Source organism: Pan paniscus, chromosome 7, assembly GCF_029289425.2.
Source record: "Pan paniscus chromosome 7, NHGRI_mPanPan1-v2.0_pri, whole genome shotgun sequence".
Classification (NCBI taxonomy): Eukaryota; Metazoa; Chordata; class Mammalia; order Primates; family Hominidae; genus Pan; species Pan paniscus.
In genome coordinates, this window is record NC_073256.2 from 6,982,231 (window position 1) to 7,054,319 (window position 72,089).

A 72,089-nucleotide genomic window follows, 5' to 3' on the forward strand; every position below is an offset into this window, starting at 1 on the left:
TCTACACCGCTATCTGTATCAACATGGAAATAACTACACCGCAATCTGTATAAACATGGAAATATCTACAATGCTATCTCTGTAAACATGGAAATATCTACACAGCTATCTGTGTAAACTTGGAAATATCTACACCGCTATCTGTGTAAATTTGGCAATACCTACAAAGCAATCTGTGCAAAGATGGAAATACCTACACCGCTATCTCTGTAAACATGGAAATATCTACACCGATATCTGTATAAACATGGAAATATCTACACTGCAATCTGTATAAACATGGAAATATCTACAGCGCCATCTGTATAAACATGGAAATATCTACACCGCCATCTGTACACACATGGAAATATCTACACAGCCATCTGTATAAACATGGAAATATCTACACTGATATCTCTATAAACATGTTAATATCTACACCGCTATGTGTATAAACATGGAAATATCTACGTCGCTATCTGTATAAACAGGGAAATATCTCCACAGCTATCTGTATAAACATGGAAATATCTACACTGCTATCTGTATAAACATGGAAATATCTACACCGCTATCTGTATAAACCTGGACAAATCTACACCGCTATCTGTATAAATACGGAAATATCTAAACCGCTATCTGTATAAACATGGAAATATCTACAACGCTATCTCTGTAAACATGGAAATATCTACACATCTATCTGTGTAAACTTGGAAATATCTACACAGCTATCTGTGTAAAATGGAAATATCTACACAGCAATCTGTGTAAAATGGAAATATCTACACAGCAATCTGTGCAAAGATGGAAATATCTACACCTCTATCTCTGTAAACATGGAAATAACTACACAGCTATCTGTATAAACATGGAAATATATATACTGCAGTCTCTATAAACATGGAAATATCTCCACCGCTATCTGTATAAAAATGAAAATATCTACACAGCTATCTGTATAAACATGGACATATCTACTCCGCAATCTGTATAAACTTGGAAATATCTACAACGCTATGTGTGTAAACATGCAAATATCTACACAGCTATCTGTGTAAACTTGGAAATATCTACACAGCTATCTGCGTAAACATGGAAATATCTACACGGCAATCTGTGCAAAGATGGAAATAACTACACCGCTATCTCTGTAAACATGGAAATAACTACACAGCTATCTGTATAAACATGGAAATATATATACCGCAGTCTCTATAAACATGGAAATATCTCCACCGCTATCTGTATAAAAATGAAAATATCTGCACAGCTATCTGTATAAACATGGACATATCTACACCGCAATCTGTATAAACTTGGAAATATCTACAACGCTATGTGTGTAAACATGCAAATATCTAAACAGCTATCTGTTTAAACTTGGAAATATCTACACAGCTATCTGCGTAAACATGGAAATATCTACACGGCAATCTGTGCAAAGATGGAAATAACTACACCGCTATCTCTGCAAACATGGAAATATCTACACCGTTATCTGTATAAACTTGGAAATATCTACACCGCTATCTGTATTAGCGAGGAAATATCTGCACCGCTATCTCTATAAACATGGAAATATCTACACCGATATCTGTATAAACATGGAAATATCTACAACACTATCTGTGTAAACATGGAAATATCTACACAGCTGTCTATGTAAACATGGAAATATGTACACCGCTATCTGTGTGAAGATGGAAATATCTACACGGCAATCTGTGCAAATATGGAAATATCTACACCTCTATCTCTGTAAACATGGAAATATCTACACCGCTATCTGTATAAACATGGAAATATCTACATGGGTATCTCTATAAACATGGAAATAGCTACTCTGCCATCTTTATAAACGTGGAATTAACTACACAGTCATCTGTATAAACATGGAAGTATCTACACCATTATCTGTATAAACATGGAAATATCTACAATGCCATCTGTATAAACATGGAAATAACATCACTGCTATCTCTATAAACATGGAAATTCCTACACCGCTATATGTATAACCATGGAAATATCTCCACCGCTATCTGTATAAACATGGAAATATCAACACCGCTATCTGTATAAACTTAGAAATATCTACACCGCTATCTGTATAAATAGGGAAATAACTTCAAGGCTATCTCTATGAACATGGAAATGTCTACACCGCTATCTGTATAAACGTGGAAATATCTACATGGCTATCTTTATAAACATGGAAATATCTACACCGCCATCTGTATAAACATTGAAATACCTACACAGTCATCTGTATAAACATGGAAATACCTATACAGTCATCTGTATAAACATGGAAATATCTACAATGCCTTCTGTATACACATGGAAATATCTACACAGCCATCTGTATAAACATGTAAATATCTACACTGGTATCTCAATAAACATGGAAATATCTACACCGCCATCTGCATAAACATGGAAATATCTACACAGACATCTGTATAAACATAGAAATATCTACACTACCTTCTGTATAAACTTGGAAATATCTACACTGACATCTGTAGAAAGATGGAAAAGTCTACAAAGCGATCTGTATAAACATGGGAATTTCTACACCGCTACCAGTATCAACACGGAAATATCTACACCGCTATCTGTATCAACATGGAAATAACTACACCGCAATCTGTATAAACATGGAAATATCTACAATGCTATCTCTGTAAACATGGAAATATCTACACAGCTATCTGTGTAAACTTGGAAATATCTACACCGCTATCTGTGTAAATTTGGCAATACCTACAAAGCAATCTGTGCAAAGATGGAAATACCTACACCGCTATCTCTGTAAACATGGAAATATCTACACCGATATCTGTATAAACATGGAAATATCTACACTGCAATCTGTATAAACATGGAAATATCTACAGGGCCATCTGTATAAACATGGAAATATCTACACCGCCATCTGTACACACATGGAAATATCTACACAGCCATCTGTATAAACATGGAAATATCTACACTGATATCTCTATAAACATGTTAATATCTACACCGCTATGTGTATAAACATGGAAATATCTACGTCGCTATCTGTATAAACAGGGAAATATCTCCACAGCTATCTGTATAAACATGGAAATATCTACACTGCTATCTGTATAAACATGGAAATATCTACACCGCTATCTGTATAAACCTGGACAAATCTACACTGCTATCTGTATAAATACGGAAATATCTAAACCGCTATCTGTATAAACATGGAAATATCTACATGGCTATCTCTATAAACTTGGAAATAGCTACACTGCCATCTTTATAAACGTGGAATTAACTACACAGTCATCTGTATAAACATGGAAATATCTACACCATTATCTGTATAAACATGGAAATATCTACAATGCCATCTGTATAAACATGGAAATAACATCACTGCTATCTCTATAAACATGGAAATTCCTACACCGCTATCTGTATAACCATGGAAATATCTCCACCGCTATCTGTATAAACATGGAAATATCAACACCGCTATCTGTATAAACTTAGAAATATCTACACCGCTATCTGTATAAATAGGGAAATAACTTCAAGGCTATCTATATGAACATGGAAATGTCTACACCGCTATCTGTATAAACATGGAAATATCTACATGGCTATCTTTATAAACATGGAAATATCTACACCGCCATCTGTATAAACATGGAAATACCTACACAGTCATCTGTATAAACATGGAAATACCTATACAGTCATCTGTATAAACATGGAAATATCTACAATGCCTTCTGTATACACATGAAAATATCTACACAGCCATCTGTATAAACATGTAAATATCTACACTGGTATCTCAATAAACATGGAAATATCTACACCGCCATCTGCATAAACATGGAAATATCTACACAGACATCTGTATAAACATAGAAATATCTACACTACCTTCTGTATAAACTTGGAAATATCTACACTGACATCTGTAGAAAGATGGAAAAGTCTACAAAGCGATCTGTATAAACATGGGAATTTCTACACCGCTACCAGTATCAACACGGAAATATCTACACCGCTATCTGTATCAACATGGAAATAACTACAGCGCAATCTGTATATACATGGAAATATCTACAATGCTATCTCTGTAAACATGGAAATATCTACACAGCTATCTGTGTAAACTTGGAAATATCTACACCGCTATCTGTGTAAATTTGGCAATACCTACAAAGCAATCTGTGCAAAGATGGAAATACCTACACCGCTATCTCTGTAAACATGGAAATATCTACACCGATATCTGTATAAACATGGAAATATCTACACTGCAATCTGTATAAACATGGAAATATCTACAGCGCCATCTGTATAAACATGGAAATATCTACACCGCCATCTGTACACACATGGAAATATCTACACAGCCATCTGTATAAACATGGAAATATCTACACTGATATCTCTATAAACATGTTAATATCTACACCGCTATGTGTATAAACATGGAAATATCTACGTCGCTATCTGTATAAACAGGGAAATATCTCCACAGCTATCTGTATAAACATGGAAATATCTACACTGCTATCTGTATAAACATGGAAATATCTACACCGCTATCTGTATAAACCTGGACAAATCTACACCGCTATCTGTATAAATACGGAAATATCTAAACCGCTATCTGTATAAACATGGAAATATCTACAACGCTATCTCTGTAAACATGGAAATATCTACACATCTATCTGTGTAAACTTGGAAATATCTACACAGCTATCTGTGTAAAATGGAAATATCTACACAGCAATCTGTGCAAAGATGGAAATATCTACACCTCTATCTCTGTAAACATGGAAATAACTAGACAGCTATCTGTATAAACATGGAAATATATATACTGCAGTCTCTATAAACATGGAAATATCTCCACCGCTATCTGTATAAAAATGAAAATATCTACACAGCTATCTGTATAAACATGGACATATCTACTCCGCAATCTGTATAAACTTGGAAATATCTACAACGCTATGTGTGTAAACATGCAAATATCTACACAGCTATCTGTGTAAACTTGGAAATATCTACACAGCTATCTGCGTAAACATGGAAATATCTACACGGCAATCTGTGCAAAGATGGAAATAACTACACCGCTATCTCTGTAAACATGGAAATATCTACACCGTTATCTGTATAAACTTGGAAATATCTACACCGCTATCTGTATTAGCGAGGAAATATCTGCACCGCTATCACTATAAGCATGGAAATATCTACACCGATATCTGTATAAACATGGAAATAGCTACAACACTATCTGTGTAAACATGGAAATATCTACACAGCTGTCTATGTAAACATGGAAATATGTACACCGCTATCTGTGTGAAGATGGAAATATCTACACGGCAATCTGTGCAAATATGGAAATATCTACACCTCTATCTCTGTAAACATGGAAATATCTACACCGCTATCTGTATAAACATGGAAATATCTACATGGGTATCTCTATAAACATGGAAATAGCTACACTGCCATCTTTATAAACGTGGAATTAACTACACAGTCATCTGTATAAACATGGAAATATCTACACCATTATCTGTATAAACATGGAAATATCTACAATGCCATCTGTATAAACATGGAAATAACATCACTGCTATCTCTATAAACATGGAAATTCCTACACCGCTATCTGTATAACCATGGAAATATCTCCACCGCTATCTGTATAAACATGGAAATATCAACACCGCTATCTGTATAAACTTAGAAATATCTACACCGCTATCTGTATAAATAGGGAAATAACTTCAAGGCTATCTCTATGAACATGGAAATGTCTACACCGCTATCTGTATAAACATGGAAATATCTACATGGCTATCTTTATAAACATGGAAATATCTACACCGCCATCTGTATAAACATGGAAATACCTACACAGTCATCTGTATAAACATGGAAATACCTATACAGTCATCTGTATAAACATGGAAATATCTACAATGCCTTCTGTATACACATGGAAATATCTACACAGCCATCTGTATAAACATGTAAATATCTACACTGGTATCTCAATAAACATGGAAATATCTACACCGCCATCTGCATAAACATGGAAATATCTACACAGACATCTGTATAAACATAGAAATATCTACACTACCTTCTGCATAAACTTGGAAATATCTACACTGACATCTGTAGAAAGATGGAAAAGTCTACAAAGCGATCTGTATAAACATGGGAATTTCTACACCGCTACCAGTATCAACACGGAAATATCTACACCGCTATCTGTATCAACATGGAAATAACTACACCGCAATCTGTATAAACATGGAAATATCTACAATGCTATCTCTGTAAACATGGAAATATCTACACAGCTATCTGTGTAAACTTGGAAATATCTACACCGCTATCTGTGTAAATTTGGCAATACCTACAAAGCAATCTGTGCAAAGATGGAAATACCTACACCGCTATCTCTGTAAACATGGAAATATCTACACCGATATCTGTATAAACATGGAAATATCTACACTGCAATCTGTATAAACATGGAAATATCTACAGCGCGATCTGTATAAACATGGAAATATCTACACCGCCATCTGTACACACATGGAAATATCTACACAGCCATCTGTATAAACATGGAAATATCTACACTGATATCTCTATAAACATGTTAATATCTACACCGCTATGTGTATAAACATGGAAATATCTACGTCGCTATCTGTATAAACAGGGAAATATCTCCACAGCTATCTGTATAAACATGGAAATATCTACACTGCTATCTGTATAAACATGGAAATATCTACACCGCTATCTGTATAAACCTGGACAAATCTACACCGCTATCTGTATAAATACGGAAATATCTAAACCGCTATCTGTATAAACATGGAAATATCTACAACGCTATCTCTGTAAACATGGAAATATCTACACATCTATCTGTGTAAACTTGGAAATATCTACACAGCTATCTGTGTAAAATGGAAATATCTACACAGCAATCTGTGCAAAGATGGAAATATCTACACCTCTATCTCTGTAAACATGGAAATAACTACACAGCTATCTGTATAAACATGGAAATATATATACTGCAGTCTCTATAAACATGGAAATATCTCCACCGCTATCTGTATAAAAATGAAAATATCTACACAGCTATCTGTATAAACATGGACATATCTACTCCGCAATCTGTATAAACTTGGAAATATCTACAACGCTATGTGTGTAAACATGCAAATATCTACACAGCTATCTGTGTAAACTTGGAAATATCTACACAGCTATCTGCGTAAACATGGAAATATCTACACGGCAATCTGTGCAAAGATGGAAATAACTACACCGCTATCTCTGTAAACATGGAAATATCTACACCGTTATCTGTATAAACTTGGAAATATCTACACCGCTATCTGTATTAGCGAGGAAATATCTGCACCGCTATCACTATAAGCATGGAAATATCTACACCGATATCTGTATAAACATGGAAATAGCTACAACACTATCTGTGTAAACATGGAAATATCTACACAGCTGTCTATGTAAACATGGAAATATGTACACCGCTATCTGTGTGAAGATGGAAATATCTACACGGCAATCTGTGCAAATATGGAAATATCTACACCTCTATCTCTGTAAACATGGAAATATCTACACCGCTATCTGTATAAACATGGAAATATCTACATGGGTATCTCTATAAACATGGAAATAGCTACACTGCCATCTTTATAAACGTGGAATTAACTACACAGTCATCTGTATAAACATGGAAATATCTACACCATTATCTGTATAAACATGGAAATATCTACAATGCCATCTGTATAAACATGGAAATAACATCACTGCTATCTCTATAAACATGGAAATTCCTACACCGCTATCTGTATAACCATGGAAATATCTCCACCGCTATCTGTATAAACATGGAAATATCAACACCGCTATCTGTATAAACTTAGAAATATCTACACCGCTATCTGTATAAATAGGGAAATAACTTCAAGGCTATCTCTATGAACATGGAAATGTCTACACCGCTATCTGTATAAACATGGAAATATCTACATGGCTATCTTTATAAACATGGAAATATCTACACCGCCATCTGTATAAACATGGAAATACCTACACAGTCATCTGTATAAACATGGAAATACCTATACAGTCATCTGTATAAACATGGAAATATCTACAATGCCTTCTGTATACACATGGAAATATCTACACAGCCATCTGTATAAACATGTAAATATCTACACTGGTATCTCAATAAACATGGAAATATCTACACCGCCATCTGCATAAACATGGAAATATCTACACAGACATCTGTATAAACATAGAAATATCTACACTACCTTCTGTATAAACTTGGAAATATCTACACTGACATCTGTAGAAAGATGGAAAAGTCTACAAAGCGATCTGTATAAACATGGGAATTTCTACACCGCTACCAGTATAAACACGGAAATATCTACACCGCTATCTGTATCAACATGGAAATAACTACACCGCAATCTGTATAAACATGGAAATATCTACAATGCTATCTCTGTAAACATGGAAATATCTACACAGCTATCTGTGTAAACTTGGTAATATCTACACCGCTATCTGTGTAAATTTGTCAATACCTACAACGCAATCTGTGCAAAGATGGAAATAACTACACCGCTATCTCTGTAAACATGGAAATATCTACACCGATATCTGTATAAACATGGAAATATCTACACTGCAATCTGTATAAACATGGAAATATCTACAGCGCCATCTGTATAAACATGGAAATATCTACACCGCCATCTGTACACACATGGAAATATCTACACAGCCATCTGTATAAACATGGAAATATCTACACTGATATCTCTATAAACATGTTAATATCTACACCGCTATGTGTATAAACATGGAAATATCTACGTCGCTATCTGTATAAACAGGGAAATATCTCCACAGCTATCTGTATAAACATGGAAATATCTACACTGCTATCTGTATAAACATGGAAATATCTACACCGCTATCTGTATAAACCTGGACAAATCTACACCGCTATCTGTATAAATACGGAAATATCTAAACCGCTATCTGTATAAACATGGAAATATCTACAACGCTATCTCTGTAAACATGGAAATATCTACACATCTATCTGTGTAAACTTGGAAATATCTACACAGCTATCTGTGTAAAATGGAAATATCTACACAGCAATCTGTGCAAAGATGGAAATATCTACACCTCTATCTCTGTAAACATGGAAATAACTACACAGCTATCTGTATAAACATGGAAATATATATACTGCAGTCTCTATAAACATGGAAATATCTCCACCGCTATCTGTATAAAAATGAAAATATCTACACAGCTATATGTATAAACATGGACATATCTACTCCGCAATCTGTATAAACTTGGAAATATCTACAACGCTATGTGTGTAAACATGCAAATATCTACACAGCTATCTGTGTAAACTTGGAAATATCTACACAGCTATCTGCGTAAACATGGAAATATCTACACGGCAATCTGTGCAAAGATGGAAATAACTACACCGCTATCTCTGTAAACATGGAAATATCTACACCGTTATCTGTATAAACTTGGAAATATCTACACCGCTATCTGTATTAGCGAGGAAATATCTGCACCGCTATCACTATAAGCATGGAAATATCTACACCGATATCTGTATAAACATGGAAATAGCTACAACACTATCTGTGTAAACATGGAAATATCTACACAGCTGTCTATGTAAACATGGAAATATGTACACCGCTATCTGTGTGAAGATGGAAATATCTACACGGCAATCTGTGCAAATATGGAAATATCTACACCTCTATCTCTGTAAACATGGAAATATCTACACCGCTATCTGTATAAACATGGAAATATCTACATGGCTATCTCTATAAACTTGGAAATAGCTACACTGCCATCTTTATAAACGTGGAATTAACTACACAGTCATCTGTATAAACATGGAAATATCTACACCATTATCTGTATAAACATGGAAATATCTACAATGCCATCTGTATAAACATGGAAATAACATCACTGCTATCTCTATAAACATGGAAATTCCTACACCGCTATCTGTATAACCATGGAAATATCTCCACCGCTATCTGTATAAACATGGAAATATCAACACCGCTATCTGTATAAACTTAGAAATATCTACACCGCTATCTGTATAAATAGGGAAATAACTTCAAGGCTATCTCTATGAACATGGAAATGTCTACACCGCTATCTGTATAAACATGGAAATATCTACATGGCTATCTTTATAAACATGGAAATATCTACACCGCCATCTGTATAAACATGGAAATACCTACACAGTCATCTGTATAAACATGGAAATACCTATACAGTCATCTGTATAAACATGGAAATATCTACAATGCCTTCTGTATACACATGGAAATATCTACACAGCCATCTGTATAAACATGTAAATATCTACACTGGTATCTCAATAAACATGGAAATATCTACACCGCCATCTGCATAAACATGGAAATATCTACACAGACATCTGTATAAACATAGAAATATCTACACTACCTTCTGTATAAACATGGAAATATCTACACTGACATCTGTAGAAAGATGGAAAAGTCTACAAAGCGATCTGTATAAACATGGGAATTTCTACACCGCTAACAGTATCAACACGGAAATATCTACACCGCTATCTGTATCAACATGGAAATAACTACACCGCAATCTGTATAAACATGGAAATATCTACAATGCTATCTCTGTAAACATGGAAATATCTACACAGCTATCTGTGTAAACTTGGTAATATCTACACCGCTATCTGTGTAAATTTGGCAATACCTACAACGCAATCTGTGCAAAGATGGAAATACCTACACCGCTATCTCTGTAAACATGGAAATATCTACACCGATATCTGTATAAACATGGAAATATCTACACTGCAATCTGTATAAACATGGAAATATCTACAGCGCCATCTGTATAAACATGGAAATATCTACACCGCCATCTGTACACACATGGAAATATCTACACAGCCATCTGTATAAACATGGAAATATCTACACTGATATCTCTATAAACATGTTAATATCTACACCGCTATGTGTATAAACATGGAAATATCTACGTCGCTATCTGTATAAACAGGGAAATATCTCCACAGCTATCTGTATAAACATGGAAATATCTACACTGCTATCTGTATAAACATGGAAATATCTACACCGCTATCTGTATAAACCTGAACAAATCTACACCGCTATCTGTATAAATACGGAAATATCTAAACCGCTATCTGTATAAACATGGAAATATCTACAACGCTATCTCTGTAAACATGGAAATATCTACACATCTATCTGTGTAAACTTGGAAATATCTACACAGCTATCTGTGTAAAATGGAAATATCTACACAGCAATCTGTGCAAAGATGGAAATATCTACACCTCTATCTCTGTAAACATGGAAATAACTACACAGCTATCTGTATAAACATGGAAATATATATACTGCAGTCTCTATAAACATGGAAATATCTCCACCGCTATCTGTATAAAAATGAAAATATCTACACAGCTATCTGTATAAACATGGACATATCTACTCCGCAATCTGTATAAACTTGGAAATATCTACAACGCTATGTGTGTAAACATGCAAATATCTACACAGCTATCTGTGTAAACTTGGAAATATCTACACAGCTATCTGCGTAAACATGGAAATATCTACACGGCAATCTGTGCAAAGATGGAAATAACTACACCGCTATCTCTGTAAACATGGAAATATCTACACCGTTATCTGTATAAACTTGGAAATATCTACACCGCTATCTGTATTAGCGAGGAAATATCTGCACCGCTATCACTATAAGCATGGAAATATCTACACCGATATCTGTATAAACATGGAAATAGCTACAACACTATCTGTGTAAACATGGAAATATCTACACAGCTGTCTATGTAAACATGGAAATATGTACACCGCTATCTGTGTGAAGATGGAAATATCTACACGGCAATCTGTGCAAATATGGAAATATCTACACCTCTATCTCTGTAAACATGGAAATATCTACACCGCTATCTGTATAAACATGGAAATATCTACATGGCTATCTCTATAAACTTGGAAATAGCTACACTGCCATCTTTATAAACGTGGAATTAACTACACAGTCATCTGTATAAACATGGAAATATCTACACCATTATCTGTATAAACATGGAAATATCTACAATGCCATCTGTATAAACATGGAAATAACATCACTGCTATCTCTATAAACATGGAAATTCCTACACCGCTATCTGTATAACCATGGAAATATCTCCACCGCTATCTGTATAAACATGGAAATATCAACACCGCTATCTGTATAAACTTAGAAATATCTACACCGCTATCTGTATAAATAGGGAAATAACTTCAAGGCTATCTCTATGAACATGGAAATGTCTACACCGCTATCTGTATAAACATGGAAATATCTACATGGCTATCTTTATAAACATGGAAATATCTACACCGCCATCTGTATAAACATGGAAATACCTACACAGTCATCTGTATAAACATGGAAATACCTATACAGTCATCTGTATAAACATGGAAATAACTACAATGCCTTCTGTATACACATGGAAATATCTACACAGCCATCTGTATAAACATGTAAATATCTACACTGGTATCTCAATAAACATGGAAATATCTACACCGCCATCTGCATAAACATGGAAATATCTACACAGACATCTGTATAAACATAGAAATATCTACACTACCTTCTGTATAAACTTGGAAATATCTACACTGACATCTGTAGAAAGATGGAAAAGTCTACAAAGCGATCTGTATAAACATGGGAATTTCTACACCGCTACCAGTATCAACACGGAAATATCTACACCGCTATCTGTATCAACATGGAAATAACTACACCGCAATCTGTATAAACATGAAAATATCTACAATGCTATCTCTGTAAACATGGAAATATCTACACAGCTATCTGTGTAAACTTGGTAATATCTACACCGCTATCTGTGTAAATTTGGCAATACCTACAACGCAATCTGTGCAAAGATGGAAATACCTACACCGCTATCTCTGTAAACATGGAAATATCTACACCGATATCTGTATAAACATGGAAATATCTACACTGCAATCTGTATAAACATGGAAATATCTACAGCGCCATCTGTATAAACATGGAAATATCTACACCGCCATCTGTACACACATGGAAATATCTACACAGCCATCTGTATAAACATGGAAATATCTACACTGATATCTCTATAAACATGTTAATATCTACACCGCTATGTGTATAAACATGGAAATATCTACGTCGCTATCTGTATAAACAGGGAAATATCTCCACAGCTATCTGTATAAACATGGAAATATCTACACTGCTATCTGTATAAACATGGAAATATCTACACCGCTATCTGTATAAACCTGGACAAATCTACACCGCTATCTGTATAAATACGGAAATATCTAAACCGCTATCTGTATAAACATGGAAATATCTACAACGCTATCTCTGTAAACATGGAAATATCTACACACCTATCTGTGTAAACTTGGAAATATCTACACAGCTATCTGTGTAAAATGGAAATATCTACACAGCAATCTGTGCAAAGATGGAAATATCTACACCTCTATCTCTGTAAACATGGAAATAACTACACAGCTATCTGTATAAACATGGAAATATATATACTGCAGTCTCTATAAACATGGAAATATCTCCACCGCTATCTGTATAAAAATGAAAATATCTACACAGCTATCTGTATAAACATGGACATATCTACTCCGCAATCTGTATAAACTTGGAAATATCTACAACGCTATGTGTGTAAACACGCAAATATCTACACAGCTATCTGTGTAAACTTGGAAATATCTACACAGCTATCTGCGTAAACATGGAAATATCTACACGGCAATCTGTGCAAAGATGGAAATAACTACACCGCTATCTCTGTAAACATGGAAATATCTACACCGTTATCTGTATAAACTTGGAAATATCTACACCGCTATCTGTATTAGCGAGGAAATATCTGCACCGCTATCACTATAAGCATGGAAATATCTACACCGATATCTGTATAAACATGGAAATAGCTACAACACTATCTGTGTAAACATGGAAATAGCTACACAGCTGTCTATGTAAACATGGAAATATGTACACCGCTATCTGTGTGAAGATGGAAATATCTACACGGCAATCTGTGCAAATATGGAAATATCTACACCTCTATCTCTGTAAACATGGAAATATCTACACCGCTATCTGTATAAACATGGAAATATCTACATGGCTATCTCTATAAACTTGGAAATAGCTACACTGCCATCTTTATAAACGTGGAATTAACTACACAGTCATCTGTATAAACATGGAAATATCTACACCATTATCTGTATAAACATGGAAATATCTACAATGCCATCTGTATAAACATGGAAATAACATCACTGCTATCTCTATAAACATGGAAATTCCTACACCGCTATCTGTATAACCATGGAAATATCTCCACCGCTATCTGTATAAACATGGAAATATCAACACCGCTATCTGTATAAACTTAGAAATATCTACACCGCTATCTGTATAAATAGGGAAATAACTTCAAGGCTATCTCTATGAACATGGAAATGTCTACACCGCTATCTGTATAAACATGGAAATATCTACATGGCTATCTTTATAAACATGGAAATATCTACACCGCCATCTGTATAAACATGGAAATACCTACACAGTCATCTGTATAAACATGGAAATACCTATACAGTCATCTGTATAAACATGGAAATATCTACAATGCCTTCTGTATACACATGGAAATATCTACACAGCCATCTGTATAAACATGTAAATATCTACACTGGTATCTCAATAAACATGGAAATATCTACACCGCCATCTGCATAAACATGGAAATATCTACACAGACATCTGTATAAACATAGAAATATCTACACTACCTTCTGTATAAACTTGGAAATATCTACACTGACATCTGTAGAAAGATGGAAAAGTCTACAAAGCGATCTGTATAAACATGGGAATTTCTACACCGCTATCTGTATCAACATGGAAATAACTACACCGCAATCTGTATAAACATGGAAATATCTACAATGCTATCTCTGTAAACATGGAAATATCTACACAGCTATCTGTGTAAACTTGGTAATATCTACACCGCTATCTGTGTAAATTTGGCAATACCTACAACGCAATCTGTGCAAAGATGGAAATACCTACACCGCTATCTCTGTAAACATGGAAATATCTACACCGATATCTGTATAAACATGGAAATATCTACACTGCAATCTGTATAAACATGGAAATATCTACACAGCCATCTGTATAAACATGGAAATATCTACACTGATATCTCTATAAACATGTTAATATCTACACCGCTATGTGTATAAACATGGAAATATCTACGTCGCTATCTGTATAAACAGGGAAATATCTCCACAGCTATCTGTATAAACATGGAAATATCTACACTGCTATCTGTATAAACATGGAAATATCTACACCGCTATCTGTATAAACCTGGACAAATCTACACCACTATCTGTATAAATACGGAAATATCTAAACCGCTATCTGTATAAACATGGAAATATCTACAACGCTATCTCTGTAAACATGGAAATATCTACACATCTATCTGTGTAAACTTGGAAATATCTACACAGCTATCTGTGTAAAATGGAAATATCTACACAGCAATCTGTGCAAAGATGGAAATATCTACACCTCTATCTCTGTAAACATGGAAATAAGTACACAGCTATCTGTATAAACATGGAAATATATATACCGCAGTCTCTATAAACATGGAAATATCTCCACCGCTATCTGTATAAAACTGAAAATATCTACACAGCTATCTGTATAAACATGGACATACCTACACCGCAATCTGTATAAACTTGGAAATATCTACAACGCTATGTGTGTAAACATGCAAATATCTACAGCAATGTGTGTATAGATGGAATCATCAACACCGCCATCTGTACAAACATGGAAATATCTACACTGCTATCTCTATAAACATGGAATATCTACACTGTTGTCTGTATAAACATGGAAACATCTACACCGGTATCTGTATAAACATGGAAATATCTACACCACAATCTGTATAAACATGGAAATATTTACAATGTTATCTGTATAAACATGGAAATATCTGCACCGCTATCTCTACAAACATGGAAATATCTACACCGCTAGCTGTATAAACGTGGAAATATCTACTTGGCTATCTCTAGAAACATGGAAATATCTACAGTGCCATCTGTACAAACATGGAAATACCTACACAGTCGATTGCATAAACATGGAAATATCTACACCACTATCTGTATAAACATGGAAATATCTACACCTTTATCTTTGTAAACGTGGAAATATCTACACCGCTACCTGTATAAACACGGAAATACCTACATCACTATCTGTGTAAACATGGGAATATCTTCACAGCTATCTGTGTAACCATGGAAATATGTACACCGCTATCTGTGTAAAGATGGAAATATCTACAACGCAATATGCGCAAATATGGAAATATCAACACCACTATATCTGTAAACATGGAAATATCTACACCGCTATCTCTGTAAACATGGAAATATCTACACTGCTATCTGTATAAACTTGGAAATACCTACACATTCATCTGTATATACATGGAAAAATCTACACCACTATCTGTATAAACATGGGAATATCTCCACTGCCATCTGTATAAACATGGAAATATCTACACAGCCATCTGTATAAACATGGAAATATCTACACAGCCATCTCTATAAACATGGAAATATCTACAGAGCTATCTGTATAAACATCGAAAGAGCCACACCGCCGTCTGTAAAAACATGGAAATATCTACACAGTCATCTGTAAAAACATGGAAATATATACATCTCCATGTGTATAAACGTGGAAATATCTACACCGTCATCTGTATACACATGGAAATACCTACACAGCCATCTGTATAAACATGGAAATATCTACACCGCTATCTCCATAAACATGGAAATACCCACACCGCAATCTGTATAAACATGGAAATATCTACACCGCAATCTGTATAAACATGGAAGTATCTACACTGCTATCTGTAAAAATATGAAAATAACTACACCGCTATCTCTATAAACATGGAAATATCTACACCACTATCTGTGTAAACATGGAAATATCTACACTGCTATCTTTATAGACATGGAAATATCTACACCGCTATCTGTATAAACATGGGAATATCTACAACAATGTCTGTGTAAACATGGAAATATCTACACAGCTATCAGTGTAAACATGGAAATATGTACACCAATATCTGTGTAAAGATGAAAATATGTACACCGCAATCTGTACAAATATCAAAATATCTACTACGCTATCTCTGTAAACATGGAAATATCTACCCCGTTATCTGTATAAACATGGAAATATCTACACCGCTATCTGTATAAACATGGAAATATCTACACCGCTATCTCTATAAATATTGAAATATCTACAATGATATCTCTATAAACATGGAAATGCCTACACAGCTATCTGTATAAACATGGAAATATCTACATGGCTATCTCTATAAACATGGAAATATCTACACCGCCATCTGTATAAACATGGAAATAACTACACAGTCATCTGTATAAACATGGAATCATCTACACCACTATCTGTATAAACATGGCAATATCTACACTGCCATCTGTATAAACATGGAAATATCTACACCGCCATCTGTATAAACATGGAAATATCTCCAACGCTATCTGTATAATCTCAGAAATATCTGCACTGCTATCTGTATAAACATGGAAATATCTACATGGCTATATCCATAAACATGGAAATATCTACACCGCCATCTGTATAAACATGGAAATACCTACACAGTCATCTTTATAAATATGGAAAAATCTACACCTACAAGTGTATAAACATGGAAATATCTACACTGCCATCTGTATACACATGGAAATATCTACACAGCCATCTGTATAAACATGGAAATATCTACACTGCTATCTCCATAAACATGGAAATACCTACACCGCAATCTGTATAAACATGGAAATGTCTACACCGCTATCTGTATAAACATGGAAGTATCTACACCGCTATCTGTTAAAATATGGAAATATCTACACCGCTATCTCTATAAACCTGGAAATATTTACACTGCTAGCTGTATAAATATGGAAATATCTACTTGGCTATCTCTAGAAACATGGAAATATCTACACCGCCATCTGTATAAACATGGAAATACCTACACAGTCAATTGCATAAACATGGAAATATCTACACCACTGTCTGTATAAACATGGAAATATCTACACCGCTATCTGTATAAACATGGAAATACCTACACCGCTATCTATATAAACATGGGATTATCTATACCGCTATCTCTGTAAACATAGAAATATCTAAAACGCCATCTCTATAAACATGGAAATATCTACAACGCCATCAGCATAAACATGGAAATAACTACACCACCGTCTGTATAAACATGGAAATATCTACACCGCCATCTCTATAAACATAGAAACATCTACACTGTCATCTGTTGAAAGATGGAAATACCTACACCGAGATCTGCATAAACATGGAAATATCTACACCTCTACCTGTATAAACATGGAAATAGCTACACAGCTATCAGTATAAATATGGAAATATTTACACCGCTATCTCTATGAACATGGAAATGTCTACACCGCCATCTGTAAAAACATGGAAATATTTACACAGTCATGTCTATAAACATGGAAATATGTACACCTCCATTTGTAAAACATGGAAATATCTACACTGCCATGTGTATACACATGAAAATATGTACACAGCCATCTGTATAAACATGGAAATATCTACACTGTTATCTCTATAAACATGCAAATACCTACACCGCCATCTGTATACATGGAAATATCTGCACCGCTATCTGTATAAACATGGAAATATCTACACCGCTATCTGTATAAACTTGGAAATATCTACACCGCCATCTGTATAAACATGGAAATTTCTCCACCGCTATCTGTATAAAAATGGAAATATCTCCACCGCTATCTGTAAACATGGAAATATCTACACTGCTATCTGTATAAACATGGAAATAACTACACGTCGATCTGTATAAACATGGATGTAGCTACACCGTTATCTGTTTAAACATGGAAATATCTACACCGCTATCTCTATAAACATGGAAATATCTACACAGTCATCTGTATAAACATGGAAATATCTACACCACCATCTGTATAAACATGGAAATATCTATAATGCCATCTGTATAAACATGGAAATACCTAAACCGCTATCTGTATAAATATGGAAACATCTACACCACTATCCCTATAACCATGGAAATGTCAACAACGCTATCCAAATAAACATGGAAATATCTACACCGCTATCTGCTTCAACATGGAAATATCTACACCACTATCACTATAAACATGGAAATACCTACACCGCCATCTCTATAAACATGGAAACATCTATACCACCATGTCTATAAACTTGGAAATATCTACACCGCCATCGGCACAACCATGGAAATTTCTACCCCGCCGTCTGCATAAACATGGAAAAATCTGCACCGACATCTGTATAAACATGGAAATATCTGCAACGCTATCTGTGTAAACATGGAAATATCTGCACTGCTATATGTGGAAACATGGAAATATCTACATCACTCTCTGTATAAACATGGAAATATCTACACCGTTATCTCTATAAATATGAAATTATCTACACCGCTATCTCTATAAACATGGAAATATCTACACCGCTATCTGTATAAACATGGAAATATGTACACCGCTATCTCTATAAAGATGGAAATATCTACACCGCCATCTGTATAAACATGCAAATATCTACACAGTCATCTGTATAAACATGGAAATATCTACACCACCATCTCTATAAACATGGAAATATCAAGACTGCCATCTCTATACACATGGAAATATCTACACAGCCATCTGTATAAACATGGAAATATCTACACCGCTATCTCTATAAACATGGAAATATCTACATGGCTATCTGTATAAACATGGAAATATCTATATCACTATCTGTATAAACATGGAAATATCTCCACCGCTATCTCTATAAATATGGAAATATCTACACCGCTATCTATATAAAGATGGAAATATCTGCAACGCTATCTGTATAATCATGGAAATACCTACACCGCTATCTGTATAGACATGGAAATATCTACAACGCTATCTGTGTAAACATGGAAATATCTACAATGCTATCTGTGTAAACATGGAAATATCTACACAGCTATCTGTGTAAACTGGGAAATATCTACACCACTATCTGTGTAAAGATGGAAATACCTACACCGCAATCTGTGATAAGATGGAAATATCTACACCGCTATCTCTGTAAACACGGAAATATCAACAGCACCATCTGCATAAACATGGAAATATCTACACTGCCATCTGTATAAACATGGAAATATCTACACAGCCATCTCTATAAACATGGAAATATCTACACAGCCATCTGTATTAACATGGAAATATCTACACCGGTATGTGTATAAACATGGAAATACCTACACCGCTATCTGTATAAACATGAAAATATCTACACTGCTATATGTATAAATATGGAAATATCTACACCGCTATCTCTATAAACATGGAAATATATTCACCGCTATCTGTATAAACATGGAAATGTCTACACCGCTATCTCAATAAACATGGAAATATCTACACCGCCATCTGTATAAACATGGAAATATCTACACCGCTACCTGTATAAAAATGGAAACATCTGCACCGCTATCTTTAAAAACATGGAAATATCTACACCGCGATCTGTATAAACATGGAAATACCTACACTGCTATCTGTATAAACATGGAATTATCTACACCTCTGTCTCTATAAACATGGAAATATCTACACCGCTATCTCTATAAACATGGAAATATCTACACCGCCATCTTTAAAAACATGGAAATATCTACAAACTCATCTGTATTAACATGGAAATACCTACACCATCATCTGTATTAACATGGAAATATCTACACCATCATCTGTATAAACATGGAAATATCTACACTGCCAGGAGCTCAAGAGCATCCTGCGCAATACAGCAAGGCCTCATCTCTACAAAAAAATAAGAAATATTTGCTGGCCATGGTGGTGTGCACCTGTAGTCCCAGCTTCTTGGGAGGCTGAGGTGGGAGGATCCACGGAGCCCAGGAGTTTAAGGCTGCAGTGAGCTTGGATAACGACTGCACTCCAACCTGGATGACAGAACAAGAACCTGTTTCAAAAAAGAAAAATGAAAAAAAACCTAAAAACTAAAAACTGGATGTAGTTTGCTAGTAACTAAACAGCAAATTAATTGTAACATGTTTACATATCAACGATGTCTTTCTTCTTTGATCATAAACCTGCTCACTAAGAACCTGCTGAAGTCCATGGTAGTGACAGGTACATGTCTGCATCCTTGTCCTGACCTGCATCTTCTTTGATTGTCCCCATCTGTGTCTCCGACTGGCACTGCCGAACCGTCTTGCTACGTGATCAATGTTGTACTGAACCGGACTGCTAACTGCTCAATGTTGTCGAGCTCACTGCACAAAGCTGTTCTTACAAGGTAGATTTCTGCCTGGAATAGCCATACTTACACTGTTTATATTCCTTACTCCTGACCCATCCAACGCAGCACAAGTTCTATTTATTGCCATAGAAACATAGGTCATTTGGAAACACCTCCTTCATTTCTATGGAATGTTCAAACATTTCTGACATTTTGGACTCTGTTCTAGCCTCTTGTTAAATATATCCAGAAAAGAGACAAAGCTTTATGGGGGGGCTATATGCACACATATGCTATAGAATAAGCTATCTAAATGCTTAAAAATACTTTCCATCTGTCACCGCACCTTAATAGGTACACAGAAATTAAGTATGTGTATATCTGTCTGTATAGATACGTATAAATATATATCCCCAAAACAAAAACTCATTCTCTTACTTATACATAGGTAGAATATAGGTGAATATACATATACATTTATAGGTAGAACAAAAAAACCCTCAGCCTCTTTAGGGCCATGTGTTTTCTCTGAGTAATTGTCACAATTACTTAAAATACATGTGTATGCCTTTTTAGATAAATTTCATCAGACCAGTTTCTGTCTGGTTGGAAGATAATAACTGCCTATTTGCTAAGTGCCCCTGTCCCCATACTATGTTCCAGTGAACTAAAGACCTCTGGCAATCATATATTTACAACTCAGCAAGATTAAACAATTTATTGTTATTTATGACATCCAAGCTGTATCTTCTGTATTATATTCCACATTAGCATCTATCACTTTACATTTGGGAGATCCTGTCCAAAAAATGATTATGCCTCCTAACCAAACATTCAGCAGGGCTGCAGGAACAGGACCCCTGAACAATCATCCTGCCAAAGTACTTTAAAGCACCGTGAGCTGCCACAGCTGTGCATTTTCAGATGACTCAGCAGATTAGCGTGGAGTCTCTTAGCCTCTGCTTGGTGTGTTCCTTTCAGTGATCTCTCACATGGCCCAGTCCATTCGGTTTGAAAATCCTCATGAAATGAGCAGATTATGATCTGGCTTCAGTAGAGGGCCATGGGGTGGGCATGGAGGGGAGAGGGTTTGCTCTTAACACAGCCTGAGCCTCAGAAAGGTTTCAGATGGAAAGGCATGGCACTGACTCAGCTCATGCTTAACAGGAAATAATGCACAGACCACACCAAAAAAGCCCTTTATGTTGTGTGAAAGTCTATGCCGGAGCAGCTGCTGCCACCTCATGTACTGTGATAGAGTGTGCATGTGTGTGTTTGTGTGTGCGTGAGTGTGAGTATGCACACAAATGTGTGCTGGGAGGGGGAGGAGATCACACCTTCCACAGTCGCCACCTCAGCCTTAGCTAGCAGCGTGGAGAATTGCCAAAAGTCAAGAGGAAGCTGCACCAAAGCAACTGTGATCACCACATCAGCAGGCGCTTTCTGGTTAGTAAAGCTACTGGGACTGAAAAACACACACGATCTCGTCCTTCTTTTATTTTAATCAGAGCAAACTATTTTTATAATAATTGTGTTATATGAATAAATAATTCATAATGCTGTAACCCATTATCACATTCAATCCTCCCAACAACCCTAGAAGATATGTAGACAAGTATTATTACTTTCCCTATTTTTATAAATGAGGAAATAAACCCCAGGAGGCTAGGCGACTTCCCCACGGTCATAGAAGTTGCAAACAGTAGTATCATGATTCAAATCCAAAGCTTCTCCTTTTGTCTTTATCATTTTAATTTTGAAGGTAATGCATATGCATGTATGATCTTTTAAATCCAGAGATGGATATGGAATAGATAGGAAAAGGGACTCTCCTTCCCCATTATACACCCCCTCCACCCAAGCTATATACACTGTTGACTAGACTATGTCCTTTCAATCCTATTTTCTATGCCTACATTATATACAGAAAAGCAGGATTACGTTACACACAATATTCCAGTCATTGCTGTTTTTCACCAACAAGCTATCATTCACATCTTTTTCATACTACATATAAATTTATATCCTTTATTTTAGTGGTGTATATTGTGCAGTTGTGTCATAAATTATGTACCTGTTCTCTGTTGAACATATAGATTTTTTCTGAGTTTTTCCTTAGCAAAATGCTGCAGTGAGTACCCTTGTACACAGATGTTTGTACATTTGTTCTAGAAAAATCTACAGCAAAGATTCTTAGATTAAGAGATTCCCAGGTTATTAGAAAACTACTCTATTAATTTAGATATATACTTCCAAATTGCCTGACCAAAAAGTTATGTCAATTTAACTTCTATGAACAGTATACAAACATGACAATTTTCCATCACCTACACCAACTCTGGGTAATTTCATCTTTTTTACAAGTTGATGGATTGTTTTAATTTATATTTCTCTGGTTATTAATAAGGTTGGCCAACTGTTCATGTGTTATTATTGATGATATTTGTATTGAATTGTTTGAATTTTCTTGATTTCAAAAAACGTTTTACATGTCATAGATATTAAATATTTGTTGTAAAACTCTCCTTCCAGTATTGTGTATGTGTTTGGTCAAGTAGAATAAACTCTCGTCCTCTGATTTCAGATTCCTTTCTCTTTCCATTAGAAATCCCTAAATGTAAAACTACATATTGATAGCTAAAAACCAGGATGTTTACTAGAGAAAAAGAATACAAAGGCAATAATTAAATATTATATTTATACAAAATACCTACTAGTACCAACTTAAAAAGAGAAAGTAAAAGTCAAATGCTTCTACGACTTCAGACTAAGAAAAAGAAATTTTGAGGTTGAATGTTCCTGAAATTTTTCTTTTCATACAACTACGGACATCACTTCAAAAGTTGATGTGACTAAAAAATGTAAGATATGAAAGATATTTGAAGACTCAGAGAAGGTGGATTTTCATTTTAACAAGTCACATATATATTCTAGATATCCTCTTATTCGTAACTAAGAGAGTCAAATCAGATGAAAGAATCTAAAAATTTCCCTTTGACTGTGTTAAGTAGAAGTAGTAGAGGCATATTGGCCAAATCTTGAGTGTTTGCAAATTGACTCTTAAGGCTATAGGCTGGCACAGGTCATTGAAGCCCTAGCTTTTTATCTTTAATTTTAAAATCCCCAAACAATTTATACTAATTTTTCTTGTCCATTATTTCCAAATAATCTTGTTTAAAGGTTATTACAGTGCTTGCTCATGTTACTGTTGTCTAACAGAAGGGTATCCGGGGCCTTAAAACTGAGAGGGTTAGGATTAATGATTCCAATACCTATGCTTGGACATCTCCAAAAGTGGGTTCCAACTTCTTGTCCTCAAGTCTGTATAGAAACTAGCAAACTTCCAGAGTTCACAAAAGGCTCAAAGACAACAGATGTTTTATAGAAAATTCTTAGAGCAAGTTTCACGCATAATGTTGCTGATGCGTGTCTGCCTTTTCAATAAACATCACTATGCTTTATCACAAGATTTAATAAAGCAGCTTAGTTAAAAATGCCATCTGGGTCTCTGGACACATTAAACAAAGCTTAAAATAACCACCCCAGCAACTGGGAGGACCCAGCTGTTCTCATAATCTGTCCCACTCCTTTTACTTCCCCATAAAAAGAGTGAATGAAGACCACAGACTAAAAGCATCCAGAAGGAACTGACACAAACAGGGAGATAGATGGAGCCAAGGGCTCCTGTAAGTTTGCTATTGCTCACATAATAGATTTGCTAATTCCACAACCTGCGGATGGTGATTAAGAACAGGAAGCAGAAAGAGGGAAGAGAGAATCATAGAAGGGCTCATTCAAGTTTTCTAATGTATCACAAACCTGTCCTCCCTAATGTCTGGATCATAGCAGCCCATTCCATTCACCTATTCTCTAGTGAACTCCAATAGAAAATACAAAGCCATCACCACCCAGTTCTTTCTCCCTTCTAGAGATGAGATATTAGCCACCCAATCCCAGATTCTCAGATCCATTCCTGGAAAGAAGCCCTAGGTATTGAAGCACAGCTTTCCCTCCCTCCCTTCTTTCTTCCACCCCAAGATTTGTTCCCCAGATAGTTCTAGTAAATGCAAAACCAAGTATATTCTCATTCTTTAGAGCAACCAGCTTTTCATGGCCAACTGGAATCAAACACAACCTGCACTAACATCTATCTGGAGGACACTCCCAAGGCTCCTACTGAGCCAGCCTTCTGCATACCACTGCATTTCAGCTTCCTAGTTCACAAGACACTGAGACATTCTTGAATTCTGCAAGGTGCACTGTGTGTTAATATCTTGACTGCTCATCATGTGGCCAATAAAGGGCATGACTAGTCAACAAATAAATTTTCTCTTGGCTAAAACTTGCAACAAAACTGTAAGCTGTTTACCAAGGGGCCCACTACAGGTTATATTCAATATATACAGTCAAATCCTAACTATCTGAGATATATTCAGTTGACCATACACCTTTATATTTCAGTAAAAGGTCTTTACATTTCCCAGTGCTATCGATGTTACAAAGTGCTTTCATATGCAGTGCTTCATCTGATTTCCAGGATAATTAAATGATCCTGTCATACCTGATTTTTAGATGAGGAAACAAGTGGTTTCTGGGTATTTCAAGAGGCTAACGCATCTGCCCTCCAACTTGTATGTGAAAACCAAAAACAAAATTCCAAGGCCCTTCAACCATCTGAATGGACTTTGACTCTTTTGGTCAATATATGGCAGAGCTAGGAAAAGCAGGTGAGTCTTCCAGCTGCTGATACAGGGTTTTTTCTGCCATACTCCATTACCTCCAAGGCTAAAGTCAAAAGAGGGTGTGGTTATCACATGAAAAAATCTGGTTTGGATTTCCCAAATGTGTATGTAGTATTTGGGGATTTACCTTAATTTAACCTACAGTTCTTTTGGGTTGTAACAGTCTGACTCCATTTTTGAAAACAAAACAAAATCGATTTTAAATGCTGAATTATAGATCTTTGCTGTCCAGTATGGTAGCTACTAACCACTCATGGTTATTTGCATTTCTATTTTAATTAATTAAAATTCAGTAAAATGCAAAATTCAGTTCTTCAGTTGCTCTAGCCACATTTCAAGTGTTACAGTAGTCACATATGGCTAGTGGCTGGGACAATGCAGATTATAGAACAGTTCCATCATCAAAGAAACTTCTATTGAACAGTGCTATTATATAATGTCATCTCCAGAGAAAGAAGACTTTAGAAAAAGTCAGAAACGGCCGGGTGCAGTGGCTCACCCGTGTAATCCCAGCAATTTGGGAGGCCAAGGCAGGCAGATCCCTTGAGGTCAGGAGTTCAAGACCAGCCTGGCCAACATGGTGAAACCACGTCTCTAGTAAAAATACAAAAAATTAGCTAGGCGTGGTGGTGCATGCCTGTAACCCCAGCTACTCAGGAGGCTGAGTTGGGAGAATCACTGGAACCCAGGAGACAGAAGTTGTAGTGAGCCAAGATTGTGCCACTGCACTCTAGCCTGGGTGACAGAGCAAGACTCCATCTCAAAAAAAAAAAAAAAAGAAAAAGAAAAAGTCAGAAACATCTTGAGGCAGGCATAGTGCTGTCATCTGTCCAATATTGAAGATGATTTAAGAATAAGAAAGAAGAAGAGAACAAAGAAGAGAAAAAGAAGTTGCCTTAGGTGTACCTACCCAGAAAAGGACAAGGGCATTCCTGTAGTCATTGTGTTGTATTTTAGCTCTTAAACTTTTTAAGAGATTAGAATAATTTGACACATAGAAGATCTAAACCACTGAAGAGGCTCTGAAGCAGATAAAAGTAGAAAGAAAATAAAAAACTAATTAGTTACAAACTAAGCTTAACCACAATTTGTTTAAACGATACTATTTACTCTTCAAATGATTGGTTTTTCTTTTGCTTTATAGTATGACATAGTTTATATCTTTAAAGGGGAATTAAAATATTTCTGGGAATTTTTAAAAGTAAGTTCACACAGCCACATAAAAACTACAGAAACAGATAAAACCTATCTTCTCATTTATTCCCTAATCCATTCAAATTAAATATAAAAATCCAAGCAGCCACAGTGATATTCAAAAAAGCAAAAGTGAGACAAAACAAAATTCATTTGTCACCTGTGGAGGTAGTTAGCTCACCTAATCTTCACTCCAAACACCAGTAATTTTTAAAAGACAGAAATAAACATATGTTCTGCATTCCCGGAAGGAACTATGTTTCAGGGTAGCCAAATAACCCAGTTGTGAAGAAAATGGTCTGCTTATAGAAAAATGCCAGCTAAAACATGTAGATAGAATTAGAGAATTAGAAATTCACCATTTTGAAACCCCTAATGAAATAATCAACTCAAGCAAGGATCATTAATAAATGCTAAAACAATCAAGTAACTATTGATACAGAATATAACTGAATATACACATGGTACAAAGTTCACGTCACAGACTACTGGCTTGACCCAAGGGGGAATATAGCAGAGGAGAGAGGCAGTGATCACCCTAACCTTGCGATCATCTCACCATCACTAATGATGGGATGTGAATACACATTATTGCCTATGAAATAGTCTTTAAAAAAAGAAGTTGAACCTGAATCTAAGTAAACCTTGCAAAGGGCTGAACCTGTATGTCTTCCCCAAATTAATATGTTGACATCCTAACCCCAAAGGTGCTGGTATTAAAAGGTGGGGCCTTTAGGGGGTCATTAGATCATAAGGACAGAGGCTTCATGATTGGAATTAGTGCCCTTATAAAAGAGGCCCCAGAGAGCTAGCTAGTCTCTCCCACTATGTGAGGGCCCAGCAAGAAGGCCAATCTATGAACCAGAAAGTTGGTCCTAACCAGATATCAAAACCACATGCTCCTTGATTTTAAACTTGCTAGCCTCTAGGACTGTGAGAAATAAATTTCTGTTCTTTATAAGTCATCCAGATTTTGGTATTTTGTTATAGCAGGCCTAAAAGCCTTTAGAACTAACTTCCAGTTAACCAGGAAAAAACAGAGTGAAAAGTTAAATGACACCATAAAAAGCAACCAGAAAATTCCAGAAGGGGAAATATTCTACAGGACAACTGACTAGTTTTTCAACAAGTCAATTTCACTAAATAAATACATAAACAAAGAGTATGGGTATTTTCCAGGTTAAAAAATCTTGAGCTAAATAATCAAATGCAATGTGTATCCCTTGATTAGAAGAAACTAATTTGAACAAACCAGCCACAAAAGATATTTCAGGGAGACCAAGCTGGAAGGATCACTTGAGGCCAGGAGTTTGAGACCAGCCTGGGCAACGTAGTAAGACCTCCATCTCTACAAAAACAATAAATTAGCTGGGCAAGGTGGTGTGCACCTCTAGTCCTAGCTACTCAGGAAGCTGAGGCAGGAAGATCACTTGAGCCCAGGAGTTTGAGGCTGCAATGAGCTATGATTGTTTCACTGCACTTCAGGCTGTGTGAAAGAGCAAGACTTTGTCTCAAAAAATAAAAGGACATTTCATAATAATTTAGGAAATCTGAATGTGGACTGGGTAATAAATGATATAAAAAAGCCATTTTTTATTTTGTTTGAAAAGATGATTTTGTAACTATACAGGAAAATGTTCTTATTTTTTTAGAAATCTGTACTAAAGAATTTAGGGGTAAAATATCATTTTCTTTAATATACTTTCAAACACAAGCAAAAAATAGTCATGACACAAATATAGCAAAATGTTTACAATCTATGTTCTATGCTTGCCTGTGAGTGCCATTAATCTCATCTCTCTGCTTTTCTGAAAGTTTGAAAATTTCAAAGTTTTATAATAAATTTTTTACATCCCATAATTTTATAATAATTTTTTTAAAGTTTGAAGCAAATCAACAACTATAGCTTCAAAAATATCCTGACCCACAATAAACATTGAAGAGGGTATATTTCTCCCATTTCCTAAAAAAGTTGGCCCAGGAAGGAGTATGAGATCTGCCATAGCTCTCCCAAGGCTCATTATTCTCCATCACTCCATGGGAAATCCCAAAATAAATTTTTTAAAAAGTTGTTTAAATTTATAATGTTTTTGATTCTATAATAATTTTATAATAAAATAATTGTAAAATGTTTTTGATTTTATAATTTATAAAAATTTTTATACATGTTTATGTTTGAAATGTCTATTTCAAACTTTATGAGATATTAAAATATAAGTAATATAGTTCATCATTTTAGAAATGCCATGCTTTTCTTCTCCAGCAATTACATAATCAAAGAGTAACTGTAGTTTTTCCTAGAACATTGCTTTGTAGGCTGGGCATGGTGGTTCATGACACTTTAGGAGGCCAAGGCAGGCAGATCTCTTGAGATCAGGAGTTTGAGACTAGACTGGGCAACACAGAGAAACCCTATGAGTAGTAAAAACACAAAAATCAGCTGTGCGTAGTGGCGTGCACCTATAGCCCCAGCTACTCAGGAGGCTGAGGTGGGAAGATCACCTGAATCTGGGGAGGTCAAGGCTACAGTGAGCCAAGACTGTACCATTGCACTCCAGCCTGGGCAACAAAGTGAGACCCTGTGTCAAAAAAAAAAATGAAATTTAATTGAAAAAAAGAAAATTGCTTTGTAAAATTAATTTTTCAATCAAAACCAAGATTTTTCAGATATAGAGAATGCAGCCCACTGGTCAGATTTGTCAGTTCAAAGAGAATAAATTCTAGTTTCCTATTTTTCTAGCCTGCTTATGATTATCCAATAGGATATCAAAAAAGACCAAAGCCTTTGGGATCCATGTTCAGTATTCCTGAGTCTAACTCAGGATGCCAAATCAGGAGACAAGCACATTCTCATCAATTTTCAATCATTCGAGACCAATTTTGCTTATAATTATCCAGTTCTTTTAGACCACCTTTCTCCTGAAGCCAGCCTTATGGCTATTCACTTCACTTTAGCATAAGCACCCAAGAAGGTGAACAAAATGAGGAAACGATTGGTTAAAGTTGGCGTTTGAAATTCTGAAACATGTCCACCATTCCCTTCACCCATGCCCGCCCCTCTTAGAAGTAGTACTTTCAGATTATTTAAGAGTCAATGCTTCTATGTGGATTTTGTCATCTGTCCTTTATAACAGCTAGTAGGTTTAATTTGACTCTATTTTCAGCATATATTGACCTATGCTAATTATCTGTTAAAATAAATTCCACTCTTAGAGTTAATAAAGTGTGTGTGTCATGGAAGACCCATTGAAGTAAGAAGCTGAGGAGCCCTTATGGTAAAGTGGGACAAGAAATAATAAGACATAATAATTTTCCCATGCAAATCAACAACCGTAGCTTCAAAAATATCTTGACCCACAAAAAGTATTGGACAGGCCATGTTTCTCTCACTCCCTAAAAAATTGGCTCGGGAAGGAGTATGAGAGCTCCCATAGCTCTCCCAAGGCTCAATATTCTCCATCACTACACAGGAACAGCCTGTCAGAGAAGAGTGAAAGACCATTTGTCAACCTCTCTTCAACTCCCTGATTCTAGCCAAACTTCATCAATCTCAAGTGAGGAGCCAGAGAGAAATCAAACCCCATATATCCAGCATCATTGTCTACTGGAGTCAAAAATCACAATTCCACTACCCACCCCAACACCATTGGCCCTGTTTCTCCCAATTGCTTTTTATTGTGTTTTTTAAAAAATCCTCTTTCCCCATCCCTGCAACACCGAGAAGGAGGAATTATAGTAGATAAATATGAAGCATGGAGATCCTTTAAAAATGTTTTTAATAATAAATGAGAAAATGAAAAGGAGAGGGTTGGGAAGGAAGGAGGGAATTCAAATGCCAGGGAATTGTTCAGTTTCGCTTTTAAAGACCTTAACACTCATTTATACATCTGCAAGACACTCCCCTTAAAGAAAAGTTCTATGAGTGTGGGTCTGGTTGCATGAATAAGGATAAAATTACTTTTTTAGACGATGTTTCCCACATATCATTTAGAGACCCCTGAAGTTAGGTATCCCTCTTGTAGATGTCCTTGAGATGCTGCTGGACCTGGGAAAGAGGAAACTGGGATACGGGTCTATGCCAAAAGGTGCTTCTAGTTATAGGACAGAGAGGAAAGGGGCAGAGGGAGAAAAACCCGAAGTCTGAGAATCTGGATAGCAGAAGACTACCGAGGTCGTGGGAGAAGGGAGAGAAAACAAGGATGAAAAGCGAAAGGGGAAGAGGCATGAAATGTTGTCAAATGTCAAAAGGGATTTGGAGAGAAGTTGGGAATTGCATTAAGAAAACCACTGCAAATCTCGTTACAGACCATTTAGAGATATGCCCCCTGGGAACTGTGAGCTCAGGCTGTTTAACATCAAACAAATGGATCCACTCCATCCCTACCCTAATTAAATAAATCATTCAGTAATTCCACTGGGTTAAATAACCAAAATATTAAAAACCTTCAGGGCCTACTCTTGCCAAATATGTCAGGGATCGTGTGTGTGTGTGTGTGTGTGTGTGTGTGTGTGTGTGTGTGTGTGTGTTCTGAGACACCACTACTGTTAAATAGGCAGAGCTAAGACTTAGGGGACTGGCAGATTATTGCAAAAAGGGCACAGGGCAGAGGGACTATGTTGTGAGCCTGGGAAAGAAGTTTGTGTGGGGACTGTGGGCAGTGAACGCGTTGGGAACAATATGGAAAACTGGGAGCTGCCTTGGAATCTACAGGGCCAGGTAAGAGAATGTCCGAAAGAAAAATGAGCAGGTGCGGGATGTGTGCAGAGTCGGAGAAGAGTCCAGGGCGCCCGGAGTGGCTCCAGGAACGACGGACACCCCTCAAGGATTTTGGGGGCGGTGGGTACTAATAGAACTCAGTGTCCGGGGTGCGCCGGGGAGGCTGCAAGCACGGTGGGAGTGGGGCGCTGGAGGGTGAGGACGCGGGAGTGAGGAAGCAAAGCCTGGGCCGGGCAGGGGCATCCCAGCTGGGCCTGGAGGCAGCAGGGGGACAAGGGCTAGGAGAGGGCATGGCGGCAGCGCTGCGGGAAGCGAGGGGCATCCGGACACTCACCCCATTGGCCGCGGCCATCTGCCCCACGATCTCGATGGCCGTCCTGCTAAAGTACCTGCCGTCGCTGCCCACCACCGTGGTGCAACCCCGACCGTCGCGCAGGTCAATGGACGATAGCACGCTCTGGATGAATTTGGGCAGGTAGTTGCGCTGGCCCTCGAAGAGGCCGGTAGGTCGCCGCAGAACCCCGCCGCCGGCCCACCGCGAGTCCTCGTAGGGCGCGGTGGGCACTATCAGCACCAGGATGGGGCTCCCCTCCGTGGTGCCTCCTGGCCGGTCCTGCTGTGGCTCCCGGGGCCGGAGGGAATCTGCAGCCTGCCGGGGTCCTCCACCAGCCTGGCCGCGTGCCGGGACTCCGCCTCGCGCCCGGGCCCCCTCTCCGGCAGGTCGGCACCCTGCGCCCTGCGCCCGCCCGCCTGGGGACGGCCCGCCCCTCCTCTCAACGCGGCCGCTCGCTGACTCCCTCGGTGGAGATTGCTTCTGCCTTCCTGTAAAGTTTTCTCCCGCCCACCTTCTCCGCTGCCAGACCGCCCGAGGTGTCCTCAGTTTCTCCCCCCAAGTTGGACTCACTTTCGGGGTGTCCCAAAAGCCTGATTCCAGGGCCTGCTAGCCCGACCCCGGTGACGCCTGCACCCGCGCCTGGCCCCAGCCTTCACGCGCGATCGCCGCCCTCCGCGGCACACCCTCCGCCAGAAAACAGCCGGCGGGCGGCGAGACTTTGGGCAGAGTCCGGGTTCCTCTCCGGCGCCAGGCCCGTCTCCCTGTCTCCCTGGGAGTGCGCAGCCTACACGCACCAGTTTCTCTTTAGAACAAGCTTGGGGAGGGATTTGGGAGGGGGCTGAAACCTTTTGCCATCAGCGAACAGCCTCAGCCAAAAATAACCCTGGAAAGGCGAGCTAAGAATGGTTATCTCCTGCCAGCACTGAAATCGGAGGCTTGGTGCTGCGTGTGGGGTGTGTGTGTGTGTGTATGTGTGTGTGTACCCTCCCACCCCGACCATTTGTTGAAGGGAATCACCACTGTCAGACTTCAATCCAACAGGACCCACTCGAGCCATCCACACTTTCCCCAGCCTCCTCCAAAACAGCACACTTTCCGGTATGGACAATTCTTTTTTTTTTTTTTTTTCACTTGTTTGTTTGTTTTGGTGGTTGCAACAGCAGCAACACAGACGACACATATTTCCCTATTCTTCTCGCCCTTCTCACCCTCCCTACCCAGCTCCTGCCTTAGAAACAGGCTTGGCCTACACTGTATCTGTCCACACTGCCTGAACTCTTCCCTGAATTAATCGTTTTCAATAGGAGGGGGCTAAATCCCTTATTAATGCCCTACCAGGAGTGAATGAATAAAGCCAAGTTAAAGGGGAACTGGGTACCACATACTGTGCTAGGTTCCTTTGCATGTATCCTTTCATTCTGCTGGAGCTAAAGATGTTCTGCCTCCTCTCCATAAAATGCACCCAAACTCCAAAACCAGGAAATTCTCCATAGAAAATAGGAGTGAAGAGAGAAAAGACTAACAGGATAAACCCCAAAGCAGGAAGAAAGTTTTGTCTCCCATTTCGCTCAAGGAATTTTTGGACCCACCAAGGCTACTGTCCTGAAAGATCCTGCTGCTTCTCCTTCCCCAAATATTGTCCACTTCCTGAGAGTAAGGCTGACTTGCCACAGGCTTATAAAGTGTTTGGTCACAGTAAGACAACTGTGAGTAATAACACACATTGTATACTGTTTTGCAATTGATAAAAGGCTTTGCATCTGTTTTTTCTTTGGAGGCTGAAGAAAAGAAGAATGGTATTCACGCAGTTCCCATTTTACAGATGAAAACAAGAGGACTTTTTCTGTGAAGTCACGAAAGTGGTTACAGTGGTACTTTCCGCCTGTCCGAATTATGTATTGCCCCTCCCCTTTCTATTAATAACATTGAAGTGTGATGGGACAACCACTGAAGCCGTCAGTTGAAACCTGCTGGGACTTTTTAGCCATTCTCTTCAACATAAAGAATGGGTGTTTTTGGAGGGGGTGAGAGGAATGGGGAAATGTTGTCAAAGAGTACAATGTTTTAGTTGAGACAGGAAGAATACATTTTGTTGAGATCTACAGCACAGCATGGTGACTGTAGTTAACAACGAAGTATTGTGTATTTCAAAATTGCTAAGACAATAAATTTCAAATGTTCTCACCACAAAAAAGATAGGTTTTGAGGTGATGAATCTACTAATTCTCTGGATTTAATTATTCCACAATGTATACATATATCATAACATCACATTATACCTCCGTAAATACATACAATTTTAATTTGTCAATTAACATTTTTTAAAAGAATAGTGTGGCCAGTTGGGGAGGTAGCTTTTTTTTTTTTTCCTCTAGTCTCTACTCAGTCTCCAAGATCCCATTCCCCAGAAAGTTCCTGTCACCCAGGTGGAGTGCAGTGGCACAATCATGGCTCACTGCACCCTCTCCCTCTTGGGCTCAAGTGATCCTCCCGCCTACAGGTACATGCCACCACGCCCAGCTAATTTTTGTAGTTTTTGTAGACATGGGGTTTCACCATGTTGCCTAGGCTGGTCTCGAACTCCTCAGCTCAATCAATCTGCCCACTTTAGCCTCCCACAGTGCTGGGATTACAGGTGGGAGCCACCAAGCCCAACCCATAAAGTTCCTAACTTTTTATCTCCCTGGGAGTGCACAGCCTACACACACCAGTTTCTCTTTAGAACATACTTAAGAGTCTTGGCTTAGCATCCAACAGACAGAACTTTAACACTTCTACGGATCTGTGCACCTGTCTATGGTGTGGGGTTTTTAAGATCTCTTTCTAATGACACTTTATTTTGCAAAGCAGGACAGTTTCATTCCCAGAAGAGCAGGTATGGTAAATCCTTTGTTCCAGTAACGAAGACAATGATCCAAACCCTAAGCCTCAGAGAAGCCCAGAAACCCTCCAGGCCTCCATTTCTCTGCTCCTAGCACCTGCCTCTCTCTTGACATCAACATCATTCTCCCCTCTCACAGCCCAGCTCCTTCCACAGACCCAGGGATTAGGCACCAGCACCTCAGACTAGATTTTAGAGAATTACCATTCAAGAGGCAATCCTCTTCCCTTGGTTCCAATTTCAAGGTTCTCAAAGACTGGAACAGGGCTAGTTTGAGGCAATGTGCCCCATCGCATAGCCAGAAAGAACCTTACAGTGAAAAGGAAAACAATTCTTCCAAAGTAAGGGGGTGCTGATCCCAGAGGGAGGACAGATGGGCAACCAATCAGTAACCGGGCCACCACATGCTTCACACTCACTGATCAAGGATTTCTAAAACCACTTTTCTTTTCTCTGAATTTACATAGGACATTGTATCACTCATAAAGGAATGTCTTATAGGCTGATAACACCTTTCTATTCATGCTTATACTTAACATTTAGGCTAGGATAATTTCCTAACCTCAGTGTCCTCACTATAAGATGGGAATTATTATAATCCCTACCTCATAAATTGTTGGGAGAATTAAAATACTTAGTAAAGTGCCTGACTAATAGAAAGGCATTCAATAAATGTTAGCTATTCATGGTGTCATCATCATTATATTTACCATTATTACTAATCTCCTGTATTGCAAGAATTACAGTTTATATTTTTGTAGACCATCACTGTAGCTAAAGGGTCTTTGGGCCATAGGTGATATTCCATAAAGGTTGGTTAAATTGATCTGTGGTTTTTGACTATGGAAACTCAGAACTCCCTCAAAATGTACAAAACAGATTTACCTGCTAAATAAATCTCTTCAAAGCTGACCCCAGGTTTAATTGAATTAATTCCAATGAATTTGTCACAATGATGGAGAAAGGAAACTTAGAGGGCCCCACAGTTGTTTGCTGGTAAAATGAGAAGTTTGGATTAGATCAATGTTTCCCAAAATATTTTCCTCAGAATGTTAGTGCCCCTCGAATCCTGCACAAAGCAAGAGTTTCATGACCAAGTAGCTTTTAAAACTCCTGTACACTCTACTCCCATTCTTCACAATGCACACTTTCATATTAAAAGTTCTGAGAGGTCCTCAACAGAAGACATCACTTAACTTTTTTTTTTTTTTTAAGACAGATTCTCACTCTGTCACCCAGGCTGGAGTACAGTGGCCACCACTCCTGGCCTAAAATTTTTTTAACCTGGTGCTTCCCAATCTAAACTCACAGGGACCAGATTTCTTAATGAAAGAGAATCAGACTAGCTTGGAACCATACCTGGTGACACTCCCCTGCCCCATTCCTTGTATGTCCTCAGTGGACTAGGTCAGGAATAAATAAATTTTCCTGATTCTCAAGGGCTGGTCACTCCTTTGCACTGAGCTCAAAGCTTCTCTGTAGCATGGGTCACAATGAATGGTAGCCCTGATAGCCTAGAGTAGCCTTTCAGCCTTCTCTGAGCCTCTAAAGACTGAGGATCCTTGGCATGAAATGGAGCAACTGATATACCCTTGCTTCCCCTGGGGACTCTCTTGCTCTCAAAAAGGAATCAGCCATCATCTCCATCTAGAGAATATACTATGTGACTCAGCTTGACCAGCCTGTCCCAAAATGAGAATCTGGGTAAAATAAGCATTGAAACACTTCATTCCTTGTAGATTCAAAAAAACATATTAGCATATTAAAGACTATGAAGTTCTGCAGGAAAAAAAAACCTATTTAACTTTAATCCAACATTGCCAAGTTTTATTTGACCATGGAAGATTTTTCCAAAACACTTACAAACAGATCAAGGACATTAATCTTTCATGAAACACTAGATCCCCAGGGTCCTCTCCAGCTACATCATTCTGTGATTTTCTTTTTTATTTATGATGCATTAAAAGATTAATCTCTATCAGACTTCCATTTAGAAATTCACCAGAATGTGCAAAGGCAGCAGGTAAAATTGCTGAAGGGTATTATAAAAATACCCTCCAGTGATTTTTGAAACTTAAACTGAAATATTTATATAACTATATATTTCAGTTTGTATATTATATATATATGTATATACACACATATATATGTATGTATATACACACATATATATGTATGTATATACACACATATATATGTGTGTATATATATTGGTGTATGTATATCTATATCTATGTATATATGGCATTATATCCATTTTACAGATGCAGAAACTGAGCTTTAGAGGGGGTGAGCAATTGGTCCAAAGCCACACAGCACACAGGTAGTCATTGATAAAGGTAAAAACAAGAGTTGAAGCCTGAGGTGTAAGGACACAGAGACAAGTACACAAATGTTTACAAGTTACACATATGACACGTGCCTTTAACGTGAATTTCTTGAACATTCATTTAGAGGCCTTACAATGAAGACATCAGAGTGGCAGCAAGTTCTGTTGGAATCAGGGGAGGGTGTTCTTCTATAATCCCCTGGCTAACAGGAAAGCACACTGATTTGGCCCATGGTAGTTATACACTCCCATTGAGTCAGGGGCCACTTCTATGCACACAGGAGGTGCTAAAAATATGCTGTTGACTCATTGCCTCTAAGAGCAGAAGAAATGCCAAAATTATAGGACAAGAGGCAGAAAAGCACACGGAAAAATGTCGTAGGGCAGTCCTCTAAGGAGGTTTTAGATCCCTTTGAAATCTGTCCAAACACTTTCTTGTGCTGGGGAAAGTCAATTCCATATTTCAAGCAACCCCACATGTCATACGAGTATCTTGTACGTGTTTGTGTACTCGTGTCTGTGAACTTACATCTCAGACTTCAACTTATCGCTCCCCACCCTTATCAATGACTGCCTGCATGGCCTTGGGCAAGTTGCTTTCCCTCTTCAAAGCTCAGTTTCTGCATCTATAAAATGGACATAATGCTACCTACCTCATGGGGTTAGTGATCACATTTAAGGAGCTAATATGTGGAAATTGCTTACACAGTACCTATCACATAATAAGGGTTTAATAAGTGTTTGATGTAATTGTTTTGATTATTACTACTATTACTAAAATAATAATTACTACAATAATAATGATTCTTATTCTCTATATTAGTATTATCTTTGAAAATGGGCATGGATTATGTCTATGTAACACTTTTGGCACAATATCTAGCATTATATCACACACAAATTAGAGAATTCATGTTATTAAGGATGAAAAAATATTTTTACTGACCCTTAAATTCTTCGTAAGTAACTGCAAAAGAAGCCATTATCCCAACACATGAAATAAAAAAGAAAACTCAGTTCCTCTGGAGTTTGTTTTTGGAGGTAGCCACAGGATACCTAAATTTTTTTTCTTTTCAGAGAGACCGAGGGGCTCACTAGGTTGACCAGGCTGGTCTTGAACTCCTGGTCTCAAGCCATCCTCCCACCTCAGCCTCCCAAAGTGCTGGGATTACATGCATGAGCCACCACATCCAGCCTACCTCAAATATTGAATGCTGTTAATAAATCTCCTGAGGCCAGCATAAGAAGGTGATGGGCAAAAATAATGCAGGTATGTTTTTCTGGCTTTTTCATGTATTGGGCCAAACTTTGAAAGCACTTACTATTAATGGCTAACTTGCAAAATTTGTGATTTATTAAAAGCAGATTTTAATTGTTTTACCTAAAAATAATAGGCCTCTGATCTGCCAAAGATGAAGATTTAATTTCTAGGTGTTCCCCACAATACCTAGAAACATCAGTGGAATCGAGTATTAAACACTTTAGAACTATTCTCATCAAAGTTCTTTAATATATAATACAGCAAAAGAAAAGTTTCTTTTCTAAAGGCTTCTCTATACTTTTTTTAATAGTTGAATTTCATTTCTGAAGGCTCCTAAAAAGAATAGAATTTAGATCTTTATTAAAGAGGAAATATATTTTCCATTTTTAATTTAAATGACATTCCATCAGTCATTTGCAATCTTAGCCTACACAGAATTTTTTTTTTTGGTAGTTTTTATGTTTGGCTTTAGGAGGGGATTCCCAATAATCTCTATATAAATATTTCTAATCTCTATATAAATATTTTAACATTTCAATGTAAATTAGTTTTTTAAAACTATTTTATCCATAAAAATAATGAATTTGCATGGCTGAGAGTGAAATAATATGTTACCAGGACCCCTCAGTTTTGGGGGTTGTGAGTAGATCCCATCTTCATGTTCCTCCAGCCCAGCCCAAGCCTGGCTCAGGTCCTCCTCCCCCATTTGCCAGGAACCACCATCCCCAGGGATTCTATGTGCCCTGCCTGACCAGTGTTCTCCATCAGAGTTTACCAATCTTTTGTTCATTCCCTCAGAGCACAGCTAAGCAAGAGTACACTAATTTGAAAATTAACTCAAGCAAATAGAGGAACAATATCCCCAACACATTGCATTTTAACATAGGGTTTCCTGGACACACTGTTTCAACCCAAGAGTTGGGCTAATAGTAGGAGTTCCATCTGCTAAAATACGGCTGTCAGCTTCAGAGGGAAATTCATGAACGTCTTCGTAGTTTGTTTTTACATTTCACTTGACACTGTTTCTAAAATTTCCTCTGAAGCCAAAAAATAAGTTATTTCCCAGCACACTGGGCACTTTTCATTTATCATTGGATTGATTTTTGTAACTTGCGGTAGGAGCTGAAATCGACCAGGGGGTTCTTATCCAACAGACAGCAGCAAAACTCTTTGTGTATCTGCGTTCCTTTCAACAAGCGTGACTTCCTCAATGGCATCATTCGTGAGCGTAACACAGAGCTCAGCAATAACGTTTCTTCACTAACCCTACCAGGTATCCAACATAGGATGTTACTTCCTTTCACTGTTTTCCGACTCCTGGCAGATATTAATCATTGGGATTTGGGAACAAGGAAATAGAATTTCTGAGAATGCTTGGGAATTCCCAAATTCATATGATTTTCATAACACTTCACTTACAAGTTTTTGAAAAATAATAAGTGACTATAATAATAAGCAAATAGTCGTTTTTTTCTGTAACAGGATTATATGAAAAGTTTTAGTAGTCTTCTGTTTTAAAGAGATATGATAACAAATGATGATTTATTATTATTATGAGCCAACATATTGTAACAAGATTATAAAATCCAATAGCATTAATAGAGAAAACATTAAAAAGAAATGAATGTTATCACAAAATAAATGCTAAAGAAAAGTCCTTTAAAGATTGAAAGGTAACACCACAAATACTTAATGCTTTAATCGTTGTTTACATGACATTGTTGTACAAGGCATCAATCATCCCCTCCAATACCATTTAAATAACATAACATTCTGATCTCCTGGCAAGATGAATAGCACTAGAAAGAAGCAACTGTCAAAATTGCCGATTTAAGGGTATATTTTGTTTCTAAAACTTGGCATTTCTTAGAAAACCTCTCATAGGATTTGTAAAACATATACTATGCCTAGGAACACATTAATATTTATTTGCAGAAATGGTTCACTGTTAGCAGTGGACAAGGCCATGAACACACACTTGTAACACAGCAACAGATACAAGAAAGTCTGACTGAGGCTCCTTTACTGCTCCTGTCCTGTTCACCTTAACTTTCATCTCCACATGTCAGTGCTTCCTCATCTTGCTTGACTTGAAGTCAGTGCATTTCTTCAAGCCAGTAAGTTCTCTATACTGACTATTAAGCTGTAATTTTCACAGGAAAATTAGAATGTTCCTTCCCATTTTCCTAATTTCTCAACTGATTTTTCTCAGAATTCAGAATCCATAAATATTGAAATGCCAGGAGAGAATTTCCAAATGGAAATGCTGTTCCCTTCGTCCATTTTCAGAAGAAACCGTAGGATAGTGTTATCCTTCTCTTCTCCAATTTTTTTTTTCCTGCAAACTTATGGTTGTCACCTCTTTAAGTGAGTAGCTCACAATTTTGCCTCCCCTGCAAATGGTCCCAAAACAGTGAAGTGGGTCCTCTTTAGCTGTGTCTTTAGTACATAATCCTGCATTTCTGACCATATGCAGGGAGTGTAACCCAGGGAAGGATCCCTGACTCAATGGGATTTCTCTTGCTGTCTCTAGAATTTGAACACCGGAACCCAGACGTACAGAGGCTGGGAGCCATCGTGGTGTGCTATATTGATGACGGCAGCAGTGGGTGGTGTGGGGGCAGTTAATTGACAGCTACCTGTTGCTGACATCCCAGGAACTGCCTGAACCTCCTCTTTCCCAGTCATAAGATATCTAAGATTCTGCAGTATTCTTCATTAAATCCTAGCATGGTTTAAGCTAGCCAGAATTAGGTTCTGTTGCTTTCAATCAACAGAACCTTAGCTAATACATTGTTATTTCCTGGTCTTTGTTCCTTTAATTTTCCAGGAAAAGAAGGGAAAATGGCTTACTGGTTTTAAAAAGAGACAAGGGACAACATACAATTTATGCAAAATTTAGAAGCACTCAAAGGAAACTCTGGAAAGTTCCTGAGACATATATATGTAGGATCAGCATAAAACTTGAACAGTGTATCTAGATCATGGTTGCCATGGTTGCCTTGACACAATGAACATCTGTATAAAGATCATATTTTCTTGGTGGGACAGAGAGAAGCACAAGGCGGGACTCACATTTACAGTAATCCTTGTTTTCCAGGAACCATACAACCCAGTTTGTCCAGAGCTGTTCCTCTTAAGTTTGTTATCCCACCATAATTATAAATAGAACCTCCTTTTTCTCTCAAGAATATCTCACTTTGGATGATAATTTCTGTGACTACCCATTAAGAATATTTAATAACTATAGAAAACTGCTTCTCTATATTTTTTGTATGTTTGAAACATTTTATAACAGAAATATCTTTAAAGTTATCACCTACACAGAAAATAGCTGCCAAATGCTTCTACTCTGCTATTCTAACCATGAATCCCTCTGGGGCCCCTTCCTCCTACGGCGCTTGTGAGGATGAAATGAAATAAGCTCTATGAAGTGCCCAACAGTGACCAACACTGAATAAAATACAGCCACCATAGGAGGCCTTCCCTTATGTTCACCAAACTCCTGATAAGTTATTCGGTGATGTTTTAATCTTAATATTTTATGTAGATTATACATTCATCTGATTCAAAATGCAAAAGGTACAAAAGCGTATACAGTTAAAAGTTTCCCAACCCACTACCATTTATCTCCCTGGGGCCAACTGTTTCCAGATTTTTGAATATCCTTAAAGAATATCATATGTATGGAAAAGAAAGATTATATATTTATATGCATCTGTGTATGCATTTTCCTATGAGAGGCTCACAAAGTCTCCTTGAAGAGATATCATTATTACAAATACCCCTCAATTTACAATGGGGTTATATTCCAATAAACTTATGAAAATATTGTAAGCTGAAAATGCATTTAATACACTTAACCTACTAAACATCATAGCTTAGCTCGGCCTACCTTAAACACTCACATTAACCTACAGTTAGGCAAAATCATCTAACAGAAAGCCCATTTTATAATAAAGTGGGCTTTGAATATCTCATGTAATATAATGAATACTGTACTGAAAGTGGAAAACAGAATGGTTGTATGAGTACTCAAAGTACAGCTTCTGCTGAATGTGTATTGCTTTCAAACTATCTTAAAGTTGAAAAATCGTAAGTCAAAATATTCTAAGTCAGGGATTGTTTGTACTTCTACTTTACATGATGAAATTGAGCCTTGAAAAGATTAAGTGACTCGCCCAAGGTCACACTGGCAGTTAAATAGTGAAACTTGGATCCAAATTGTTCAGTCACTACATGTATTGTCTTGAAATTTGAAAAAGAGGAAGAGGAATTAAACTACTAAATTGAAGGACTATTTTAGGCATAGAAGAAGCAGATGCCTTCATGTCCAAGTGATTGTGAAAAGCCCACTTGCCCCAAAATATGTCTCCTGGTCATATGAAATTCCACCATTTCAGATTTTTACCTGGGGATTTAGAGTAATCTGCTGTTTTCCTAGAGCTCCCCTAAAATAGAAATAGAAACTTTTGGAAGGCTAAATATATGCTAACATTGGAAAACTCATTTTCTCCCCTTCGTAAGGCAAGATACTGAAGGAGGGGGCCCTACGGGCTGTGCAGGGACATCCTGGAGGCATGGGGAGAAGAAACTGAAAGGCAAGTTTGTATGGAACAAAGAATACCGATCTCAGGATTCTCCCTTGAACCTGCCCTAACTTTGTTCAAATAGACTTAGCCACTGACCTGCTGTCAAAAGACCACAGCCAATCTGACTTGTTTTCAATATAATGATGAATATTGATTTGGTCTCTTCATCCAACATTCTCAGCTGGATCTTTTTTGACCAAGGATATACATTACTAGGTGAGTACAGGCAGTTAATTCTTCCACACGGGACTTCGGAGTTTCTGAGTTAACCAGAATCACCCACCTTAACATCTGCCAGTTTATACCCCAAGTCCTGACCAGTGCCCCCTACCTGCTATGCCTCATGTTTTCAATAGAGCATAAAATCAGAAATGAAAGATGAAACATCATAGCCAATATCACAGAAATACAAAGGATCCTAAGAAACTGCTAGGTATAATTACACACTAACTAATTGGATCATCTAGAAGAAATGGATAAATTCCCAGACACATAAAACCTACCAAGATTGACTCATGAAGAAATTTAAAAATCTGAACAGACTAATAGCAAGCAAGGAGTTTGAATCAGTAAGAAAATGTCTCCTATCAATGAAAAACACAAAACCAGATGGCTTCCCAGATTAATTCTACCAAATATTTTAAGAAGAACTAATACCAGTCCTTCTCAAACTCTTCCAAAAAGCTGAAGTGGAGGGAATACTTCCAAACTCATCTTACAGGGCCAGCATTACCCTGATTCCAAAGCCAGACAAGAACACTACAAGAAAGGAAAATGACAGGCCAATATCCTTGATCTACATAGATGCAAAAATCCTCAACAAAATCCTAGCAAACCAAATTCAATAGCACATTGAAAGAATCATTCACCATGATCATGTCATGGTTCAACATAAGCAAATCAATACATATAATATACCATATTAGAAAAATAAAGGATAGAAACTATATGGCCATCACAATAGATATAGAAAAAGCTTTTGACAAAATTCGAAACCCTTTCGTGGTGAAAAAAAAAACACCCAACAGATCACATATTGAGGGACTGTATCCCAACAAAATAAAGGCCATATATGACAAACCCATAGCTAACACCATGATCAATGGTGAAAAGTTGAAACTTTTCCTCTACCATCAGGAACAAGACAAGGTTGCCCACAGACACCACTTCTCAGGGTAATTAGGCAAAAGAAAGAAATAAAAGGCATCTTCATAGGAAAGGAAGAAGTGAAACTGTCTCTACTGACGGCATGATCTTGTTATATATAGAAAACCCTACAAAATTCACTAAAAAAAGGTTAGAACTCAACACAAAGAAGGGAACAATAGACACTTGGGGACTCCAAAGGTGGGAGGGAAGGATGGTGGGAGCAAGGGTTGAAAAACTACCTATCGATTACTATGCTCACTGCTTGGGTGGTGGGATCATTAGAAGCCCAAACCTCAGCACCATGCAATATACCTGTTTAAGAAACCTGTACATCTACGCTCCTGACTCTAAAATGAAACATGCAATATTTAAAAAACAAAAACAAATAAATAAAATTTGAAAACTGTTAGAACTGAACTGATAGGTGACATCAGTAAAGTTGTAGGATACAAAATCAACATATAGAGCCTTGAACACAGCAACATCCAGCTGTCTGACACGAAAGTCTCAGGGGCAAGAAAACCTCTATATGAACTCAGAAACAATGAGCTAAGTTGTGTTTATGTCTCAAAGGATGTTAAGAACTTCATTCATGTTACATCAGAGCCAACAGAAAGAACCAACAGGAAACCTGTACCCAACAAACAGAAATGACAAGATGAAGGGAAAGCAGAGGTAAGGGCTTACCTTAGAAAGGGCAAGTGATTAGCTCAATATACAATACAATGTTTGCTCCTCAGCCAAAAATTTGTACAATAATTTGGATATTACTTGCACAACCAGAAAAATCAGCCACTCATTAGGAAAATGTGTTTCTGTAGAAGTCTTAGGACTCAGCTATCTATAATAACATGAAAAGACAATATTTTCATCCAAAATGAGTATTTTTGTTTGTCTTGGCTTGTTATTCTAACGTCAACAGCCTCTAAATAAACTGTTGAAGTACATGATATAACCACCTCTTTCTCCATCTTTCCCATTGCTCCCATAGGGTTTCAGTTGTGCAATTTCACCATTAGCAAAGCTTTTTGCTGAAATCTGGCTTTTCAAAGGGAGAGTATCCAGAAACAGAAGATGCTGATCTGGGAGGCTCTTCCTAATAGAACTGCTGCTTCAGTTTAACTTGAAAAAGCCCACACCCAGTTCCTAATGACAAACATCTGAACACCGGGTCTTCCCCTGAGCAAGACCACGCTATGCCTCCTGCTCGCTCTGTTCTATAAGCAACCCACAGATTGCTCCCTGTGAAGAGGAGCCTGCCAGGGGAGCAGCATTCCACCAGACCCTGATTTAGCAAGATATTTCCGTATCATTCCCCCAACCAGCTGGAAGTCCTCCACTGCTCTTGTGTAAAAATCTAACTCATCTCGCTGAATTTCCTGATTTAAAAGTCTAATTCATTTCACCAAAAGTGTGACAGAAGGAAACCAAGTACACCATCTCTCTGTTACCAAACCAAAGCTATTGCATGTGCATTCTGGGGGGAAAACATGGTCCAAATATGTTATGGAGGGGGTGCCAGCCCAGTGTCATCCTCTTACTATTGCCATAGGATCTTGGCTGATGGCATCAGAGGAAAAACAAGTTTATCGATTACTTTCAACCATTAAGCTCACTCCTCCATGAAAAATAAGTCACAAGTCGAATGTCTCTTATTAAAATAAGCACTGCAAAATATAAAGGAGTCACAGTTTTAAAATGGGACACACGTTCTGTAAGCAGTGAACCATGTTAGAGGTGCACTGTTTACATTGTATAAAGTCCCCTGGAGCCAGGGTTAGGAAGCGCATCTGTTCTTTGGTGTTCTGGGATGAAGGAGAAAGGAAAATGTGCTGCCAGAAGTGAGTGGGAAGGAGCCCATGAGATAAAGGAAGTAAATCCATTTGCTGATTGCAATAATAATGGTAATACACGAAGCTATACATACATACATACATGCAAACTTTCACATTTTTTTAAAAAAAAGAACGTAAGGCTTCCACTCATGTAATCAGCCCTTATGAACTCTCCTGATTAGCTGCAAGGAAAATCTTCCTTTCTCCTCTTTCTTCCACCATCCTGGGCTCCCTTTTGACTTGTTTTTTTTTTTTGTTTTTTTTTTATCTTATAAACGATCAGCTCATATTCTGAAGTTTGTAGTCCCCTCCCGCCCCCTCTCTCTCTATACGGCTCATTTACATTGGCAGCTGTCGTGCTGCTGGGCATCCTCAAACCCACAAGTTTCCCTTTAATGTTTGAGCAGACAAACATGATCATGCACTAGGCATCACTGTGCCACTCAAAATGCTTTTTTGTTTTTTTTATTGCATCTGAGAGAAATCTCAAGGTTGCAAACCTGGAGTCAGAATTGTCTCCATGTGTCTCAGTGGGAAGAGTATCGTGTGAAGAAACAAGTTGATTCTACTAATCAAAAGGAATTTTTTTTGATATCAGGTCAACCTCCGAATGAATTTATATTACCGAGTGGAGGGTCACATGAAGAAAATGGTCAAACAGCACCACCTAGAGCAAGAGCTGAGAAGTGCAGTGGAGACGGGCTGTGTCAGGAAAGAAAAGCAAGCTGGGGCCTGGCTCAGCGCTCTCCCCTCTGCTCCTGTCTGCACGGAAAGATTAGGATGACAGTGGCAGGAAGCCTGTTCACCTAGTATGCATCACTTGAAGGGAACACACAGATTCCAGTAAACAGTTGGAAGGAAATGTTAATACCAGGCTCTGCTAAACAATATGAAATGACTCCTAGATGAGACAAGCAACTTTCATCAAAGTTCCCTGATACCTGAAAAGACAGCCCAGGGGATCCTGCACTACATGTGGTGTATGTAAATTAAGCGGGTTTTTTTTCCCCTTTGTAATCAAGGCTCATACACAAACAAAATCACACTTTAGAAACGGCCTATTTCAACTTGTAACTAGCTTGCTTTCAGGGGCTCCAGGTCAAAAAGAAATAGAGCACAAAGACGCTTTCTCCTTAGGGATCATACACAAATTCTCTCTGTCCGTTTCTTTCCCACATGGAGCAACAAAGCCGTCAGACCTCTCCATCCACACATCGGGTCCTTCCTGATTAAAGTGAGATAAATCACAGCCCTCTCTCTCTAGATGGCAGGCGACAAGAGGGGGATGCTTGCCTCAAGAAGTCCTCCCCATCCCTCTGCATTCATGCAAGCCCGAGCGGAGAGATGCAAGAAATTACGGATGCATTTTTATTCCCCAGACCCTGCAATTAAAAATGGAAATTTTTTGGCCACGCCTGTTGGCTCACGCCTGTAATCCCAGCACTTTCAGAGGCCGAGGTCGGCGGATCACCTGGGGTCAGGAGTTTGAGACCAGCCTGGCCAACATGGTGAAACCCTGTCTCTACTAAAAATACAAAAATTAGCTAGGAATGGTGGTGGGCGCCTGTAGTCCCAGCTACTCGGGAGGATGAGGCAGGAGAATCACTTGAACCCGGGAGGCAAAGTTTGCAGTGAGCCAAGATCGCACCACTGCACTCCACTCTGGGTGACAAAGGAAGACTTCATCTCAAAAAATGTTTTTAAAAAATGGAAGTGTTGTTCTTTCATTTGTAAATGTGTTTTGGTAAAAGAGGGGCAGTTTAAGCAACCCTTTCTATTGTCTACATTGTTAAAATTCATCCGACATGGACTCTTGACTCCGTTTTGCCTGGGCAGACCCAATTCAAGCATTTACAACAGCTATAACCTCCTCAAATCAAAAAGAGGAATCAGCATTATTGCTAAGTTCAAATAAGGTCTTGTTTTATTTCATTTTTATTTTTGAATGCAGCCATTCCTCCATGTGCTGTCATCAGGTAAGATTGTCAGTCCTGATTAGGTAAAGGTATTATTACAAAATGCAATTCTTAAAAATTCAGTGTCTAACTACACTTTTAATAAGCCTTTCCCGCTCCCCTATGTATTCTCCCTTAGACACCCCTTCTCAAATTTAAAATCACAGAAACTAAAATATGATGCCTAAAGAGAGCCTAGCGACTGCCCAGTCCTCTAATTTGATGAGTGGGAGTACTGAAGCCCAGAGGAGGTCAAGTAATTTGTTCCCAATGTCTTAGAGAAGAAGAAAATGACCAGCTGGGAAATCCCACTCATGTCAAGGCAGAGGCACAGGGCCACAGACTGTGGTTGAATTGTGCCAAACTCCTACATCCTTCTTTAGGAATCACAGACCATTCCTGTGTTGAGTCGGAGTCACTGACTTCCTTTTCAGGCTGATTGAGTTCTGTCCTTACAGGCTGCGACAAGAAGTTTTGGTATTATGCTACACCAAGACCATTTATCTTGTTCAAGAAATGCACAGTCCTTAGAGCCCAGCAACTTTCCCCATGTCCAGTAAATGTAGCTTCTCCATTAGAAGCTGTCAGAATGGAGCCTTCTGGCTCAACTTGATTTTGATTTGTGCAAGAATGAATGGTTGTGCTAAGACAGCTTTCCTAGCTGATAGAGAGCAAAACTTTTTTCTCATAATCTATAAAAAAATTAAATTAGAACTTTTTTCTCATAATCTGTGAAAAAATATTAAATTAAATCTGGCTCGTCTTGATTTTGATTTGTGCAAGAATGAATGGTTGTGCTAAGACAGCTTTCCTAGATGATAGTGAGCAAAACTTTTTTCTCATAATCTATAAAAAATATTAAATTAGAAGCATAGAGTTTATTTCATGACTTTTATCTTCCTGCAATTTTCTTGTGGGCATAAATGATTTGTTTTTATCCTGCCTGCCCCCCAATCCCTTTTCCAAGAGACTAAAAGAGTATCTAGTGCAAAGTGGAGACTCAAATATTTTTTAATAAACAGTGATCCCAGCCACCCAGTGCATGTTGCCAAATGCCAACCCCATAAATAATCAAACACATCATTTCATTCAGCCAACCAAAATCAAGTGCTACCTATTTTTTTAAGTTTTCATAGCCCTTGGGCATCTGCTTTCTCAGCATTTCCCAAACTTGAGTCATTCTCATCCTGCCTTCCAAATTTTGATCTGTCAATTACCTCTACTATTATTTATTTCATATATTTTTAAATAGACCCACTTTTGAAACTTAAATACACGCCTTTTAAAAGGAAGCTTTCTTACTACTATACACCAAAAGCCATTATTACTTGTTCTAAGAACTCATAACAAGATGGTCACAACTATTAAAATTTACTAATGTGCATCCACATACTCTCTAAATTCATGGAGCATCTGCACACATTTTAAGAAACAATTCTGCATTACTCACTCAATTTTCTTGACATCCTTCTGAGGCAGGACAAACCTTGGGCCCAAAGAATTGAGGTAGGAGTCCAAGCAAGTTGCCAGCCACATAAAGGCAAACCTTGGCTCGGAAGTCAGGACTACCAGCCCCTAGGTTATGGTTCATGCTCTTTCCTCTGCTCTCCAGAACATCCTATCTCCAAGTCTAGTTAGCAGCCCAGATGCAGCAGCATCCTCTAGAGACTTGTTAAAAATGCAGAAGCTCAGGCTCCACCCCAGGCCTATGCAGACTGAATCTGCATTTTAACAAGGTCCAGGTAATTCACGTGCACATTAAGTTTGAAAAGGCCTGGTCTAGATCAGCGGTTCTCTAACTTAGCAGCACATTAGAACCATCTGTAGAGACTTTAAAAATACCAGTGCCTGGGCTTCACCTCCCAGAGAATCTGACTTAAGTGTCTGGGGTTTGCCCTGAGTCTAGGTATTTTTAAAAACTCCTCAGCTTATACAAAGCTGGCAGGGCCGGGCACAGTGGCTCATGCCTATAATCCCAGCAGTTTGTGAGGCCAAAGTGGGCAGATTGCTTGAGTCCAGGAGTTTGAGATTAGCCTGGGCTAAAACCCCATCCCTACAAAAAAAAAAATACAAAAAGTAGTTGGGCATGGTGGTGGCACATACCTGTAGTCCCGGCTACTCAGGAGGCTGAGTCCTCACTTCAACCCAGGAGGTCACGGTCTGGTCAACAGAGCAAGACCCTGTATCAAAACAAACAAACAAGCAAACAAAAAATGCTAGCAGCTTACCAGCTAGGGAGGCCTGTAGAGGCAAGTTTTCCAAATGGGGCTACATTAGTTGTTCCAGAACTTTAGCTGCATCAAAACCACCTGGATGGCTTGTTCAGCTACAGAGGGTCTGGCCATGCCCCTAGAGTTTCCAGCTGAGGTTCTGGAATGAGGCCCGATGATTTGCATTTCTAACAATCTCCAGGTGATGCTGATGCTGTGGGTCCAGGGACCACATTTTGAGAATCTATGCTAAATGAATCGGAGAAGACCAAAGCTCAAACTTATTCCAAGAACTTTTCAAGGCCCACCTGCAAGTTGTAGTGGAAGTAAGCATCTAAGGGTGCAAAAAAGTTTCACTGTAGACTAAGGCCTTTTACCTGAGCTCTCAAATGTTCACATTTCTCTTATCAACCTAAATAACAAACAGAGAGAGGCTCTCCACAAGAAAAAGATATTCGTTTGGAAACAGAGCCTTGCAATAGAAACAGGCAAGCCAGAGTAAACTATATGCATATTCACGGAGGTAAAGGAAGACAAAAGAAATAATGAGGAAGATTATATGATCATTTGGAAATGATTATCCTTGGCTACAAAGATCAATAACAAAGGTGATGCCAGGCACAGGTTGGACAGGCAGTTGTTGGGCAAATATCCTTCAGAAGCATTGTTGTGTGCAAAGTTGCAATGGGCTTTGTGCAAGATTGTGTTTTTTGCAGTCTTCTGTGATAAGTTTTTGTTATCAGGCATACAAGCCCAAGAATCCTTTATTGCATGGCCTTCCCTGGCTCTATTTGTCAGGGTTTTGGTTAGGGGAGGGGTATTTTTAACACTCTCAATGTAAAAAATGCCATAAGGTAGGTACCCCAATTGCTTGTTTCATCTTCATAAAATAACTTTTCCACCCGAACAAAGTCTACACATAAATTGTAAAAATACCCTGGCATGCAGTCCCTGGAAAAGTCTGGAGTCATTCTCGGGGTTCCCACCCAGGTGGGCAAGCGTAGCCACCACAGATAAACACAAAGTAGGGGTCCCCGCTGGGGTTCAGCGGCAGGCAGTGGCCCTGGTTCTGATATTTGGCTGAAAACACAGCTCCTCTTTGTCACCCTCAGGACATTTCAGCTATTTCCTAGATAATAATCTCACTTCACCCTGCACAAAACAGGCACATGATCATGTCACTCTGACCTGGTTTGAGTCCAAGGAGAATTTTGTTTTTAAAATAATTTAGGTTAGTAGTTAAAATATGAACTTTGGGCCAGGAGTGGTGGCCCATGCCTATAATCCCAGCACTTTGTGAGGCCAGAGTGGGCAGATTGCTTGAGTCCAGCAGTTTGAGACTAGCCTGGGCTAAAACTCCATCCCTACAAAAAAAAAATACAAAAATTAGTTGGGCATGGTGGTGGCACATACCTGTAATCCCGGCTACTCAGGAGGCTGAGTCCTCGCTTGAACCCAGGAGGTCACGGTCTGGTCAACAGAGCAAGACCCTGTATCAAAACAAAGAAACAAACAAACAAAAAATGCTAGCAGCTTACCAGCTAGGGAGGCCTGTAGAGGCAAGTTTTCCAAATGGGGCTACATTAGTTGTTCCAAAACTTTAGCTGCATCAACACCACCTGGATGGCTTGTTCAGCTACAGAGGGTCTGGCCATGCCCCTAGAGTTTCCAGCTGAGGTTCTGGAATGAGGCCCGATGATTTGCATTTCTAACAATCTCCAGGTGATGCTGATGCTGTGGGTCCAGGGACCACATTTTGAGAATCTATGCTAAATGAATCGGAGAAGACCAAAGCTCAAACTTATTCCAAGAACTTTTCAAGGCCCACCTGCAAGTTGTAGTGGAAGTAAGCATCTAAGGGTGCAAAAAAGTTTCACTGTAGACTAAGGCCTTTTACCTGAGCTCTCAAATGTTCACATTTCTCTTATCAACCTAAATAACAAACAGAGAGAGGCTCTCCACAAGAAAAAGATATTCGTTTGGAAACAGAGCCTTGCAATAGAAACAGGCAAGCCAGAGTAAACTATATGCATATTCACGGAGATAAAGGAAGACAAAAGAAAAAATGAGGAAGATTATATGATCATTTGGAAATGACTATCCTAGGCTACAAAGATCAACAACAAAGGTGATGCCAGGCACAGGTTGGACAGGCAGTTGTTGGGCAAATATCCTTCAAAAGCATTGTTGTGTGCAAAGTTGCAATGGGCTTTGTGCAAGATTGTGTTTTTTGCAGTCTTCTGTGATAAGTTTTTGTTATCAGGCATACAAGCCCAAGAATCCTTTATTGCATGGCCTTTCCTGGCTCTATATGTCAGGGTTTTGGTTAGGGTAGGGGTATTTTTAACACTCTCAATGTAAAAAATGACATAAGGTAGGTACCCCAATGACTTGTTTGGTCTTCATAAAATAACTTTTCATAAAATCTCTGTAAAAGTGGAAATATCTACACCGCTTTCTCTGTAAATGTGTAAACATTTACAACGCTATCTGTATAAACATGGAACTATTTACACCGCCGTCTCTATAAACATGGAAATATCTACACCGCTATCTCTATAAACATGGAAATATCCACACCGCTATCTCTGTAAACATGGAAATACCTACACCGCTATATGTATAAACATGAAAATATCTACACTGCTGTCTCTATAAACATGGAAATATCTACACTGCTGTCTCTATAAACATGGAAATATCTACACTGCTGTCTCTATAAACATGGAAATATCTACACTGCTGTCTCTATAAACATGGAAATATCTACACCTCTATCTGTATAAACATGGAAATATCTACACCACTGTCTCTATAAACATGGAAATATCTACAATGCTATCTCTATAAACACGCAAATATCTACATCACTGTCTCTATAAACATGGAAATATCTACACCGCTATCTCTATGAACATGGAAATATCTACACCGCTGTCTCTAGAAACATGGAAATATCTATACCGCTATCCCTAAAAACGTGGAAATATATACACGGCTATCTCTAGAAACATGGAAATATCTACACCGCTATCTCTATAAACGTGGGAACATCTACACCGCTAACTCTATAAACCTGGAAATATCTACACGGCTATAAGTATAAATGTGGAAATATCTACACTGCTATCTGTATAAACATGGAAATATCTACACCGCTATCTCTATAAACATGGAAATACTTACAACGCTATCTGTATAAACATGGAAATATTTACAAAGCAATCTCTATAAACATGGAAATATCTACACCGCTATCTCTATAAACATGGAAATATCTACACCGCTATCTGTAAAACATGGAAATATCTACACCTCTGTCTGTATAAACATGGAAATATATACACGGCTATCTGTTTAAACATGGAAATATCTACATGACTGACTGTATAAACATGGAAATATCTACACCGCTTTCTGTATAAACATGGAAATAACTACACAGCTGTCTCTATAAACATGGAATTATGTACACCGCTATCTGTAGAAACATGGAAATACCTACACCGCTGTCTCTATAATCCTGGAAATATCTACACCGTTATCTGTATTAAAGTGGAAATACCTACACCGCTATCTGTATACACGTGGAAATATCTACACCGGTATGTGTATAAACGTGGAAATATCTGCACCGCTATGTGTATAAACTTGGAAATTTTTACACCGCAATCGGTATAAAAGTGGAAATATCTTCACCGCTATCTATATAAACGTGGAAATATCTACACCGCTATCTCTATAAACGGGGAAATATCTACACCGCTATCTGTATAAACGTGGGAATATCTACACCGCTATCCCTATAAACGTGTAAACATTTACACGGCTATCTGTAAAAACTTGGAAATATTTACACCGCTATGTCCATAAAAATGGAAATATCTACACCGCTATCCCCATAAACATGAAATTATCTACACTGTTGTTTGTATGAACATGAAAATATCTACACCGCTATTTCTATAAACATGGAAATATCTACATTGCTGTCTGTATAAACATGGAAATATCTACACAGCTATCTGTATAAACATGGAAATATCTACACGGAAAGCTGTATAAACATGGAAATATCTAGATAGTCATCTCTATAAACATGGAAATATCTACACCGCTATCTGTATAAACATGGAATTACCCACACCGCTATCTGTATAAACATGGATATACCCACACCGCTATCTGTATAAAGATGGAAATATCTGCACCGCTATCTTTATAAACATGGAAATATCTACACCACTATCTGTAAAACGTGGAAATATCTACACCGCTCTCTGTATCAACATGGAATTAACTACACCGCAATCTGTATAAACATGGAAATATCTACAAAACTATCTCTGTAAACATGGAAATATCTACACAGCTATCTGTGTAAACCTGGAAATATCTGCACCACAATATGTGTAAATTTGGCAATACCTACACAGCAATCTGTGCAAAAATGGAAATAACTACACCGCTATCTCTGTAAACATGGAAATATCTACACAGCTATCTGTATAAACATGGAAATATCTAAACTGCCATCTGTATAAACATGGAAATATCTACAGCACCATCTGTATAAACATGGAAATAACTACACTGCCATCTGTACAAACATGGAAATATCTACACAGCCATCTGTATAAACATGGAAATATCTACACCGCTATGTCTATAAACATGGAAATATCTACACCGTTATCTTTATAAACGTGGAAATATCTAAATCGCTATCTGTATAAACAGGGAAATATCTCCACCGCTACCTGTATAAACATGGAAATATCTACACCCCTTTCTGTATAAAGATGGAAATATCTACACCGCTATCTGCATAAACATGGAAATATATACAATACTATCTGCATAAACATGGAAATATCTACACAGCTATCTGTGTAAACTTGGAAATATCTACACAGCTATCTGTGTAAAAATGGAAATATCTACACAGCAATCTGTGCAAAGATGGAAATATCTACACTGCTATCTCTGTAAACATGGAAATATCTACACCGCTATCTGTATAAACATGCGAATATCTATACCGCAGTCTCTATAAACGTGGAAATATCTCCACCGCTATCTGTATAAACATGAAAATATCTACACCGCTATCTGTATAAACATGGACATATTTAAATCGCAACCTGTATAAACATGGAAATATCTACCACGGTATGTGTGTAAACATGGAAATATCTACACAGCTATCTGTGTAAACTTGGAAATATCTACAAAGCTATCTGCGTAAACATGGAAATATCTACACGGCAATCTGTGCAAAGATGGAAATAACTACACCGCTATCTCTGTAAACTTGGAAATATCTACAATGCTACCTGTATAAACATGGAAATATCTACACCTCTGTCTGTATAAACAAGGAAATATCTACACCGCCATCTGTAGAAACATGGAAATATCTACACCGCTATCTGTATAAATATGGAAATATCTACACCACTATCTCTATAAACATGGAAATACCTACACCGCTTTCTCTATAAACATGAAAATATCTACACTGCTATCTCCATATACATGGAAATATCTACACCGCCATCTCCATAAACATGAAAATATCTACACCGCCATCTTCAGAAACATGGATGTATCTGCACCGCCATCTGTATAAACTTGGAAAATCTACAACACTATCTGTATAAACATGGAAATATCTTCACTTCTATCTGTATAAACATGGAAATATCTACACCGCCATCTGTATAAAGATGGAAATAACTACACCGCAATCTCTATAAATATGGAAATACCTACACCGCTATCTCTATAGACATGGAAATATCTACACCGCTATCTGTATAAATATGGAAATATCTCCACTCCCATCTGTATAAAGATGGAAATATCTATACCGTGAGCTGTATAAACATGGAAATATCCACACCGCTATCTGTATAATCATGGAAATAACAACACCGTTATCTGTATAAACATGGAAATATCTACACCGCTATCTCTATAAACATGAAAATACTTACACCACTATCTCTATAAACATGGAAATATTTACACCGCTATCTCTATAAACATAGAAATAACTACAATGCCATCTGTATAAACACGGAAATATCTACACCGCCATCTGCATAAACATGGAAATATCTACACTGCCTTTTGTATACACATAGAAATATCTACACAGCCCACTGTATAAACATGGAAATATCTACACAGCCATCTGTATATACATGGAAATATCTACACCGCTCTCTGTATAAACATGGAAATACCTACACCGCTATTTGTATAAACAAGGAAATATCTACACCGTGATCTGTATAAACATGGAAATACCTGCACCGCTATTTGTATAAACAAGGAAATATCTACACTGTGATCTGTATAAACATGGAAATATTTACACCGCTATCTGTATAAACATGGAAATTTCTACACCGTTATCTGTTTAAATATGGAAATATCTGCACCGCTATCTCTATAGACATGGAAATATCTACAAACCATCTGTATAAACATGGAAATATCTACACAGCTATCTCTATAAACATGGAAATATCTACACAGCTATCTGTTAACATGGAAATAGCCACACCGCTATCTGTATAAACATGGAAGTAACTACACCGGTATCATTATAAACTTGGAAATATCCCCACCGCTATCTGTATAAACATGGAAATATCTACAACACTATATGTGTAAACATGGAAACATCTCCACCGCTATCTCTATAAACATGGAAATATCTACACCGCTGTCTTTATAAACGTGGAAATATCTACATAGTTATCTGTATAAACATGGAAATATCTACAACATTATCTGGGTAAACATGGAAATATCTACACAGGTATCTGTGTAAACATGTAAATATGTACACCGCTATCTGTGTAAAGATGGAAATATCTACACCGCAGTTTGTGCAAATATGGAAATATCTACACCGACATCTCTGTAAACATGGAATTGTCTACACCGCTACCTGTATAAACATGGAAATATCTACAACGCTATCTTCATAAACTTGGAAATATCAACACCGCCATCTGCATAAACATGGAAATACATCCACCGCTATCTGTATAAACATACAAATATCTACACCGCTATCTCTATAAACATGGAAATGTCTACAATGCTATCTGTATAAACATGGAAATATTTACATGGCTATCTCTATAAACATGGAAATAACTACACCGCCATCTGTATAAACTTGGAAAAACCGACAGAGTCATCTGTATAAACATGGAAAAATCTACAGCACTATCTGTAAAAACATGGAAATATCTACACTGCCATCTGTATAAACATGGAAATATCTACACAGCCATCTATATAAACATGGAAATATCTACAGAGCCATCTCTATAAACATGGAAATATCTACACAGCTATCTGTACAAACATGGAAATAGTCACACCGCTATCTGTATAAACCAGGAAATATCTACACCGCCATCTGTAAAAACATGGAAATATCTACACAGTCATCTGTATAAACATGGAAATATCTGCACCTCCATGTGTATAAACATGGAAATATCTACACTGCCATCTGTATACACCTGGAAATATCTACACAGCCATCTGTGTAAACATGGATATATATACACTGCTATCTCCATAAACATGGAAATACCTACACCGCAATCTGTATAAACATGGAAATATCTACACCGTTATCTGTAAAAACATGGAAATATTTACACCGTTATCTGTAAAAATATGGAAATATCTACAGCGCTATCTCTATAAACATGGAAATATCTACACCGCCATCTGTATAAACATGGAAATACCTACACAGTCAATTACATAAACATGGAAATATCTACACCAATATCTCTATTAACTTGGAAATACTTACAACGCTATCTGTATAAACATGGAAATATCTACATTGCTATCTGTATAAACATAGAAATATCAACACTGCAATCTGTATAAACATGGAAATATCTACATTGCCATCTGTATACACTTGCAAGTAACGACACCGCTATCTGTGAAAACATGGAAAAATCTAGACCGCTAATTCTATAATCTTGGAAATACCTACACCGCAATCTGTATAAACATGAAAATATCTACACAGTCATCTGTATAAACATGGAAATATCTACAAAGCTATCTCTATAAACATGGAAATATCTACACTGCTATCTGTATAAACATAGAAATAGCGACAACGCTATCTGTATAAACATGGAAATAACTTCACCGCTATCTGTATAAGCATGGAAATATCTACACCGCTATCTCTATAAACATGGAAATACCTATACCGCAATCTGTATAAACATGGAAATATCTACACCGTTATCTGTATAAACATGGAAATATCTACAACGCTATCTGTATAAACATGGAAATATCTACAACAATGCCTGTGTAAACATGGAAATATCTACACAGCTATCTGTGTAAACATGGAAATATGTACACCGCAATCTTTGCAAATATCAAAATATCTACACCGCTCTCTCTGTAAACATGGAAATATCTACCCCGTTATCTGTATAAACATGGAAATATCTAAACCGCTATCTGTATAAACATGGAAATATGTACACCACGATCTGTATAAACATGGAAATGTCTACACCGCTATCTGTATAAACATGGAAATATCTACACTGCTAGCTATATAAACATGGTAATATCTACACCGCTATCTCTATAAATATTGAAATACCTACAACGTTATCTCAATAAACATGTAAATGCCTACACCGCTATTTTATAAACTTGGATATATCTACATGTTTATCTCTATAAACATGGAAATATCTACACTGCCATCTGTATAAACAAGGAAATACCGACACAGTCATCTGTAGAAACATGGAAAAATCTACACCAATATCTGAATAAACATGGAAATATCTACACTGCCTTCTGTCTAAACATGGAAATATCTACACAGCCATCTGTATAAACATGGAAATATCTACACAGCCATCTGTATAAACATGGAAATATCTACACAGATATCTGTATAAACATGGAAATATCCACACCGATATCTGTATAAATATGGAAATATCTACACCGCCATCTGTAAAAACATGGAAATATCTACACAGTCATGTGTAAAAACATGGAAATATCTACATCTCCATGTGTATAAACATGGATATATCTACACCTCCATCTGTATACACATGGAAATATCTCCACAGCCATCTGTATAAACATGGAAATATCTCCACCGCTATCTCTATAAACATGGAAATATCTACACCGCTTTCTTTATAAACGTGGAAATATCTACATCGTTATCTGTATAAACATGGAAATATATACAACATTATCTGGGTAAACATGGAAATGTCTACACAGGTATCTGTGTAAACTTGTAAATATGTACACCGCTATCTGTGTAAAGATGGAAATATCTACACCGCAGTTTGGGCAAATATGGAAATATCTACACCGACATCTCTGTAAACATGGAATTGTCTACACCGCTACCTTTATAAACATGGAAATATCTACACCGCTATCTTCATAAGCTTGGAAATATCAACACCGCCATCTGCATAAACATGGAAATACCTCCACCGCTATCTGTATAAACATACAAATATCTACACCGATATCTCTATAAACATGGAAATGTCTACACTGCTATCTGTATAAACATGGATATATTTACATGGCTATCTCTATAAACATGGAAATATCTACACCGCCATCTGTATAAACATGGAAATACCGACAGGGTCATCTGTATAAACATGGAAAAATCTACAGCACTATCTGTAAAAACATGGAAATATCTACACTGCCATCTCTATAAACATGGAAATATCTACACAGCCATCTATATAAACATGGAAATATCTACAAAGCCATCTCTATAAACATGGAAATATCTACACAGCTATCTGTACAAACATGGAAATAGTCACACCACTATCTGTATAAACCAGGAAATATCTACACCGCCATCTGTAAAAACATGGAAATATCTACACAGTCATCTGTAAAAACATGGAAATATCTACATCTCCATGTGTATAAACATGGATATATCTACACCTCCATCTGTATACACATGGAAATATCTCCACAGCCATCTGTATAAACATGGAAATATCTCCACCGCTATCTCTATAAACATGGAAATATCTACACCGCTTTCTTTATAAACGTGGAAATATCTACAAAGCCATCTCTATAAACATGGAAATATCTACACAGCTATCTGTACAAACATGGAAATAGTCACACCGCTATCTGTATAAACAAGGAAATATCTACACCGCCATCTGTAAAAACATGGAATTATCTACACAGTCATCTGTATAAACATGGAAATATCTGCACCTCCATGTGTATAAACATGGAAATATCTACACTGCCATCTGTATACACATGGAAATATCTGCACAGCCATCTGTGTAAACATGGATATATCTACACTGCTATCTCCATAAACATGGAAATAACTACACCGCAATCTGTATAAACATGGAAATATCTACACCGTTATCTGTATAAACATGGAAATATCTACACCGCTATCTGTAAAAATATGGAAATATCTACACCGCTATCTCTATAAACATGGAAATATCTACACCTCCATCTGTATAAACATGGAAATACCTACACAGTCAATTACATAAACATGGAAATATCTACACCACTATCTCTATTAACATGGAAATACTTACACCGCTATCTGTATAAACATGGAAATATCTACATTGCTATCTGTATAAACATGGTAATATCTACACTGCAATCTGTGTAAACATGGAAATATCTATATTGCCATCTGTATACACTTGCAAATAACGACACCGCTATCTGTGAAAACATGGAAAAATCTACACCGCTATCTCTATAATCTTGGAAATAACTACACCGCAATCTGTATAAACATGAAAATATCTACACAGTCATCTGTATAAACATGGAAATATCTACACCGCTATCTATATAAACATGGAAATATCTACAAAGCTATCTCTATAAACATGGAAATACCTACACTGCTATCTGTATAAACATAGAAATAGCGACACCGCTATCTGTATAAACATGGAAATAACTACGGCGCTATCTGTATAAGCATGGAAATATCTACACTGCTATCTCTATAAACATGGAGATACCTATACCGCAATCTGTATAAACATGGAAATATCTACACCGTTATCTGTATAAACATGGAAATATCTACAACGCTATCTGTATAAACTTGGAAATATCTACAACAATGCCTGTGTAAACATGGAAATACCTACACAGCTATCTGTGTAAACATGGAAATATGTACACCGCAATCTTTGCAAATATCAAAATATCTACACCGCTATCTCTGTAAACATGGAAATATCTACCCCGTTATCTGTATAAACATGGAAATATCTAAACCGCTATCTGTATAAACATGGAATTATCTACACCACGATCTGTATAAAGATGGAAATGTCTACACCGCTATCTGTATAAACATGGAAATATCTACACTGCTAGCTATATAAACATGGTAATATCTACACGGCTATCTCTATAAATATTGAAATACCTACAACGTTATCTCAATAAACATGTAAATGCCTACACCGCTATTTTATAAACATGGATATACCTACATGTTTATCTCTATAAACATGGAAATATCTACACTGCCATGTGTATAAACATGGAAATACCTACACAGTCATCTGTATAAACATGGAAAAATCTACACCACTATCTGTATAAACATGGAAATAACTACACTGCCTTCTGTCTAAACATGGAAATATCTACACAGCCATCTGTATAAACATGGAAATATCTACACAGCCATCTCTATAAACATGGAAATATCTACACAGGTATCTGTATAAACATGGAAATATCCACACCGATATCTGTATAAATATGGAAATATCTACACCGCCATCTGTAAAAACATGGAAATATCTACACAGTCATCTGTAAAAACATGGAAATATCTACATCTCCATGTGTATAAACATGGAAATATCTACACCTCCATCTGTATACACATGGAAATATCTACGCAGCCATCTGTATAAACATGGAAATATCTACACCGCTATCTCCATAAACATGGAAATAACTACAGCGCAATCTGTATAAACATCGAAATATCTGCACCACTATCTGTATAAACATGGAAATATCTACACCGCTATCTTTAAAAATATGGAAATATCTACACCGCTCTCGCTATAAACATGCAAATATTTACACCGCTGGCAGTATAAACATGGAAATACCTACAGGGCTATCTCTATAAACATGGAAATGTCTACACTGCCATCTGTATAAAGATGGAAATATCTACACAGTCAATTGCATAAAGATGGAAATATCTACCACACTATCTGTATAAATATGGAAATATCTACACCGCGATCTGTATAAACATGGAAAAATCTACACCGCTATCTGTATGAACATGGAAATACCTACCCCCCTATCTGTATAAACATGGAATTATCTACACCGCTATCTCTATAAACATGGAAATATCTAAAACGCCATCTCTATAAACATGGAAATATCCACACCCCCATCAGCATAAACATGGAAATAACTACACCGCCATCTGTATAAACATGGAAATAACTTCACCGCCATCTGTATAAACATGGAAATATCAACACCGCCATCTCTATAATCATAGAAACATCTACACTGTCATCTCCAGAAAGATGGAAATACCTACACAGAGATCTGCATAAACATGGAAATATCTACACCTCTACCTGTATAAACTTGGAATTATCTACATCACTATCTGTATAAACATGGAAATACCTACACTGCCATCTGTATAAACATGGAAATATCTACACAGCTGTCTCCATAAACATGGAAATACCAACACTGCTATCTGTATAAACATGGAAATATCTACACTGACAACGGTATAAACATGGAAATATCTACACTGCCATCTGTATACACATGGAAATACCTACACTGCTATCTGTATAAGCATGGAAATATCTACACCGGTTTCTCTATAAACATGGAAATATCTATACCGCAATCTGTATAAACATGGAAATATCTACACCGTTATCTGTGTAAACATGGAAATATCTTCACCGCTATATGTATAAACATGTTAATATCTACACCGCTATCTTTATAAACATGGAAATATCTGCAACGCTATCTGTAAAAACATGGAAATATCTACAACAATGTCTGTGTAAACATGGAAATATCTACACAGCTATCTGTGTAAACATGGAAATATGTACACCGCAATCTGTGCAAATATCAAAATATCTACACCGCTATCTCTGTAAACATGGAAATATCCACCCCGTTATCTGTATAAACATGGAAATATCTAAACCGCTATCTGTATAAACATGGAAATATCTACACCGCTATCTGTATAAACATGGAAATATCCACACTGCTATCTGTAAAAATATGGAAATATCTACACCGTAATCGCTATAAACATGGAATTATCTACACCGCTGGCAGTATAAACATGGAAATATCTACATGGCTATCTCTATAAACATGGAAATATCTGCACTGCCATCTGTATAAACATGGAAATACATACAAAGTCAATTGCATAAATATGGAAATATCTACACTATCTGTATAAATATGGAAATATCTACACCGCTATCTGTATAAACATGGAAATATTTACACCGCTATCTTTATAAACATGGAAATATCTACACCGCTATCTGTATAAACATGGGAATATCTACAACAATATCTGTGTAAATATGGAAATATCTACACAGCTATCTGTTTAAACATGGAAATATGTTCACCACTATATGTGTAAAGATGAAAATATGTACACCGCAATCTGTGCAAATATCAAAATATCTACACCGCTATCTCTGTAAACATGGAAATGTCTACCCCGTTATCTGTATAAACATGGAAATATCTACACCACTAATTGTATAAACATGGAAACATCTACAACAGTATCTGTATAAACATGGAAATACCTACACTGCCATCTGTATAAACATGGAAATATCTACAGCGCTGTCTGTATAAACATGGAAATATCTACAACGCTATCTTTATAAACATGGAAATATCTACTCAGCTATCTGTATAAACATGGGAATATCTACAACAATATCTGTGTAAACATGGAAATATCTACACAGCTGTCTGTGAAAACATGAAAATATGTACACCACTATCTGTGTAAGGATGAAAATATGTACACCGCAATCTGTGCAAATATCAAAATATCTACTACGCTATCTCTGTAAACATGGAAATATCTACCCCGTTATCTGTATAAACATGGAAATATCTACACCGCTATCTGCGTAAACATGAAAATATCTACACCTCGATCTGCATAAACACGGAAACGTCTACACCGCTATCTGAATAAACATGGAAATATCTACACCGCTATGTGTATAAACATGGAAATATCTACACCGCTATCTCTATAAATATTGGAATATCTACAACGCTATCTCTATAAACATGGAAATGCCTACACAGCTATCTGTAAAAACATGGAAATATCTACATGTCTATCTCTATAAACATGGAAATATCTACACCGCCATCTGTATAAACATGGAAATACCTACACAGTCATCTGTATAAACATGGAAACATCTACACCACTATCTGTATAAACATGGAAATATCTTCACTGCCATCTGTATAAACATGGAAATATCTACACCGCTATCTGTATAAACATGGAAATATCTACACAGCTATCTCTATATACATGGAAATACCTACACTGCTATCTGTATAAACTTAGAAATAGCGACACCGCTATCTGTATAAACATGGAAATACCTACAAAGCCATCTGTGAAAACATGAAAATATCTACACAGTCATCTGTACAAACTAGGAAATATCTATAACTCCATCTGTGTAAACATGGAAATACCTACACTGCCATCTGTATACACATGGAAATATCTACACAGCCATCTGTATAAACATGGAAATAACTACACCGCTATCTCTATAAGCATAGAAATACCTACACCGCAATCTGTATAAACATGGAAATAGCCACACCGCTATCTGTATAAACACGGAAATACCTACACCGCCATCTACAAAAACATGAAAATATCTACAGAGTCATCTGTATAAACTTGGAAATATCTACACCTCCATCTGTATAAACATAGAAATATCTACACTGACATCTGTATACACATGGACATATCTACCCAGCCATCTGTATAAACATGGAAATATCTACACTGCTATCTGTATAAACATGCAAAAACCTACACCGTTTTCTGTATAAACATGGAAATATATACACTGCCATCTGCATAAACATGGAAATATCTACTCCGCTATCTGCATAAACATGGAAATATGTACACAGCTATCTCTATAAACATGGAAATACCTACACTGCTATCTGTATAAACATGGAAATAGCCTCACCGCTATCTGTATAAACATGGAAATTCCTACACCGCCATTTATAAAAACATGAAAATATCTACAGATTCATCTGTATAAACTTGGAAAGATCTACACCTCCATCTGTATAAACATGGAAATATCTACACTGCCATCTGTATACACATGGAAATATTTACACAGCCATCTGTATAAACATGAAAATATCTACACCGCTATCTCTATAAACATGCAAAAACCTACACCGTTATCAGTATAAACATGGAAAAATCTACACAGCTATCTGTATAAACATGGAAATATGTCCACCGCTATCTGTATAAACATGGAAATATCTCCACCGCTATCTGTATAAAGATGGAAATATCTACATCGCTATCTGTATAAACATGGAAATATCTCCACAGCTATCTCTATAAACATGGAAATATCTACACCGCTATCTTTACAAACATGGAAATATCTACACCGCTATCTGTATAAAGATGGAAATATCTACAACACTATCTGTGTATACATGGGAATGTCTTCACAGCTATCTGTGTAAACATGGAAATATGTACACCGCTATCTGTGTAAAGATGGAAATATCTACACCGCGATATGCGCAAATGTGGAAATATGTACACCACTATCTGTATAAACATGGAAATATCTACACTGCCATCTGTATAAACCTGGAAATATCTTCACTGCCATCTCTAAACACATGGAAATACGTACACCGCTATGTTTATAAGCATGGAAATATCTACACCACTACCTTCATAAACATGGAAATATCTACACCGCTATCTGTGTAAACATGGAAATATGTACACCGCTATCTGTGAAAGATGAAAACATGTACACCGCAATCTGTGCAAATATCAAAATATCTACACCGCTATCTCTGTAAACATGGAAATATCTACCCCGTTATGTGGATAAACATGGAAATATCTACACCACTATCTCTATAAACATGGAAATATCTACACCACGATCTGTATAAACATGGAAAGGTCTACACCGCTACCTGTATATACATGGAAATATCTACACCGGTATCTGTATAAACTTGGAAATATCTACTCTGCTATCTCTATAAATATTGAAATACCTACAACGCTCTCTCTATAAACATGGAAATGCCTACACCGCTATCTTAATAAACTTGGAAATATCTACATGGCTATCTCTATAAACATGGAAATATCTACACCGCCATCTGTATAAACATAGAAATAACTACACAGTCATCTGTATAAACATGGAAATATCTACACTGCCATCTGTATAAACATGGAAATATCTACACCGCTATCTGAATAAACATGGAAATATCTACACAGCTATCTCTATAAACATGGAAATAGCTACACTGCTATCTGTATAAACATAGAAATAGTGACACCGCTATCTGTATAAACATGGAAATATCTACACCGCCATCTGTAAAAACATGAAGATATCTACACAGTCATCTGCATAAACTTGGAAATATCTACACCTCCATCTGTATAAACATGGAAATATCTACACAGCCATTTGTATAAACATGGAAATAAGTACACTGCTATCTGTGTAAACATGGAAATATCTACACCGCTATCTTTATAAACTTGGAAATGTCTACACCGCCTTCTGTGTAAACATGGATATATCTACACCGCTATCTGTATAAACGTCGAAATATCAACAGCGTTATCTGTATAAACATTGGAATATCTACACCGCTATCTGTATAAAGATCGAAATATCTAAAACGCTATCTGTGTAAACATGGAAATATCTACACAGCTATCTGTGTAAACATGGAAATATCTACACAGCTATCTCTGCAAAGATGGAAATATCTACACTGCTATCTCTGTAAACATGGAAATATCTACACCGCTATCTTTAAAAACATGGAAATATCTACACCGCAATCTGTATAAACATGGGAATATCTACAACAATATCTGTGTAAACATGGAAATATCTACACCGCTATCTGTATAAACATGCAAAAACCTACACCGTTTTCTGTATAAACATGGAAATATATACACTGCCATCTGCATAAACATGGAAATATATACACCGCTATCTGCATAAACATGGAAATATCTACACAGCTATCTCTATAAACATGGAAATACCTACACTGCTATCTGTATAAACATGGAAATAGCCTCACCGCTATCTGTATAAACATGGAAATTCCTACACCGCCATTTATAAAAACAAGAAAATATCTACAGATTCATCTGTATAAACTTGGAAAGATCTACACCTCCATCTGTATAAACATGGAAATATCTACGCTGCCATCTGTATACACATGGAAATATCTACACAGCCGTCTGTATAAACATGAAATTATCTACACCGCTATCTCTATAAACATGCAAAAACCTACACCGTTATCAGTATAAACATGGAAAAATCTACACAGCTATCTGTATAAACATGGAAATATGTCCACCGCTATCTGTATAAACATGGAAATATCTCCACCGCTATCTGTATAAACATGGAAATATCTACATCGCTATCTGTATAAACATGGAAATATCTCCACAGCTATCTCTATAAACATGGAAATATCTACACCGCTATCTTTACAAACATGGAAATATCTACACCGCTATCTGTATAAAGATGGAAATATCTACAACACTATCTGTGTATACATGGGAATGTCTTCACAGCTATCTGTGTAAACATGGAAATATGTATACCGCTATATGTGTAAAGATGGAAATATCTACACCGCAATATGCGCAAATATGGAAATATGTACACCAGTATCTGTATAAACATGGAAATATCTACACTGCCATCTGTATAAACATGGAAATATCTTCACTGCCATCTCTAAACACATGGAAATACGTACACCGCTATGTTTATAAGCATGGAAATATCTACACCACTACCTTCATAAACATGGAAATATCTACACCGCTATCTGTGTAAACATGGAAATATGTACACCGCTATCTGTGAAAGATGAAAACATGTACACCGCAATCTGTGCAAATATCAAAATATCTACCCCGCTATCTCTGTAAACATGGAAATATCTACCCCGTTATGTGGATAAACATGGAAATATCTACACCACTATCTCTATAAATATGGAAATATCTACACCACGATCTGTATAAACATGGAAACGTCTACACCGCTACCTGTATATACATGGAAATATCTACACCGCTATCTGTATAAACTTGGAAATATCTACTCTGCTATCTCTATAAATATTGAAATACCTACAACGCTCTCTCTATAAACATGGAAATGCCTACACCGCTATCTTAATAAACTTGGAAATATCTACATGGCTATCTCTATAAACATGGAGATATCTACACCGCCATCTGTATAAACATGGAAATAACTACACAGTCATCTATATAAACATGGAAATATCTACACTGCCATCTGTATAAACATGGAAATATCTACACCGCTATCTGTATAAACATGGAAATATCTACACGGCTATCTCTATAAACATGGAAATAGCTACACTGCTATCTGTATAAACATAGAAATAGTGACACCGCTATCTGTATAAACATGGAAATATCTACACCGCCATCTGTAAAAACATGAAGATATCTACACAGTCATCTGTATAAACTTGGAAATTTCTACACCTCCATCTGTATAAACATGGAAATATCTACACAGCCATCTGTATAAACATGGAAATAAGTACACTGCTATCTGTGTAAACATGGAAATATCTACACCGCTATCTTTATAAACTTGGAAATGTCTACACCGCCTTCTGTGTAAACATGGATATATCTACACCGCTATCTGTATAAACATCGAAATACCAACAGCGTTATCTGTATAAACATTGGAATATCTACACCGCTATCTGTATAAAGATCGAAATATCTAAAACGCTATCTGTGTAAACATGGAAATATCTACACAGCTATCTGTGTAAACATGGAAATATCTACACAGCTATCTCTGCAAAGATGGAAATATCTACACTGCTATCTCTGTAAACATGGAAATATCTACACCGCTATCTTTATAAACATGGAAATATCTACACAGCTATCTGTTTAAACATGGAAATATGTACACCACTATATGTGTAAAGATGAAAATATGTACACCGCAATCTGTGCAAATATCAAAATATCTACACCGCTATCTCTGTAAACATGGAAATGTCTACCCCGTTATCTGTATAAACATGGAAATATCTACACCACTAATTGTATAAACACGGAAACATCTACACAAGTATCTGTATAAACATGGAAATACCTACACTGCCATCTGTATAAACATGGAAATATCTACAGCGCTGTCTGTATAAACATGGAAATATCTACAACGCTATCTTTATAAACATGGAAATATCTACACAGCTATCTGTATAAACATGGGAATATCTACAACAATATCTGTGGAAACATGGAAATAACTACACAGCTGTCTGTGAAAACATGAAAATATGTACACCGCTATCTGTGTAAGGATGAAAATATGTACACCGCAATCTGTGCAAATATCAAAATATCTACTACGCTATCTCTGTAAACATGGAAATATCTACCCCGATATCTGTATAAACATGGAAATATCTACACCGCTATCTGCTTAAACATGAAAATATCTACACCTCGATCTGCATAAACACGGAAACGTCTACACCGCTATCTGAATAAACATGGAAATATCTACACCGCTATGTGTATAAACATGGAAATATCTTCACCGCTATCTCTATAAATATTGGAATATCTACAACGCTATCTCTATAAACATGGAAATGCCTACACAGCTATCTGTAAAAACATGGAAATATCTACATGTCTATCTCTATAAACATGGAAATATCTACACCGCCATCTGTATACACATGGAAATACCTATACAGTCATCTGTATAAACATGGAAACATCTACACCACTATCTGTATAAACATGGAAATATCTTCACTGCCATCTGTATAAACATGGAAATATCTACACCGCTAACTGTATAAACATGGACATATCTACACAGCTATCTCTATATACATGGAAATACCTACACTGCTATCTGTATAAACATAGAAATAGCGACACCGCTATCTGTATAAACATGGAAATACCTACACAGCCATCTGTGAAAACATGAAAATATCTACACAGTCATCTGTACAAACTAGGAAATATCTATAACTCCATCTGTGTAAACATGGAAATACCTACATTGCCATCTGTATACACATGGAAATATCTACACAGCCATCTGTATAAACATGGAAATAACTACACCGCTATCTCTATAAGCATAGAAATACCTACACCGCAATCTGTATAAACATGTAAATAGCCACACCGCTATCTGTATAAACATGGAAATAGCCACACCGCCATCTATAAAAACATGAAAATATCTACAGAGTCATCTGTATAAACATGGAAATATCTACACCTCCATCTGTATAAACATGGAAATATCTACACTGACATCTGTATACACATGGACATATCTACACAGCCATCTGTATAAACATGGAAATATCTACACCACTATCTGTATAAACATGCAAAATCCTACACCGTTTTCTGTATAAACATGGAAATATATACACTGCCATCTGCATAAACATGGAAATATCTACACCGCTATCTGCATAAACATGGAAATATCTACACAGCTATCTCTATAAACATGGAAATACCTACACTGATATCTGTATAAACATGGAAATACCTACACCGCCAT